At 46.8% G+C, this 56,951-nt stretch overlaps 5 protein-coding genes across 11 annotated transcripts in view; 4 read left to right on the top strand and 1 right to left on the bottom strand.

Annotated features, from left to right (window-relative positions):
* Nucleotides 1–495: 495 nt before the first annotated feature.
* On the top strand, nt 496–7,836 carry LOC101072684 (leucine-rich repeat neuronal protein 1). Of its 3 annotated transcripts, XM_029834316.1 has the most exons (14): nt 496–700; nt 2,288–2,450; nt 2,559–2,698; nt 3,154–3,255; nt 3,338–3,522; nt 4,044–4,286; nt 4,361–4,483; nt 4,805–4,927; nt 5,032–5,461; nt 5,726–5,855; nt 5,937–6,118; nt 6,228–6,386; nt 6,687–7,157; nt 7,353–7,835. In XM_029834316.1, exons 2-14 carry the CDS (start codon nt 2,372–2,374, stop codon nt 7,380–7,382), a joined length of 2,397 nt encoding a protein of 798 aa, XP_029690176.1. In that variant the 5' UTR covers nt 496–700; nt 2,288–2,371; the 3' UTR covers nt 7,383–7,835. The 3 variants fall into 3 exon arrangements, with proteins under 3 accessions (XP_029690176.1, XP_029690175.1, XP_029690177.1); XM_029834315.1 differs by having other exon boundaries at nt 6,687–7,836; XM_029834317.1 differs by lacking the exons at nt 496–700; nt 2,559–2,698 and having other exon boundaries at nt 2,317–2,450; nt 6,687–7,836.
* Nucleotides 7,837–11,623: 3,787 nt separating this feature from the next.
* On the top strand, nt 11,624–20,301 carry otud5a (OTU deubiquitinase 5a). Of its 2 annotated transcripts, none has more exons than XM_029834245.1 (9): nt 11,624–12,488; nt 13,355–13,445; nt 17,272–17,336; nt 17,419–17,575; nt 17,661–17,809; nt 17,973–18,158; nt 18,265–18,469; nt 18,641–18,712; nt 18,941–20,301. In XM_029834245.1, the coding sequence occupies exons 1-9, from the start codon at nt 11,904–11,906 to the stop codon at nt 19,072–19,074; spliced, it is 1,644 nt and encodes a 547-aa protein (XP_029690105.1). In that variant the 5' UTR covers nt 11,624–11,903; the 3' UTR covers nt 19,075–20,301. The 2 variants fall into 2 exon arrangements, with proteins under 2 accessions (XP_029690105.1, XP_003963065.1); XM_003963016.3 differs by having other exon boundaries at nt 11,625–12,488; nt 13,352–13,445.
* A 4,063-nt stretch (nt 20,302–24,364) lies between these two features.
* slc35a2 (solute carrier family 35 member 2) lies at nt 24,365–31,824 on the top strand. Of its 3 annotated transcripts, none has more exons than XM_029834246.1 (6): nt 24,365–24,574; nt 25,687–25,869; nt 26,219–26,370; nt 27,114–27,236; nt 27,310–27,890; nt 30,923–31,824. In XM_029834246.1, exons 1-6 carry the CDS (start codon nt 24,511–24,513, stop codon nt 30,948–30,950), a joined length of 1,131 nt encoding a protein of 376 aa, XP_029690106.1. In that variant the 5' UTR covers nt 24,365–24,510; the 3' UTR covers nt 30,951–31,824. The 3 variants fall into 3 exon arrangements, with proteins under 3 accessions (XP_029690106.1, XP_029690108.1, XP_029690109.1); XM_029834248.1 differs by having other exon boundaries at nt 27,310–27,900; XM_029834249.1 differs by lacking the exon at nt 30,923–31,824 and adding an exon at nt 28,287–30,411 and having other exon boundaries at nt 27,310–27,900.
* Nucleotides 31,825–34,938: 3,114 nt separating this feature from the next.
* Nucleotides 34,939–55,341, top strand: slc6a8 (solute carrier family 6 member 8). The gene is made up of 13 exons (XM_029834244.1): nt 34,939–36,161; nt 42,776–42,907; nt 44,484–44,748; nt 45,039–45,171; nt 46,653–46,787; nt 46,897–47,000; nt 47,139–47,263; nt 47,409–47,521; nt 47,995–48,132; nt 48,211–48,313; nt 48,625–48,725; nt 49,868–50,038; nt 50,160–55,341. Exons 1-13 carry the CDS (start codon nt 35,825–35,827, stop codon nt 50,292–50,294), a joined length of 1,992 nt encoding a protein of 663 aa, XP_029690104.1. The 5' UTR covers nt 34,939–35,824; the 3' UTR covers nt 50,295–55,341.
* Nucleotides 55,342–56,735: 1,394 nt separating this feature from the next.
* The window catches only part of bcap31 (B cell receptor associated protein 31), a 9,539-nt gene continuing 9,323 nt past the window's right edge, over nt 56,736–56,951 (bottom strand). For both annotated transcript variants that reach the window (XR_003887909.1, XM_029834062.1), the window contains one exon: nt 56,736–56,951. This exon is cut by the window's right edge. The gene's annotated coding sequence lies outside the window, so the exon portion shown is untranslated.

Below are 56,951 nucleotides of genomic sequence, written 5' to 3'. Positions count from 1 at the left end.
TCAGCCCTAAAACCACGTCTTAACTCTCAGACATCCCTTTGAAGGAAGGACAGGCTAAAATGTCTTCATTTCTCAAAAATGTCCTCGCTTTCCTGCTATAGAATGACTTCATTAGTTCTTAGTATGTAGCAAATCCAAACACATGCACATACATACATACATACATACATACATACATACATACATACATACATACATACATACATACATACAGCTTCATAGGAATTATTTACATTTTAATCGTTGTCTTAGTTGCATTATTTAAGTTGATAACTGCTGAGGAAGCTGGTGCTGGAGATGAAGAGATGCGTGAAGCTCATGACAGCGTGGAGAGGATGGATGGAGAGGGAAGTACAAAGAGAGGCCGAGTCATTCGGGAAATCTGGAGCATTACGTCATGTTAGCGCCCCCCCACGCGCCCCCGCCCCATCGCCTCTGCGCAGCATCCGGGCTGCGATCGCGCCGTCGTCCGCCCTCAAATCCTATTGGCTGCGCCGGAGTCAGCTGCTGGGAACCGGGCAGGGGAGAGAGAGAGATGCTGTTAAACAAAAGCTGCTGCAGGATTCATTTTTATCACAATTCGCTTCAACAACACCCGGAAAAGGCCGACATTCCGTCAGACAGTCGGTGTCTCGCGCCTGTTGTCCTGCTGCGGCGCGAGACGCATCCGCCGCGCGGGAGGAGCCGGAGCCGGAACAAGGTGAGGCGGCCGTCCTCTAACCTGCCCGCACGCGCGCTCCATCGGGACGCCTGGCAGCACCGCTCGGTGCCGAAGGCGCGGATGTCCGCAAATAAACCTGAAACCATCCAGACAGTTTCTAGACTAAAGTTATTATGTAAGCTCAGCTCAGGCTGTGTTACAGACCGCAACAAACTTGTTCTGTAGCATTATTACTCTTAAATTATTTAATGTGCATATGAAAATGCAGCATAATTCATCACACCATTCAGAATGTGGAGTTAAAAATGAGCTAGCATAGCAAATGGGCTATTTTTGGAACATTTTCATTTCTCTTTTCTTTCCTTCCCACATTAAAAAATGGGCATTTAAAAAAGTCTTTGGATCTTCGAGTTGGACTGGTTTTAATAATGGCTACATTTATTCTTAGTCTTTACTATTTTGACAAACTTTGCTTTGTTTTAGTCTTTTGAACTTTTACAAGCCAACCTTTACTCATAATTATGGAATTATGTACAAGGTTGGCAATGTTTTGACTGTAAGACACATTCAACTTTACCGGTAGTTTTCCCGGGTCTGTAAAGCCTCTCAGTTGTGTAATGTCTCTCGCGGCTGTATTTAGACCATACTTCTCACGGCCTCTGTTCTCCGCTCTTCACTCTTGGTTTTGTTGTTGAGTTTTCACTTTAGTTTTGTTTTCTTGTGTTTCCTCCCTTGTTTGCTCCCTTTCACTAAAATCCACAGCTGACTCCTTTGTTCCTTTCTGCTCCTTCTTTGTTCCCCCTTTGTTTCGCCTCATCTCTCTTCTTCTGGTGTTTCACCTGGTCTCTCTTTCCCCACCTATCCCTACCTTGCCTGTCTTCTCTCTTGCCCGTCTTCCTTCTCATCTATTGATTTACCGTCTCTCATCTCTCCCCCTTCCTTTTCTCACCCCGGCTCTCTCCTCCATTCTCTTTCTATCTCACCTCCATGCCTCTTCTCTTTATCTCACTCCGCTCTGCAATCATCTCCCCTCCAGCAGTTGTCTCCTCCACTGTTCTTTCCTCCTATCTCCTTCTCTCGTCCCCTCCTCGTCTCGCCCGCTGGAAGACTGACACTTTTGTTGTGAAACTGTGTGTGAAGATGAGATAAAGTAGGTCAGACAGTGTCTTCGCTTTAGTTATTCCTCACAGTGGAGGATTCCACAGTAACAACCAGTTGTGTTATAACAACCGCGTTGCTAAACCTTCAGATAGGTTGTGCCACTGCTTGAGATGATTGTTCAGATTATTTTGCTGTTCCATCTACAAACTGACTTCATCAGATGATGTCTTGACACATGAAGCATCATCTGGTTGTGATGAGGTCACAGGTGGACATTACCTCATCCAACTACTTGATTACACATTAGTCTACAATAACTAGTGTAAGTGGTAGAATAAATAATAAAGTAAAACTTTGAATTTCCCATCATGTTACCACAAACAGGACATTAATGACTTGTAACCAGAATATAACCAGCTTGACATGGCTTTCACATGATCGGTTTAATCGGTTGGAATTTTGCGAAGTGAGATTTGAACCCAGTCAGAGTCAGTTCTGATCACTTCCTGTGTTTCTGTCCGACAGGTCGTCGGTGCTGTCGGACCTTGTGGCAGAAGATTCCGCTGCAGTTAAACCATCATCGCATTTCTACCTCGCTCCCAGAGCATCATGCACTTCGTAGTCCTTTTTTTCCTCCTCGCCCTGGTGACCTTGTTAGTGCACGCCAGAGTGGGCGGGGCCAGCGAAGGTATAGCAAACCCACGTGGAGATGTCATATTAATATATCATGAAGATAAATTTAACCCAGATTTAAAAGGGAAGTGTGGCTGAGCGCAGTGTGTGTTCCGTGCTGCAGGTAGCACGTGTCCTCTGCAGTGTGTGTGTGAGACGAGGCCCTGGTACACACCTCAGTCTGTGTATCATCAAGCAAAGACAGTCGACTGTAATGAGCTCCGTCTTCAGAGAGTACCAACCAATATTTCATCTGACACGCAGGTACCACCTGTAATAATAACGTTGCACCATTTTGGCTCATTTAGCTTAAGACACAAGCATCACTGATGTTGAATTAAGAAAGATAAATTGAAACCTGGCAAGAGAAGCACAACCTTAGCAATAAGTGGTTGCATTTGCTGCACAATAGTTGCCTTCATTGCGACCACTGAACTGAATGAAGGAGGTTACAGATTATAGACGCACACGCTCACAATTTACAACACACAAATGCCTTTTAAAGATGTACCACACACACTGAGATGAAGTATCATCCTGAGACAGGCAGGATGCTGCTATATGTGCACGATTTACATTAAACTGGAACTGGAACTTATGGCATGCTGAAGAGGGTGCTCAGACTCAAACCATCGGTCTTGATGACCTGTACTGGAAAGTGATCGGTTGCGCTGCACTGTATCATGTAATCAGATTATGAGTATGAAAATGTGTTTCAGCTGCTGCTGCTGCAGCGCAACAACATCTCCTCCATCACCACTGAGCTACAGAGCCTCAGTAACCTGACAGAGTTGGACCTCTCGCAGAATCACTTCACACAGGTACACAGGTGACACCAGGGCCCGGGTAACCAACAAATGTGGGACTCCATGATGGGAAAGGGCTCTTCCTCTCTCTGCTCAGGTACGCTCGATGGGTTTGTCTTCTCTGAGCCAGCTGGTGACTCTCTACCTGGAGGAGAACCACATGGAGGAGTTGGATGACTTTGGTTTGATGAACCTGACCTGTTTGGAAGAGCTCTACATCAATCACAACAGAATCTCTTCCATTGGCCCCAAGGCCTTTGCTGGGCTGTCCAACCTGCTACGGTAACTCTGGAGTGTTTTTGACTTTAACGGCGAGCTTACACGGGTTTCCTGCTTCCCAATTGTGTTTGTGATGACGGGAAAGTTGTTACGGCAGGAAAACCGAGTCGACTGGAAGACTTGGTCCAAACTTATGAGCAACAATAAACTTTATTTCATGTTCATTTTTATTTCTTAGATGCCATTTCAAGTCTAGAATGAAAAATTTGAATAATTTTGGCTTTGTTTGTTAATTAGCGATGAAGCCCCCTCACCTGTCAGAGTTCTCTACATTAATGTTGCTGATTGACTAAATGAGAGTTGGGGACCAACAAAAAGGCAAATAACTTCCAACAGTTGCCCAACGTTGACAGTTGTGTTGAGGCTTTCATACACAGATGAAGAATTTATACAAAAAGATGTTTTCTTTAATGTACAAATAATTAAAGGATGAGCTTTAATCTCCTCTGCTGTACGGCCACGTCTATAATTGTCTCCTACACCTTTTCGACAGTGTTTCCGTATTTCTCTCCTTCGTTCTGTAGATTGCATCTCAACTCTAACAGACTAGTAGCCATTAACAGTCAGTGGTTTGAGTCTCTGCCATCTCTGGAGATCCTGATGATTGGGGAGAACCCCATCCTGGGACTGGAGGATAAGAACTTCCTACCTCTTTCTCGGCTCCATAGCCTTGTACTGGCTGGAATGGGACTGAACTCTGTCCCTTCTGCTGTCTTCCACGGCCTCGACTACCTGGAGAGTTTGTCCTTCTACGACAACCGACTCAGGTGTGTCTCTCTTCTGTCTGTTGGTAGACTTACACGTTTAACCTTCCCTCACTGGACGATATTTTTACCGACAGGTCTGTTCCTCGGGATGCCCTGAGTGCCCTTCCCAATCTAAAGTTTCTGGATCTAAACCGGAACCCAATCAGCCGGATCCAGCACGGAGATTTTCAAAACTTTCAGCATCTAGAGGAGCTCAGGTAAACTCAGGAAGTCTAAAGTCTAAATTTGGACTATTGAAGTTTGATGCTGACCAGAGAGGCCCATCCATCTGGATGGAGGTCACATACAAATACAGCAGGTGCTGCACAGTCCACCAGCATAACTGCTCAGGAGCCACATCATCCTGTGTTTGACAGAATCACCGGGAACACGAAAACCAGGAAGAAAAGGACAAAAGTTAAATTCAGGCTTAAGTTGTTGCTCAAAGGGGCAGTCAAAACAACACATGTCCAGATTTTTGCACACAAGGTTCTGGTAGATGAAGTAATTGTGCTGATTCTGCTGTTTTCTGTCTTCAGTCTCAACAATATGGAAGAGCTTCTGATAGTGGAGAGGTTCGCCTTCCAGAATCTTCCCGATATGGTCAAACTAGAGCTCAACAGCAACCCACAACTGTCCTACATCCACCCACAGGCCTTCAGGTGTCTGACTTTCTGTCTGTTTAACATCAATTAAAGAATTCTGTATTGTTCTTGAACAGATTAAAAACATTTCTTTTCCTCTCGTCTCTCTACCTCCCCCTCAGATACCTGCCATCCCTACGGACTCTCTTCCTCCACAACAACCAACTCAGCTTCCTCTCTGGAGCGATCTTCTCCTCCCTCCCCTCCCTGGAGGAGGTGTCTTTGCACTCGAACCCTCTGCGATGTGATTGCTGCTCCTCCTGGGGACCCCACCTTGGCAACCAGTCAGATTTAAAGATCCTGGAGTCCACCACCACCCTCTGTTCCTCTCCCCATCAACTGGTGGGTCGAGAGCTGCGGGAGGTGGTGGCAGCTCGATGGGGGGACACCACTGGTGGCGATAGTGGAACAAACAGCTGTCTCCCTCAAATCTCTCCTTATTCCTTCCCACCTGCCATTAACGTCAGTGCCGGGCAGCCAATTACACTGGAGTGCTGGGCAGACGCTGACCCTGCCCCCCAGTTCTACTGGGTAACACCTACTGGAGACAAGGTGAGCTGTTGCGATTGCTTGAAGAGGCCTCCCACCGTGGAGGGTTGGATCAGTGACTGAGTGGAGACCGAATCGTGGAGCGCAGCTCATAATCCCATTCACTCTTCGCGCATTTAAGGCACATTTTGGCTCAATATTTGTATCATGGAAGGAAGCAGAGATCCATTGGCTTTCATTCTATCTGATTTCAGTATTACCACACTAAGCCTTTAAAAATTGGTTGCGTGATTTATTTTCTTTCCTGGTTTCCTCTGGTCTATACAGGTGAGTTCAGAGGCAATGGCTGCACCGGACTCATCAAAGGAGGGACACGAGCCGAACAGCCGAAAGAGGAAGCATCATATCTCTGAGTCTGGCGTGTTGGTGATTGAACATGCGGAGCCTTCAGATGCAGGTTGAATTTGTTGTCAGCCTTCTAACGGCTCTCTGCGTCTGAACTGATCTAGAGTTGATCCTTACCGGCCCTGTCTTTCAGGCATATATACCTGTGTAGCGTGGAACAGGGAGGGGGCCGACACAAGGAGCCTCTCCATGTTTGTGGACTCAGTTGGTGGCCAGGCGGGTGATTTAGGCTGGTGGGACGGAGCGCCAAGCAGGGAGCAAAACTGGCCAGGGAACTTATCTGATTCGGCGTCCTCGCTGGTGGTTGTGGCGAAGGTGCAAGCTTTAACCCTCTTCTTGTTCCCTTTTAATGCCTGGAGCTGTTTTTCTTTATGATGTATCTGAATCACTCTTTAACACCGAATAAACCTGAATTAAACTTCAGATGGTGGATGACCAGTCGGTGGTGTTGGAGTGGAAGTTGTTTCCCAACCGGGAAACCTCGTCGTCGGTGGAGGCCCAGCAGACATCTCAGCTGTATCTGCCCCAGTGGATCAGCGCCACCGTGCACATCAACAATCCTCAGATAAGCTACACCACCAAGGTGATTATAGTAGTGCATGTTGGTGTCATATTTGGCATTTTAGGTAAACGCTAAATACAGGAGAGAACCTAAACTCCCTCGTGTTGATCAAGTGGAGGCCCAGTTCATGGTCCTGCTAGGCCAAAAAGAGAGAGGCCACTCTTTTTAAGTGTTACCAGTTTAGCCAGAGAAGTTGAGTGTGTAAAAGACGGGTAACAGGTGACCTTTACCAGCTTAGACCCCACCTCTGCAAGGGGGGAAATGGTGTAATAGCTTCACCCTCCCATCTCTCTCTCTCCCTTGTCTTCCCACCTTTCTCAGGTTCCAGTGGATGTCCAGGAGTATAATTTGACTCACCTACTTCCTGCCACAGAGTACCGTGTCTGCCTCACCATTTCATCGTCTCCCCCTGTAGCAACCACCACCTGGTTGTCTCCTAGCCCCTCCCCCAGCCCCAACACCTCACCCTCCTTTTCCTCTCCTCTCCACATCTCCTGTGTGAACATCACCACCAAGGAGGCCGATTTCTCTGTGGAAATGGCGGCATCACGCCGAAGTAGCATTGCAGTCGCGGCTGTTATGGGCTCCATGTTCGCTCTGTCCATCATGGCACTGCTAGTGGTCTACATAAGCCGCCGTGCGCAGCAGCACAAGTCCTGCGGACACTCGCTGAAAAAGTACATCCAGCATGCCACATCCATCCCTCTGAATGAGCTGTACCCACCACTCATCACACTCTGGGAAAACGAGACCGAGAAAGACAAAGACGACAAAGAAGATGAAGAAAGAGAGGTGAGAGAAAAGGAAGAAAAGGCAGGGGGCAGTCAGATCAACACCAACAAAACGTACATGTGGTAACTGAGAGGCAGCGGGGAGGAGGGAGGGTTAGAATCAATGGAGCACATGAGGAGGGGACAAGGGCGGAGAGGAGAACCTGGATGGGTGAAGGTTTACCAGCTAATACAAAGAATATTTGATTTCCTGCAGACGCTGTCCAACAGGACGATGAGTAATTAAAATCATCACTGTAGCTGCATCCAGAGACGGGGAGGTGAACTCCATCACAGGCCCAAGGCCCCCCCCCCGCTGTTTGTTCCTTCAGTTCACCAACCAACAGACTCTCTCCTCCTCTTCCAAAGCATGTGTCAGACGTCCTCTAATGCCACCCTCACAGGAACAAGCAGTCCAAGGCAAACACTTGTGAATGTACACACCTGTAGCACGGTTCAACATTTAACACAACACCAGCACTGAACTTTTCTGAAAACAACACCACTGTACAAAGCTGTACTCACCACGCACTGCTCTGCTCACCTTCAATACCCTCACTCACTGCGTAGCATATACACGTAAACATAGTAAACAAAGAGACACATGAAAGTTCCATTTCACTTTCACTTGTTATATGGCACTATTTTTATATTATTAGATTGTGTATGTGTGTTCATATATATATATATATATATATATATATATATATATATATATATATACACACGTATGTGTGTGTGTGTATGTGTATATATATATAAATGCACATGGTGTGGAGAAAGAGAGAAATGAAACAAAGATATTATATTTGTCTATTTTCTTTGAACAAGTTCTTTTCTCATTACAGTTAATGGCATGTTTAGATTTTACTCGTACTCTGCTGGCTCATCAGCGACTTATATGTCATCAAAGTTTAAATTAGCGTTTACGTGTACATAAGATATCATTTGGGATTCACAAGCAGAAGGAGGCTGGGAATGTACTTCAGTCACCAAAAACGTTCTTTTTAAAATATTTATTCTATCCTCGTGAAAAATGTTAAATTTGTAAACAATTTTACTGAATCAGCGAAATAATGAATCACGATTTATTCAGTTCATTGAGAATCAGCCTGAGTATCATTTTAGTTATTTGCTGGTTGCGATCAACATGCATTGAGTGGTTTTTGATATTATATTATAGAACTATTCCTACTTCTCCAGCAGCTCTTTATTCAGCCCTCGTATGTCTAACTGGAATTTTCAGGTCAATTTTGCTCAAAAAAGGTGTCTTTTCGGGTGAATCTTTTACACTGTTGAACTTTCACCTAATGGCACACTGGCAACACAGCCTGGATGCATCCCGGTGGCGTCTGAGTCACTCTTGTACATACACAGGTGATCCACACATGCATCCTGCTGCGGAAGGACTTTGCCAGCACTCAGCACAGTGCAGGACATGCTGAACATGATTCTCTTTATTTATTTATTTATTTATTTATTTAGTGCACTGTTTGGAGGCTTGCCCACACATTTATTGTAAAATGTTTTTGTAAATTTTTATATATATATAAAATAATAAAATATATCTGTACCACAACCTGGCTGCAGTCAGAAAGAAACCAAATATCATTCTTATTTCACCCAAGATTGAAGAAAACTTAAAGTGCAGATGGAGAAAAATAACATTGTTTATTTGATTATTATTTTTATCATCATTAATAATGATGATTAGCATACTAATAATGGTATAAATTACAACAACAATAATAAATTAGATTCATATAGTGTGTTTCAAGATACCTGGGGATTTTTTACAAAAGCAAAAAAGACAAAGACAGAACAACAGACAGGACCAACTACAGCGGTGAGCTAACTGAGTAGGTGAACGTGGTAACTTTGGGACTAAAACCAGGGAAAACAGACAGGTTTTGAGGGCAGATTTGAATCCAGGGGATGGGGCAGGATGTATCTGTTAAAGGAAGAACCTCCAGAGGGTGGGGACAGCTACACTGAAGGCCGCGTCCACAAAATGCATCCGCTGGTATACTGGGTGGAGAGCAGACCCACAATGGAGGCTGGAGGCTTCAGGATGGAGTGTGTTGGTGGAGGAGGCTCTTATAGGAGAGACTGAATCTCACGGGGAGCCAGAGAAGGTGGATGAGAGTGGGGTGATGTGCTGAGAACCCTAAGATCTGGACAGACTTCAGTACGTCCACCCCGAGCAGGACGCTATTGCCGGAGTCCTGATGGATGCTGACGAAGGCAAGGATGAGGCAAATTTGGTGGCGGATTTGCTCTGTGACTGGGATGGCAGGGTGGAGTCCAGGATGATGCCCAGGTTGCAGAACTCAGCAGATGGGGAGAAGGAGCAGCCATCGACCTGAAGGAGGAGAGCCCCAAACTTCCTTGAGCAGCACCGCAGGTTCCACAAGCATGAGCTCTGTTTTGGGAAGCGAATGTTGCAATGCTAAGACAGAGCGGAGTATCATCAGCACAGTTGTGGTAATTGAGTTCATGATGCCCAATGATCTGACCCAGGTGGAGTGTGCTGATGGTGAAGAGGATGTGCCCAAGGACAGAACCTTGAGGCCCACCTTGGCGGACAGGGGCAGGGGGGGGGGGGGGGGGGGGGGGGGGGGGGGAACTGGAGCCAAATATGGTGACAAACTGTCCTGTTGGCAAGATGTGACTGACACCAGGTGAGGCCATGGTAGTTGGAAGGTGGTTGAGGAGGCTGGAAAGAGGTGTTAGAAGCTGCTGAGAGGTCCAGGAGAATGATTAAGCTGGTGTGGCCAGAGTCAGCAGCCAGGAGGCCCTATTCCAGAAGCTACAGGGGCAGAAAATGCCTAACAGCTTGTCTGGGCCAGGTTTATGGCTCAGAAATGTATCATTTCCCTCCATCAACCTGGACCTTGCGGAAATAAACACTTAAACGGTCCCGTGTGGGCTGGAAAGACAACGAATACCCATCAGGAGGAATCAAACTGGGGTGCTGATCACTCAGAGCTGTTCCAGGTTGCCAGACGCCTCCAACAAGTCCTCATCAGTCCTTTTAATACCAATTTGGTGGAAGACCTACTGGCTTTACAGAGCATGACTCCTAGTTTACACTGGTGTGGTGTGAAGATGCTGGCATGACAGTCAGTAGATCTAATAAGGCCAAGGGTGGATCTCCTGCTCCTTTTCAGAGAAGACTTGTTCCCTCCAGTGGGGAAGGATCTGGTGATCTTCACAGGATTGATGTGGCAAAGTCATCTGAGCTAGAGGGCAAAGGTCTCGGTCTGACCCCCGACCCTCACCTGTGGTTAACAGATGATATTCCATTGATATTACAAGCTGTATGTTCAATATCCAACATACTGCCTGACGTTTTAGGACGATCCACTTGAATCATTAACATCTGGTTCCTGCAGAGCTGGTCTGTTAACTGATCTGCAGCCCAGATGTTTCCTTATTGAAAATGTACTTTATGAAAATGGGTAATAATGGAAGCTCTGAATGGTAGCTCTTTTTGGAACTGCTGATCAGACTGAGGACGCCTGACCGACACAAAGAAGATCAACTCACAGGAAGGAGCAACAAAGAAACCTGCCGATCACAAAATAAGAGCCAAAGAATGATTAGAATCACTAAAACTAACAGAAGAAAGGACTGTAGATCTTAAAGTCTGTTGTGTCTCCCACATGCAGAGCTGGAAGCTGCGGCTTTGCTGCCGAACTCTTTCTGGTAGAGATGCACCACAGCGCCATCTAGTGTCTCATCTATATTAAATTCCACGTGTAATCAAATGGGCCACTGGTCACTATCGATTAATGATTTTTGAGATATTAAAATGGAATCATTTACCACATTGGCTATATATATTGACTGATGATGTCCTGGGATTTAAGGTTACTTTGTTGATTAATGTTATGGTAATTAAACAGTGCAACGTTGATGATGAAATGTACTTCTGTGGTTAGGGACGCAATTTCAGACTGTAAAATAGGATTCGTAAATCTCTCTGCATGCGTGCGCGCGCGCAAGCATTGATGGTTTAATCGAGACGAATCAAAAATTAATAGGACAGTATTTAATGTTCTTATCAGCTGAGCCATGCAGGCCATGTGACACCGTCTCTGTGTTAGCACAATAACAAATCAATACAATTATCAGCGGATTGTAATGAAATTTTCAGGAAATGCCGATCAAGGGAGAACAAGATGATTGAATTTGTGGCGACGTTCCCGATTCCGGAGGGATCTTTGAACACTGACCTTTCAGATAAAAGCTCGGGTGCTTTGACCATAAAGCATCCAAACGCGTTATGTAACCTTGAAAATTACTGAAATGTGATGAAATGACTCTCCTGGCGGAGCTCTGTGCTCCCCCCCCCCCTACTTACATTACATCAAATAAAATCGGCCGTATTTCGTGCACGTATCCGCGTACATAGTATGTTCACACGTATTTGAATTGTGCGAGCAGACACACACTTAAAAAAGAGCTGCCGCCGCAATCCGGAAGTGACGTCAGCGGGCCCGTCGTCAGATTGTGGATTGTGTTGATGTTTTGTGGAGTGGACGGCCGAAGAAGAAATACTCGCTTTTGTTTTCCTTTACCGGGCCACCGGCGAAGCCCAGAAATTGCGTCTGACGTCGATTTCGCCCTTTTAAAAGCCTCATATTGGTGATAAGAAGGAAACGTCCGGATTGGAGGGTTACAGACCGAAGCATTTGATCGAGAAAGGGAGTAATCGTCACCCGCTGACCCCCCCTCCCTGCTTCCCTTCCACATTGACACCACCATGACGATTCTCCCGAAGAAGAAACCCAGCTCCGGGGTAGGTGTTTCGGACCACGCCGATGACAGCGATCGCAGGAGCGGCTCCGACCCGCACCAACATCCACACACGCACGCAGGTCGGACTGGATCCAGACCCAGGGCTTCACCGCCACCCTGGTCCTATCAACCCAATGCAGCCTCCGCGAGGGAGGACCGCCGGAACATCGAGGCGAGCTCACGGCCGCAGCAGGCCTCCTCTCCGCCCGTCGGCTCTGTTTCACCGGTGGGGCCGGGCGACGGTAGGGACAGCAGCGGCGGGATGGTGGCGGGGACTCGCGGCGACCTCGTCGTGTCGGCCGGCGTTGTCGGCTGTGGAGGAATCGGGAGCTGCTGTTCTGGGCCCGGGCTGAGCAAGAGGCGCCGACAGGCAGGCACTTGCTCCGGTGCTGTGGTGGCGGCTCTGGCCGGGGGAGGTCAGCCCGGAGTGACAGGACCTGGAGGAATGGGGTCCACCCAGGACACAGAGGAAGGAGCCGGAAACAACAGCGAGGACGAGTATGAGAACGCTGCAAGATTACAAACCGTGGACCCGGCTACAATGGAGCAGGTAGAATGCAAATGCTAGCTAGGATAAGCGTTGCTAATGCTACTGCTACGGTACCGGCAAGATAAACGTAAACACTGTTCGGTCCAAACACACCCCTAAGGATTTTTAATAGATAAAAAAATGCCTCAAAATAATCTTAGTTATCGTTTCCGGATGCACCAAAAATACTAATGATCGTTTCTTTGGGCATTTTCAGTCGAAACACGTTGCGTTTCTTCTCAACAGACAGTTATTGAAGCACTCTAACATGCTAATTATCATTATTACAGAGTGTTTGTTAAGCTAATGTGATTACTTTTCGCTCTTAGTGTTTAACAAGGACATTGACGGCTGAAGTATAAACAGTATAGAATATTTCGATGCATCGTGAAAATGGCAAGAACTTAAATTTAATGGGTTCGAGTATTTGATGGAGTGAGAAAATGTAACCGGGCAATTGTTGCTAGCCTGTCACGTATTTTTAGCCTTGTCTTCACATAAAATGCATCTTTTCCTTATCAGCCCCAGCAGTGACAGGAGTTGTAGTAATATTACTATTACCATATCTCAGTTAATCACCAGAAACAAACAAAACGAAATGTTTCACACTCATCATAATAGATAAAGAGCACCACATATGGAAAAAATATTATATGAAAAAATGTATCTACTTATGTCTTCTTGTGTTTTTGGATATTTAGCTGTTTTTCACGTTGCATTATTTCCCCTGTGTGTTTGCAACAGAGCTGACTCTGCTGGCTTCTTTTGATGATTAATTATCTTTGAATATGCTGAGTGTTGCTGTTTTTAACAGATCAAGTGCAAACGTAGAAGTAGAACGCAACCGTGCGCCTCCTTACGACTCTGTACATCCTTGTCTTTAGCAGGAACACTGGTTTGAAAAAGCGCTGTGCGAAAAGAAAGGGTTTGTCATCAAGAAGATGAAGGAGGATGGGGCGTGTTTGTTCAGAGCAGTGGGTGAGTTACACACACACACAGATTTTTGACTCGAGAATGGAGAAGTATTTATTTGGAAGTGAAGCTGGAGTTTAAAAACGGCTCCAAACAAGATGAAGTAAACACATTCAAGTTCTTGTTGCTAGCATGAAAATAAGGCCTTATCTCTACCCACATCGACCCCTCGTCCATGTATTTAAGCAAGGACGGACGCACACAAACAAAGAATCAAAAGCGATTCTGTCTGAAAAGCCGCGCGGACGCGAAGGTTCCCCTCTCTTAACGTGAGCTCCTGAGATTTGAGGTTCTGCCAGTCGCTCGGCCTGGTGGGCGGCACTGATAGTTGTGCTGATTGCTTTCATGGCTGCATCACTGCTCCTTGTCCCTCTCTGATGGCTGCAAGGGTCGGATATCAAGGGCCAGAGCGAGGTTACGTGCTTCAGGCGCCACCTTTGGGTCTCATCTGCAGTGGGCAGAGAAAGAGAGCACAAAACTGATGCGCCCTCCTCTCCGTGTCTGCTTCCTCCCACTAACGTTGCAACGACGAGCACATAATGATTTGATATTTGCTTTCAGGGAGGCTTCTTGTTGTCTCAGCGCTCTGGTCCCATTACATTCGGCTTGTCTAAACACATGTGTTGCTCGTTCCAAGGTGGCAACCACTCAACGCTCGTCGCTCGTGACCACTCGTCAATGGGTCCTTTTCACTTCTGGTTCAAAACCATGTGGTTTTTCCATCTGCTGGGGTCCGTTTACACAATGACAACGCTTCTATTGGAGCTGATTGTTCCGAGAAACTCTTGTGACGGCCCATAATAATCTTCCAAGCTGCGTTTTCAGTGCATGTGACACGGCGGTAATGTTAGTAATCTGTATATGATGTGCATTTTAGATTGCTTTGTAGAAGGGCTGCTTTAGCCATCTTTGAATATTAAATTACCGTAATTTCCAGAATATAGTGCGCACCTGATTAAAAACTGCATAATCTAATTTTAGAAAGAAAATCAATTTTGTACTTATACAAGCCGCACTGGATTTTAAGCCGCAGGTATCCCACGTAGTAATATGAAAAATTAGATCGAAAACATTCAGTACCGGTAGATATTTTTATTACAGTAAGAGATGAGTGACAGACAGGTAAGAAACAACAGCCACTCTTTTCACTTGTATGTTTATACAGAGACCTTAAATCCAATTTTCATCACGTCAGGATTTTTTAACTTTTCTTTTAATTTAATCCGCTTAGCAACATAAATATATTGTACAGGTAAATGCTTTTTTTTCTAACGGTGTCTGTAATGCAGCTACCGTGAAATATACGTTTGTATCAGCTACACACAAATTGCATTATTTATGCTTTTTTTACTCAAACAATGAACAATCTAAAACCTCCCGATGGCCCACCTCTAAATTCTTCTATTTTCATCACAGTGGCGATTGCTTTTGCCTTCAGTCTGATTTGTACAGCGGAAACACCGCGGCCGCCTGCTCTCTGTGTGTTCACCCAGTCTCCCAGAACGTTTTCAAGCTCGGGCCACCTGCGATGTTCACGTCTAAAAGCTTTTGTCGTCTTTTTGCTTTGGATCAGTTCTTCATGTTGGCGTCTCCACTTTCTCGCCATTGATTACCGTAATGCCAAGATTACGCGCGAGTGATCGCTTTTAACTTAAAAGTCGCATCATATGCTTTTCTTCTAGTATTTTCCACGCTGATGAGGGTTAGTAAAAATGACTGATTCACAATAGTTGTGATAGTGCGCCACAATAAAAAACATAAATAAGCCGCACCGTAGAATAAGCCGCAGTGTTTAAAGTGTAGGAAAAAAGTAGCGGCTTATAGTCCGGAAATTACGGTAGTTTAATGGGTGGCACATTCTCAGGAGGAGGATGTGGTTTGGGGCGCGTGTTTGTCACCTTCTTGTAAAAATAATTGGCAATTTTGCTGGAACGGGACTAGTAAGCAGCTCAAACGTCCTGTAACCATCACGATGTGAATGTTGGTCTGTAGCTTAGAGTGAGTGTTGCACAGGAAAGAGACAGACGGAGGGTCCAAATGGGACCGGTTGTTAATGGACAGGAACGCTCCAACGTCATCCCGTCCATGGCTCTGTCTCTTTTAACATGCGTCCACCAGTTAGTGGACAACAGCCGGGCGGCTTGTTTGACTACCCGCCAGTGTGTCCACAGAGCTGTGCAGAAGGTCCTACTAATAAATCTAATAAAGTCTGCGGTTCAAGCAAGAATTCCGGAGCAGCGGTCTGCAGCACGGACCCAACGCGAGCCCTTTCACTGAATACACGTGTCTGCATGACGTTCTGTTCGGTTGGATTCAGTTTGATTCCAACTGGACCTTGAATAAATAAACAGAGCGTGACGCTTCATGTTATTGTTTCTCAGAGACGGAACGTTGGTCTCTGAATTGGCTTAAACCGGGCCTTCCTTTCTTCTTCTGGAGCCATATTTTACCTGAGAGCTCCATCCCATTCCCTGTAATACACCTGCTGAACTGGAACGCTGCGGGAAAAGCTGCTGATTAGTTTTCCCACGTTTGGTGCAAGATTTTCAGGTTTTTATCTCTTTTGTGAACCTTGTAACAAGTGCTTGATCCAGCAGTGTGGAAAGGTGGGTGCTGGGTGGACATGGACCCAGTCTCCATGGGCGACCCTCTGGAGTTGTTGCAGGAGGTCTCCTCTTGTTTCAGCCAGTATAAAGCTGGGCGCTGACGTCTCGTGGTCGCCCTTAAACACACCTCTCCAGAAATACGGTCGTGTGTCACGTTGAAGCTGCCCACATGATCCTTGAATAGCTCACAGTGTGTTTCCTCTTACGCATTCTTCATTTCCTTCTGCTCTGTGGACCACTCGGCTTCCAAATAAGAACTTTAGCGTGATTAAACATTAAACATACTGCTGGACAGCCACAAAAATCTTCATAGTTTATTGGTCAACCAGGTAGAAATGTGTGAACTCCATAAAGTTCTCCTCTTCCTGACTTTGATTCAGTGTTTACAGAGTGATCTTGTGTCGTGACCACTTGGCATGGAATGTGTATGGTTAGCAGCTCTGTTACCACAACCACATGCTTATTTACCTCCCTTTAGCTTCAACCTCTCAGCTTTGTTTTCTGCCACTAGCTGAGGTTAGCTACACAGTCGGTTAAATCAAAGAAGACATATTGTGGAAAACAAACCCTTTTCTGGGTGTAATAGGTGTTGCTTACTTTTGTGCTTGGTGTCACGTAGTTGACGTGAGCTCTATTTCGGCTGCTAGCTTATTGCTTTGGGGCGTTCCTGAGGGCGCCGCGTCATTCTTAATGTCCAGAATGGTTCCTCAACCTGTTAAATTGTTTATTACCCAAGAAACGTTAACACAGTGGTGCAGTTTAGCCAGAACCAGCAGTTTTTAGTTTGAAGGCACTGAAATGACACTGAGGACTTTAGTGACATCATCGCGAGAGCACAAGATGAGGAACGTGACCTGTGCACGCCTGTGCATGAGCACGCACAAGCATTAAAGCCCTCCGTGTTCGAAACCTTTAATTCATGAAGAGAAGAAGAAACAATTTCTGTGGCTTGTTGATTAAACGCCGAGATTTAAAAGTGGACGAGTTGTGGTGCAGATTACTGCAACGGTGGAGAATGAGGGGATCAAAGCAGCATTCGCACAAGAATAATTCACACTAAATAACCTATTTTTGTGCGTTTAACGCAGCAAATCCAATTCTCTGTTTTGGGTTTAGCGTTTGCACGGGCAGATCAGAGGTTTGAAGCCACGTCCAGTTTGCTACCATAGCAACGGAATGAGAGGAAACGATGGTTTGAATTTCTTCCCTGCCTGTGTGTGTTTCAGCGGATCAGGTGTACGGAGACCAGGACATGCACGAGGTGGTCAGGAAGCACTGTATGGACTACCTGGTGAGCCACCCCGCTGCTTCAGACGTCCCCCTGCCCACCTTCTGGGCCCAAAACAGCTCAGAATGCCGCTCTTGTCTTGCAGATGAAGAATGCTGATTACTTCTCCAACTATGTGACAGAGGACTTCACCACATACATCAACAGGAAAAGGAAAAACAATTGCCATGGCAACCACATTGAGATGCAGGCCATGGCTGAAATGTACAACAGACCGGTGGAGGTGTACCAGTACGGCACAGGTGAGCCTTTTTGTCGGACTTCGGGGGGGGGAACCTGTCCCCGGCCTCACCTGTCTGACCTGGCTTCCGTCTCTTCCCGCCGCAGAGCCAATAAACACCTTTCACGGTATCCACCAAAACAACGACGAACCCATCCGAGTCAGCTACCACCGCAACATCCACTACAACTCTGTAGTCAACCCAAACAAGGCCACCATTGGTGTTGGCCTGGGACTCCCTGCCTTCAAACCCGGGGTACATTCACAGAAAACATCCCAATAAGAGTTAGAAGCAAATGTAGCTTTTGGTTGTTCTGCCAGGAATCTGCTGAGTTTCGTCCTTCATTTAGAGAATAGATATTGGGGGTGCTTGCGAGCGGCTTGCCCAGCCGTGTTGAAGTGTAACGCGTGTCCTTCAGTACGCAGACCAGACGCTGATGAAATCGGCCATCAAGACGTCGGAGGAGTCGTGGATCGAACAGCAGATGCTGGAGGACAAGAAGAGGGCGACAGACTGGGAGGCCACGAATGAGGCCATCGAGGAGCAGGTGGCCCGGGAATCATACCTCCAGTGGTTACAGGACCAGGAAAAACAGGCCAGACAGGTGGGAGGACGTCCCACGTTTACTGTCCTGCACACACACACACACACACACACACACACACACAGCACAGTCCAGGCTAACCAATGATAACCGTCTTCCCTTACAGCCCCGGAAGGCCAGCGCCACCTGTAGCTCGGCAACAGCAGCTGCCTCCAGCGGTCTTGAGGACTGGAGCGCTCGGTCGCCACGACAACGAGACTCCGACCCCTCCCACTCCGACCTGTCAAATACTCCATCTAGCAACAACAAGCCACCGTCCCCGGCCGGAGCTGCTCTCATACTGAGCAAACCCCCCTCCCCCTGTGCACCAGGTACCACACACACACACACACACCGTCACCGTCTCCAACTCCCTCCCTCTGAAGAGGATCGTCCTTATTCACCTTGTCATGAGGAAATCTCTCAGTCGTATTATGGCTCAGCAGCAGCGTATTGACAGGGTTCTGATTAGTGGCATCTCTGATGAATCTGTGTGTTTGTAGGTCCCAGCAATCAGAGTCGTCATCATCTGGAGTACAGAGCCATCATGCAGGAGATGTCTCCTACAGCATTTGGTGAGTCTACCTGCGTCGGCCCACAGATAAAACAGCTGTAAACGCCGTCGTCCTTATGGAAGGCATGACTTCTGATGGTGTAAGCGGGACCAGCCTGAAGCTAACGTTGAGGATTTGAGGGTTTCTTAATAATCTGGCCCTCTTCCTCCCTCTGAAGCCGGACGGCACATCTGACCTGGCATATGGGGGCTATCCTGTCAGACCGTGACGGCCGTGTGTGTGTTGCAGGGCTGACGGACTGGGAGGACGATGAGATTCTGGCGTCGGTGCTGGCCGTGTCCCAGCAGGAGTACCTGGACAGCATGAAACACCAGAGCAGCTCAATGCACCGGGAGAGGGAGACGTCCCCCGACAGCAGCTGATGGCTGTCTCCCACCCAAAACACTGACCTTTGATCTCACCTCCTGGCTCTCCGCCGTTCAGCCCCCGCCCCCCCCCCCCCATCCCGCCTCAGACTGCGCACAGAGATCGAGCAGGGAAAAATCAAACTTCAAATTGTACACTTGATATTATTTTTTATCCAGGTGTTTCAACTAATGAATTCTCCGTTATACCGCCCCCCCTTCCTGCTTAGCTGTCCCCTCCTGCCATCTGCGTCCACCCAGTCGGGATCCAGCTTCATTCCCTTCATTTCCTGGTTTCCACCCAGGAGGATCTGACTGGACGCTGACGGGACATCAAGCGTAATTGTTTTTTGGGGGGGGGGGGTTTCCCGTCCTGCCATTGAGAAAACACTTCAGCAGCTCCAGTAAACCAATGAGACTGATGGTTTGTGTTTCCTGAGCTGTTTGAGCTCTGGGCTTCGGGACAGAACGCAGACCCGAACAGTTGGCAGGATCCTTCCCACCGGGGGCCGCACAATAGAAATGTCCACGTCGCCGCGCCAGCGCGGCGCCTGCCCGTGCGAAGCCTGAAGCTGTTCCACTGCATGGTACCTAAACTATTTACTTTGGCTCTTCTTTTAGTAAACAACGCTTGCTTTCTTGTTTTTTTTTCCTTCCTTGCAACAGTTGAACCGACGAGTGTGCAAAAAATCCGCGACGATCCAACGCATAGAACCAAACCGTCGCCCCGACGACGGGGTTTTCTGATGGTTGTCGTCAGAAAATGCTTTGTGTTTGGGCAAATGACTAAAAGGAGAGCCTGGAAATCAGGAAGCTGACCCGTGTATATTGCATTATTATTACAAACTGTAGCTGCAGTTACATATTTAATATGTATGGTATGTATATCAGGCAACAATGGTAACTGGTTGTTGTGGTAAACAGGGAACTAATCTGGGGAAAGATCTGACCTACACATTCTCACAGGGCCTGTGTTTGTTGACATGTTTACAACAGAGTCACGTACAGAAGAGCTTCATTTAATCCAGATTACCTGAATTCCCAGGTACCACTGGTCCAGCAGGACGAGTGTTCCTAACGGTATCCCGCGTCCTCAGTTCACTGTCAAAACGATTGTGGTTCCAGATTAATCGCATTACAGTTTTTGTCATTTGTTCCTCTGGGAAGTCTCCTCTGAGCTCCCGCCACCAGTTCTTTTGTACAAAGATTGCTGAAAATTAAAAATTCTTGCAGTTTTCGTTTTATTCAGGCTGTTACCACAAGTCTTAATCTGTTTATAACCGCATCTTTCTGACTGTTATTTCTTTTGTCGAGGGTTACTTGAGTTCCATTTCATTCGCACCCGCCATGTCACAGTAAAACCGGTCTGAAGTGGAGCTGAAAGCAGCAGCAGCAGCATTCAGAGGGACTAACGACACTTGCTGCTCCTGGCTGCAGCTTTCAGCTCTTGTGTTTTGAGTTGCTAGTCTTCACAGTCCAGGAACGGGTCTTTTCGCCATAGTCCACATCCTGCCTCTCCGTTCCTGTAAAGTTACCGTAGAAGACAAATAATAATAATAATCTCGATAAACCTGGCTCTGACGTCATGCCCAGCTGTTAACAACAGCTGTTAGACCCTTATTTATATCGCTGGCGTCCCAACTCGTCCCACACTCTTTATTTCTATATATCTATATGGATATATACTGTATGTATGCAAGCTAAAGACGTCTGCTTTAGGCTCATGTCCCCTCGCGGTTTTCCATCTTCCTCTCCCTGGAAGTCATTTTATTTGCTTGTGAGTAGAAGCAGACCAAAAGCAAGCGCTCGTCCTCATCTTCACCTCCATCGTCATGGTCACCCCGTCCGCCAGACTAGCTGCATGTTGACAATATCATAATAGAGGAAAAGCAACAGAAATAATAAAAAAAATTAATAAGTCAGACTTATTCTGTTTATGATTGATAATTGTTATTAATATAAGTTTGTTATATTTCTTTTTTGAGGTGAAACTAAATGAGTTTCTTTGAATAAAAATGAAAATGTTTTTGAAACGATGGCTGGGGCAGCGACACACGTTTATGTTGGCAACTCGATGGAACGGCGACGTTAATATTCTGTAACCTGTTGAAAAGAGGCTCATCGGTGAGAATGTGACCAAAGGCAAGGCGATCGGATCGGATCGGATCGGATCCTGTCTGGATTCACAACTCGGTCTGTTCATGCTAAATGATGCACGTTGGCCTTCTGATAATAGGTGGAGCCTGGATTTATGACAGAAGCATGTGGGCTGACTTTCATAGTCACACAAGTGATTAAATAAAAATGAAATGCTAAAATCAGACCAACATTAAGAGTAAATAAACAGTTGCTGACAACTCCTGATGATGATGAAGATAATAGCACTACAGCCCCACCTCCGGTTTCATTGTTCTGCTGCACCATGATGGGTTTCAGGCCCCCTGAGACCTCCAGATGATGACAGTTGTCCCCAGTATGATTTTGTCTGCACTGCTGACATCTTCTCCACAGGTTCTACAGATCTGCACCAACATCATGCAGAACAATGAGACCATGTCCATAAACTAGTCAATGCTCAAAGATGTCCACCTCCCCCCCCCCACACACACATTCCAGGACCCTTCTGCTAATGCAAAGGGCCCTGGAATGGGGTGTGACGCCTCTGTATACTCTGTGACACAACTGCCACAATCCACAAATACCACGTATGGACATTGGAAGGGTACTGGGACTGGTCCAGGCTGGTGGACCCACTGTCTCTGATGGATGAGCTGGTCTTCTCAGGATTCCTCTCTGCTCTGGAGGGCAGCAAGTTAATTAGAGTTGAAAGTCTGCACTTGTAGCACCACTGACTCTAAATAATGCCCTCTGAGGGTTTTGCCTCCATACAATTTTTCAGGCAGGTGTTTTGGTTTTTTATAGTCACTTTTACACCGTGGGTCTAACAGTCTGCTGCTGAAGGAGCTGCTGAAGGCCCCCACAGTCTCGTGTCTCAACATTTGTTTGTTATGTGATAATTATGGAGTAACAAGAGCCTTTGCTTCTACAGGTTTGGGGTTATTATCTTGAGAAAACGTGATTTTCTCATGCACGCACACCCGACAGGGTATGGAACCTGTGTTGTTTATCATCCTGGAAGTAGTGCACCAGTTGTTATCAGGAAGTGTTTAAAAGGCAGTGTTCCCATATTTGCATGAGTGTAGACAGATATTTGATATTTGAACGAATCCTGATTTATAGTTTTCAGAAATATAATAAAACAGTGGTGAAATTTCCCAGAAGTGGCCGACAGAAATCCCCCAAAACACTGCTGACCAAAACCACAACTACTCATCTCACATTATCCAAAACACACCCTAATGATCTAACATGTCTGGGAATTCTCGGAATGGGAGTCAAAAGTGAATCAGTCATGGAGGCTGTAGTGTGATGTCTGGGGCTGCTAACCTGCCGTTATGGATGGAATCATGAATCCTGCTGTCAGCCGGAATATTCTGAAATGCTTTTGTTGCACCAAAAGCAGAGCTGGAGCTGTGAATGACCTTTGCTGGTCCCTCACACGGGTCGGCAGTTGGCGACAAACAGGTTGAGCCAACGGGAAGGAGGCAGATGGCGGCCGAGGACCGAAGTGGAGCAGGGAAGCCAGAACACACTGACGTTGTGAGAAGGCTCAGAGAATCTGCCTCTCTGTGGGGGTGACGACTGGGTGGACAAAGCAGCCACGGGCAGAGCAGAATCAGGGAAAGGTCAAAGGTCAGGCAGATGTCTCAGAATACACTTGTCCCGCCGACCGTCTGAGTGACTGTGCTCTTCAAAGCGATACTTTCTCCAGGATCGGCGCCTTCTTTCTCACATCTCAACCTACAACCAAACAACTGTTTTTATGTTTGCTACAATTCACCTAAAACTGGGCCCATTTGGCTGCCTGGGTCCTGAAGGAGAAACTTTACAGGTATGATCCGGGGTGCAGAAATCCAGTCCTTGAGGACTCTGGTCCAACTGGGATTTCTGTTCTACCAGGCTCTTACCTGAGACCCCACTGTTTTGGACAAAGATTTATTCCTGTCTGGTAGGACTGAAAACCGGCTGGACTATTGCCCCTAAGGACTGGATTTGTGCAGCTGTGATTATATTAGTAATAATTTACAGGTTAATAACCATTTACTCTGAACACTTAGACAGCTTCTTTGCCCTTTCTCCAAGCATGTTTTATGTTTGTTTCCACAATAGTAGTGATGACTCCAAATCTTGAATATTTAGAGATTAGGTAGGTCATGTAGTAGCTCAGTATAATTCAAATTACAGTCTAACTTTTAATATGATCATATTCATCATTACATCTGTATCTTATCTGTTAAGAATTTTTATTTATTAGCAAGTGAAGAGTCTAGACACTGGCCTATAAAATATAAAGCCAAATTACGAAATCATTAAGACATATTAACTGCTAAAATAATCTTTTTAGCTACTGATTTTTCACAAACTGTGTTGCCATCCACCTGCATTTAGATTATTTCGTCATAATCTATAATTGAAAATTAAATAGAAGTAATGCACATTAATACACTGGTGCCGCGTCCATAAAGAAAAGGGCTGATTTAACCTGCAAATAGTCATGTATGCGCGTTCAATTGTGACGGTTGACGTCACGTGATCTGGGGTAGCCAATCATATTCCACTGCGTCATTAGCCAGCGCGTCCTGTGACAGCCAATAGGATCCCTTAATGTTGATTCTGACCGAGAACAAAGAAGTCATTGTTGCGAGGAGAAGTAACAGGATCTCTCACTCTGATTATTTTTAGGGCGTTTTATCGCAAACGTCTAGTAAATATGTGCTCCACAGAAATGCCATTCCGTGTTTTTATATTCCTCTTAATATTTAATAATGTTTTTTTCAATAATGTTAGTATCGTTTAGGTCTATCGTGTTCTTCTAAATCAAGTTTTGTATACTTTGAATGCTACTCCTGTATTTATTTTAAAAGAAGTTGCCACGTCTACAAAGGAAATTGGATTTATAATGTTAAAAATCACCACTATCTCAACCTTAGAGCAGGCTTAGCCAAAGTAATTTTAAAAATTACTTCACATAGATTAAACTACGTAATTTCGTTCCGCGAATCGTGATCAGCGTGATACATCTTAAAACTCGGATGTTATCTGTGCAGCAGTAGTTCCTGTAGTTCTGGAACATTTACATCCTGGTCTAGCAGTTTTTATCGATCCCCGCAGGTTTTGCTCGTCTCCATTGAACCCGTTGCTGCCCATTTTCTGTCCGATAAAAAGAAAAAAAAAAAGACTGGCTCCTGTGTTTTGACACGGAGAGGAAACCGGAAGTCGTTTCCGGTTGGAAATAATTTGGAGCCGAGGCTAGCTGAGTGGCTAGCGTGGTCTAATCACGGAAGTACCAGGGAAAAGGCTCAGCAGTGCGGCCACTGGCACCAGGTGAGCAGCATGGGCGCAGGGACCCACAACCAAGCTTCAGGGGAAAACACAGCGAGCCGGGGTCAAAGTGAAGGTAAGCGTATTCGGAGGATTGCAAACCAAGAACCCTGAAATCCATCAACGTCGGCGCTCGTGTCATTTACCTCCGGACAGTGGCTTCTTGTTTGAGTCACGACATTATTTATTAAAGTTAAGAATTTCTAATTGTCTCTCTGTGCCCAGCAGACCGAGCTTCGTGACCTGCTGGGTAGTGAAGGCTAGAGCAGTAGCACATGAAGCAAACCCAGCTAGAAACTGCTCACAAGCCTGCTGAGCTTGGTTAATTTTTTTTCATATTTACTAAGTAAATCAAATACTCAACTCGTATGGTCTCGCAGTGGAGCAGGAACAAGGCCAGGCTAATCGACCCCCGAACACTTGCTTGGGACTAGTTTTCGGACTCTTGGAGCCGCCGAAGCGTTTTCCGTCGGTTTTGTTCTTGTTTTCGCTTAATTCACTAGTGAACAAAGCTACTTGGTTAATGTTAAACCATCAACAACTGTGCTGATTACTTGCTGCCAGTTGGTGACGTGGAGAATTTGTTTGCAGGTGTGCCCCCCCCCCCCTCCGCCGTTTCACCGCACACACACACACACACACACACACACACACACACACACACACCGTTGAGAATCCTGCTTGTTTAATCCGCACATCCTCCTCCCAATCCGTCCATTGCTGTTATTAACATGAGCAAGGACAACACATATAGTAACGGTAGCGATGATAAAACAATATTGAAGAGTTGATTTCTTTGTGTGGGAGATTTCTTTTAACTTTTAGTGTTTTGTGATTTAGGACTTGTAGACTGTTGCTCAGGTGAGCAACAGTGGCACATTAATATGGGGGTGGTTGTTTGAGCTTGGGCCCCTGCGTTAAAGGGTCTTTTCCCCATTTATGTGTCCACTCTGCATTTTTTGTTAATAGCCTTTGCAATGGTGGTTTTTAAATTCTGTAATTGTGGGCCTTAAAAAGAATAAAAGTAAAGTTTGAGCACAGTTGAAACTTTCTAATGAAGCACAGCGGTAGAATCCACTTGTACTCGCAATAGGTGGATGGTTGGATCACGTATGTGTCAAAATGAACCGATTTAGGCTTAATGTCCACATGAATGCACGTCGCCCTAATTATTGCTCATTATTACAGTGAACAAGAAGTTGAAGTACATCAGCCTGGCAGTGCTGGTGGTCCAGAATGCATCGCTCATCCTCAGCATCAGATATGTGCGCACGTTGCCTGGGGAACATTTCTTTGCAACGTCTGCTGTCGTCATGGCTGAAATCCTGAAGGTCTCCACCTGTCTGGTGCTCATCCTGATACAGAAGAGATGTAAGAAAACTCTTGTTAATATCGTTGATGTTATAAAGCAAGAATGCAGTTAAGGCCGTTCATTAAACACATCTTTGATTGAACGACTGTTTCTTTTATTTAAAAACCCCACATGGACATTGAACACAAACTTGTTGTGGAAGTGGTTGAAGTTGCTTAATTTCACCCAGTTCTAAGAAACCATGACTGATCTGTTGTGCTCATTAATTTAAGTTTGTGGATGCAGCCTTTCATTGATAAACGTGGTGACGGAGAGCGTTCACCGGGTCAAATATACCACTTTGTTTACAAAATGAAGTTGGCCGACAGTCGCCTCCTCTTTCCTTTCCCTCTCTTTCTCGCCCCACAGTCAGCGTGAAGGACACGGCTCTTCTTCTGCTGGATGCCATTGTGTTTCAGTACAAAGACACGCTGAAGCTCGCCATCCCCTCACTCATCTACACGCTGCAGAACAACCTGCAGTACATCGCTATATCCAACCTGCCAGCAGCCACGTTCCAGGTCAGGTGGAGGCTAAAGCGTCCATACGGGAGCATGTAGCAGTAACGTGATCCTTTAGGCTGATGTCAGGCTCATCCTGACGTATGAATGAATGGAACCTTGATGTATATTTGAGTGCAACGGTGCCTGCCGTACTCCAAGTGGATATATGTTTGATATCTATGTAAAGGTTTTTATTTTTTAGTTCCGGGTAGAACAACTTTATTCTCTATATCCTTTTTTTTATCACCTGGATTTTTCGCAGTAAAATTTGGTGACGCAGCTAAAATCCCGGTTCCAAGGTAAAAACCAAAGTAATTAGCTTCGTTGAGCCCTTTGAGTTTGTCTTCTTTTCGGCGTTATGCTTTGCCAGCGGATCCTCTGCAGACTATGATCCCATGGCTCCGTTTACTAATTGTGTTCCCTTTAGTCTTGACTTTACCCCTGAATGCAGCTTATCTGCGTCATAAGAATGTCATCAGCTACACATCACAACCAGTCTCACCCGAGTCTTTGCTCAAGGGCTGGGGCAGATCCACTGCCCCAGATCGTCGCTACTCTGGATGCTGTTCTCACTGTCAATTTACATCCACCAGGTGGCGCAAATCTTCCTGAAAATCCTTTTTTTTCCCCCCTGTTGAAACATTTCAATTGTGTTCTCCTAAATCGGTAGAGTCACAGAGGGGCCTCCTGGACCTTCTGGGGGTCTGGTGGGTGACAGCAGATAGCTGATGGGGTGTTTGTGTGTGTCCCCACGCTCTCAGGTGACGTACCAGCTCAAAATCCTCACCACGGCTCTGTTCAGCGTGTTGATGCTGAGGAAATCTCTGTCCAGAATTCAGTGGATTTCTCTGCTGCTGCTCTTCACCGGGGTCGGCATCGTCCAGGTACCGTCTCCGCCATCCATACCAATCGCTCCTCGCATTTTCACTGCTGTGATTCGTGTTGGTTCTTTCGCAGGTGCAGCAGGACCAGAAGAAGGAAGCGTCCGTGTTGGACGGCTCCGACCAGAATTACGTAGCTGGTTTGATCGCTGTGGTGATCAGCTGTCTGTCCTCGGGGTTTGCCGGCGTCTACTTTGAGAAGATCCTGAAGGGGAGCTCTGCCTCCGTGTGGGTGAGGAACGTGCAGCTGGGGATCTTTGGCACCCTGCTGGGCCTGCTGGGCCTGTGGTGGAACGACGGCGCCGCCGTCGCCGAGCGCGGTTTTCTGTTCGGCTACACCGACCTGGTGTGGTGCGTCATCTTCAACCAGGCCTTCGGTGGGCTGTTGGTGGCCGTGGTGGTGAAGTACGCCGACAACATCTTGAAGGGCTTCGCCACCTCCTTCTCCATCATCATCTCAACGGTACTGTCCATCTACCTGTTTGGCTTCCACGTGGACCTGGTCTTTACGGTGGGGGCGGGGCTCGTCATCGGCGCCGTCTATATGTACAGCCTCCCGAAAACAGCCAGCGGCCCCCTGTCCTCGCCGTCCTCGCTGGCGTCCCTGGCGTCACCCCGGACAAATAGAGACCCAGCTATGGAGGCCTTTCTGGAAAAGTCAGTGCTGGTGAAGTGACTCTTTTCTCTTCTCTTTCTTGGTGCTCGCTCGCTCGCTCGCTCGCTCGCTTCCTTCCTTGCTGCTGCCGGCAGCTCCAAATCCGTTAACGCTCTGGGGGTTTACGTCTTAACCACCTTTGAATTGTTTTCTGAAGCTTTCGCTCAGCCTCCAACCGATGACCTTCTCCCCTCCCCCGGGAGAAAGGGGAGATGTTTCATTTGCTTCCTGCTGTCCTTCTAACTGTCTCTGCTCCTCTTGATGGACATCAGTCGGTGCCCTCAGAGCGCCGAACTGGCCTGTTTCTGCTGCTCTGTGTTTCCTCAAGGAGAAGGAGGGAGATGATAACTTCATCCTGTGTTTTCTGTTAAAGACTAACCCGTTCTCCTCTGTCTCAGAGTTCCTGAAGGCTGCGTACCTTCTCCCCCTGCCTCCTACACAGACTTACTGCTCAAAGCACAAAAGGAGGAGGAGGAGCAGGAGGAGGAGGATAAAGATAAAGGAGCTTGGCTATCTCAGAGACCCTGACTGCCACACATCCTTTCCTGTCTGCCTTAAATCTGTTGACTCTACTAACTCGGTGAATCGGCGCGCCGCTTTACGCCGCGTGGACGCCTGGTTTGGATCGTCGATGCTTCAGGAGCAGAATCTGGTTCGATTGATTTCACTGTGCAGCCTCTGATACAGCTCAAACATGTTCAAAAACAACAGCACAGTTTTCCTTGTTCGCTATAACTGGGACGTCTCTTTTCTCGGAAGACACTGCGTTAACATTACATTTGGTTGGTTGGTTGGTTTGGTTGTCCTCTAACAGGCGCCCTGCAGCATACCACAGACCCCCCAACACAGGAGGGTCTTTTTGTTGTCGAAAGGGGTCGACTGTTCGGTGCCTTCTCGTGTGCACAGAAGCCATACAGCCGTGGTGGTGGTGGTGATTCGTGTGGGTAGTTCAATGAAGGATCGTCTGACAGTGAAGCCTTTCCAAGGCTCCGCTCAGATGGTTGGTGTAAACGTGATCGGGGAAGCTGTCGGGTGGGAAGTCTCGCTTGGTGGGACGAGGTCCGTCGAGGGATCCTGAATGTGTCTCTAATTCGATGCGATGCCCGGTGACCTACGGGCGACACTTGCGGCGCGAGCGCGGTGAGCCGGTTCGGCGTTTGTCCTGCTGTCCTCTGGACGGTGATGTTGTCTGAAGGTAACTACAGCAGAGTCTGCTAAAGATTAGCATCCCAGATTAGCCAAGAAGGCTCCGCTTCAGCAGTTCATGTTACAAATGTTTAATGAACACATTCTCAAGTCTGCTGAAGGGGGAAACTTTGGCAAAAACCTGACGGTATGAGAAAGTCATGTGACCTCCACGTCGATCAGCCATCCACCATAAAGCCAGAATGAATAATTATTACACATCAACTAACTAGGAGAGAGAAACAGCTATTTTATTACTGAGGACTGTCTTTTATTTCATGAGAATCAAAAATGTGAAAGAACAAGGGTCTCAGCATGATGCAGTGTGTTGTTGCTGCAGCTTCACTATGTCGCTACCATAAATGTCCTCAGAGAGGAGCACCAGAACCAACCCAGACCCATCACAGATGGCAGAAGCAAAGGTCGGTGTAGGTGTTACGCCTGCAGGCCTTTCAAACGTTCAGTCACCAGGATAGAGGCTGTATCTCACAGCTGAGCGGCACTGAACAAGGACAAACATTGTTACACTACTGTCCCCCTTTGGCAAAATTCAACAAACACTTTTTTACATCATCAAATTCTCCTTCAACTGCACTCAGATACTCCTGATGATGATATTGTTTATTAGTAATCCGTGTAGTTGTGGGGAACAAATGCATGCATATTATGTCAAGCTGTAAAATGTCTGGGCATTCAGAGAAAACATATTTTTAAACAGGTTTAATATAATAAATTCTTTTGCACTCAAAAAGTTGGCTGTCTTTCATACTCGTGTTCCTGTTACTGAGAAACCGTGAGCGACAGCAGGTCTAATGATTTTAAATATTAATGTTCCATGATGATGTAAACCAAAAATATCGAAGTGTTTGAGTTTATTCTTTCAATTGCTGAATTTTGAAGACTCTGAGATAAGCGAATGTAGGCGGTGGCACATTTCAGTCTTCAGAACTGAGCAGACGGGTGTTTGTGGAAGGACTCGGCCATCGGCTGCCTCCTCTCTGATGTTTGAGGAGGATTTCTCGGTTTTATGGGAGAATCAACTGTTTCAACTGTTTGTTCGTACCTGATTCCTGTATCAATCCCTCTGTACAGATTTATTTCTGGAAAGATTTATATAAAGTATCATATGGATTCAAAACCACTGACGTTTGTCTTGTCAATAAATGATGAACATCCAGGTTATTATATCTAAATTATGTTCAAAAGTCTCTGCTGTGGTGGTTTTTGATTGTAGCCGGTGTGTGACTTCAGTTTCATAACATTGTCAAGTCTTTTGGTCCTGAAAGACAAATTATCTTTTCAAAAAATCCAGTTTTATCCGGAGGTCAGCAGTTATTACTGGTGCTTGTGGTGTCGGGGTTATAACGGGTTATAACAACAGTGGCAGCTCATCTTCTGCTGGCAGTGTTGTTGTTAAAGATCAAATGAAGTTTACCCCATCTGAACTAGCTGCTTTTTCTAGGCCAATAACAAACTGGATTGACTAAATAGCCCCTATTCCCAACTATTAACCAAAACTCACACTGGAGCTCTCCTGAGAGGTTCTAGCAAATCTGAAAATCAAACCAAAGAATTTTTCGATTTTTTGGATGACAGCAATGACCAAAACAGACCACTAGATGGTGCCATATAAACTTGTTATATGTACATATGGAAAGACATATTTATCCATATGTATATGCACACGCAAGTTATATATGCAAATGTATTCAGTCTGTCTGTATATTCATATGCACGTACATCGTATATGCACGTATGTTTGCATGCATGCATGCCTGCCATCGGCAATAAAGTGTCCATATGATGTCAGTGTCCCTCGGGTGAGCTAAGCTCTTCTTCTCTTCCTCAGGTATGGAGATAAAGAAAAGGGATCCTAAGTGGTGAACTGGTGAAGCACCTGCTGCCTCCTTGTGTACATCTGAGGTGAAAAGCAGCAGAAATGCTGCTACAGCCCCCTTATGTAGTGCTACTGTGTTCTTATCATATGTGAAGTGCTGTAAGGATTGTATAGGAACTACACAGTCGACATCTGCACAGTATTATATAGTTTCACATTTCTGAATGCCAGTTTTGAATGAGGAAACAACATTTTGGGGTGTTTCTTTTTCATTTATAACGGCTGACGGGTGATGTTATACTCAGTGTTGGGGGTTAAATAAGAGTTTAACAATAATGCACACGAATTTGGAATATAGAACTAGTATATATATATATATTATAGAGCTATTTCTGCAGCCTTTATATAGATTAGTATTCTGTGTTTTAATATATAGGCCTTGTGGGGTGTTATAATATAAGTATTAACAGAAATTCTCATATAAATGAACTTAAAAAGGGAAATAAATATTCCAACATGTAGGTTGTTTGGTACAAAACCATCTCAGTGGTGCTATATTTTTGCTTTTATTTAATTCATTGGCCCTTTTATACCTTTCTATCCCACATGGTTAACTTATTAAGTTTTTTTTACAAGCTCCTTTGTTTTAAAGTTGTTTTTAAGGTCTGTTACAAAGTTGTAAAACATTCATTAAACACAGAGTTGGTTTAAAAAAGAACACTTTGAAATAAGGACTTCAGTCAGACGTCTGCTGCTGTTTGTCAATTGTTTCCGTTAACTGAATAATTCAGAGACATTTTGATGTAAAAATGTGTTTTTTTAAAGCTTTTCAAAACTGTTTAACCATTTTTTTTAAACAATGTGAACGTATTGTTTTTATTTATACTTCAATAAAACACTAAATGTTTGTTAAATGCACTCTGTCCTGACGTGTGAACCCCTTCTGCTTTCAATTAATGTGACACATCAGAGAAGTGGAGAGACAGACAGGCGGGCAGACAGACAGACAGACAGACAGGCGGGTCTGGACCGCAGGGGAAGCGCTCGTCCAGCGTTCCGGGGGTCAAAGAGAGCTCAAACACGGGAGTCAGGTCCTGCGCGTTCTCAGGGCGGCGTGGAGGCCTCGAACAGACAGGGAGTCAGGTCTAGCATGGAAAAGCGATACCGGTAACTCTCTGACGCTGGCAGACAGGCGCTCCATCCTTAAACAGGGCGATTACCGGCTCCTCGACGCCCCCTGCAGGAAGAAACAAGCAGCACACGACCCAGAACCCTGGACCCCAACAGGGATGCCCTTATATCCTACCCATCCTGCCCCGGAACCTTTGGCCTGGCCACACGCGTCCTGGTGAAGACAACCTCTGATGCAGTGCAGGGTCTCTAGAAGCACAATTCTAGAGAGACCACCACTCTGCTGCCTCTGCCCATGGAGATAGAAGAAGTTAATCACTTTCTCTTTGTATGTCCTTTAGGGGTCTTCCTCCACCTCTTCTACACCTCCACCGTCATGGCAGATCCTGGTAATCTGGGCAGATTGTGGTAGTCCTGGCAGATCCTGGTAGTCCGGGCAGATCCTGGTTCTTCTCATAATCCTTGGAGACCCTGGTAGACCTGTTAGACCCTGGTAGTCCTTTTAGATCCTGGTTGATCCTGCCTGCATGTCTCTTTGACTGCTGTGGTAATTTAGGAGCTGATAGCTGTGAAGAAGCACTGACCTCTGGGCAGTTAGCAGACTAGGAGCCACGTAGGGCTGACCCCTCTCCTGTGGGTGGGTTCTAGGTTCGGAGGCTCCAGGTATCAGCCTGGACTGCAGCTGGTCTGGAGGAGAGCAGTAGCTCACACCAGACATGGCGTCAGCGCCGGTCAGTCTGGTTCTCTGGACTTCCTGAAGCACCGGACCCATGTTAGCGTGATCCATAAGCATGTACATGGCTGCAGACAAGAGCTGCAGATCCCTGGAGATCTGAGGGATGGAGGGAGGCTGCCAGGATGCCCTGATCAACTCAAATAATACCACGGAAAAGCATTGTTTTAGTCACAGTGAAAGAACTTTTCACAAGCTTTCACACACTTTTCAAATAAACAGTGTAAATGTAATGGTGTTGCTGCTGTTATTAGTAATAGTAATATTGATATTAAACTACTGACGCGGCCCGATGCTGAAAAGTTAGTCCATGCATTTGTTTCTTCCAGGCTGGACTATTGTAATTCTTTATTATCAGGGTGTCCAAGCAACTCTTTAAGAAGCCACCAGTTGATCCAAAATGCTGCAGCTAGAGTTCTGACAGGTATTGACACAGGAGATCACATAACTCCTGTAATGGCGTCGCTTCATTGGCTGCCCATTAAATTTAGAATAATTTTTAAAACCCTTCTTTTGACCTACAAGGTCTTCAGAGGCCTAGCTCCATCCTACCTGGAGGGGCTAGTGACACCTTATCAGCCCAATAGACTGCTCCGCCCTCAGAATGCTGGTCTACTTGTGGTCCCCAGAGTCTCTAGGGGTAGAATGGGGGGCCAAGCATTTAGCTACCAGGCCTCCCTGCTATGGAACCAGTTCCCTGTCCAGGTACGGGAGGCTGACTCCATCGCTACTTTTAATATTAGACTTAAAACCTACCTCTTTGAAAAAGCTTATTGTTACTAATTCTGTAGTTCCAGTTACTATTATAGACAGACAGATTATCACACTTAGGGGGTCGTCTTATCATTAGGTCACATCTTAGTTATGCTGCTATAGGCCGAGGCTGCCGGAGTCCAGAAACATGATCACCTGACAGGCCTCTGTCACCCCACTGGGTCATGGTTTCCTCTCCTCTCCTCTCCTCTCCTCTCCTCTCCTCTCCTCTCCTCTCCTCTCCTCTCCTCTCCTCTCCTCTCCTCTCTGGACTGGGCTGGGCTGGGCTGGACTGGACTGGACTGGACTGGACTGGGCTGGGCTGGACTGGACTGGACTGGACTGGACTGGGCTGGGCTGGGCTGGACTCTTACTCACCCAGGAGTTGAGAGGTCTGCCTCCCTCTCACAGGTGAGGCTAGAAGAGGTCAGTCATTATTCACATTGTTAAACATCTATAACACTCCTCACCCGGCTGTTTTTCATTCTCAACCTGAAGCTTCTCTTTCACTTTCCATCAAATTTATCCCACAAATCTGTTTAACGTGTGGACTACGAGGATTTCTATCTACATTTGATGTGGATGTGGAAAAGATGAGACATTCCTGCCTCCACCGGTCCAGGCTGGACTTCCCTGTCACTGCAGCAGGGGGCGACACTGGTTCTCAGGCGGCAGCATAACGGCCCCCTGTTCACTGTCCCAATTCACTCCAGTTACCACTAGATCGGAATCCTGGAGGGAAGAACATTAGCGAGGAGCATCTATGTGTGAAGCAGTTTTAATTGGCAAATGGAAGGAGCGTGCACCACCAGAGCGTGCACCTGTATATCTGTTTTACTGATATTAAAATCCACCCCTGAACCACATTCCCGCTGCTCTTAGCCGGGATTTCTCGGCACCATCGACTGGTGGTGCAGCCGCGAACTTCAGCTTTAAGCCGCACGTGGGCCCAGGTCCACCAGAGAGCGGGCAGCTCCGATGGTTCCGGGACTGATACGCTTGTAGAACCCTCACCTGTGTGTCTGTCTTAATTCTCCCGGGTCACGTCCCGCACGTCTCTCTGTTCTCACTTCTCCCCTCAGATCATTAGGAAACTGCAGCAGCAGAATTAATTTAATATATTGATCCCTCTGCTCGGGGAATTGCGCAACCGAATGCAACGGACCTATGCGTCTGACTCGTTACCTATCCGCGTGAGGTACCGCGTGCGTGATGGATCACGTCGGGGGGAGTGTCACGAGCGGCGATGCGAAGCCCCTGATCGATCTTTAGAAGGATGATCAGGCGGCATGTGGGGCCCCACAGACCCGCGGAGCCCCCCCCCGCAGAGAGGAGCGCAGGGGCACTAACAGACGTGAGGGGGGAGGAGGAGGAGGGGTGGTGATGACGTAGGAGAGAGAGGGAGAGAGAGAGAGAGGCTGGGGGGGCGTGTGTAACGTCACCGGCAGCAGCCGCTTCTCCTTTTAAAGCCGCAGAGGAGCCCGACAGCCGCACGGCCGTAAATACACCAGAGAGTCCTGCAGAGGCTATTTGACAGACGAGTAGTCGCCGGCTCCTCTCCCGATGGAGCTGCTCCTCCGCCCGCTGCGCCACCCGCCCGCCGCCCGCCGCCGCCGCTGAAGCCGCCCGCCGCCCGTGTGACCGCGTCGTCCTCTCCGCCCTCTCCGTCTTCCATCGGGCCAACGTCTCCTCGGTGAACCTCTGTTCTCATGCGATTCTTCAGACTCACATTCAAGTGTTTCGTGGATTGTTTTTGAAGGTCGCTGTCCAACTGTCGGCGTCGTGTCCCTTTTGGTTTTTTTTAAATTAATTAATTTTATTTTATTTTTTTTTTAAAAATCTTTTTTTTTAGTTTCACAATTTGAAATATTTTCCAGTTTGGTTTTCAGGTCGGCGGTGAAAATGTCTGCCTGCTGTGAATTAGTGAAAGATTTAAATTAATAGCTGAGCGACTGAGTTTTGCCTGGTTGGATCAGAGAGGTCAGATTGTCTCTGGTGCTGCTGAGGGTGACGGGCCTGTGATCCACCGAGGAGGAGGAGGAGGAGGAGGAGGAGGAGGACAGGAGCAGCAGGGACCCGAGAGCCAACTCAACGGAACGGGTCTGCACCTGCTCCTGTCTAACTGACTGACTCTTTTTTTTTTCTTAACGGGAGGCTGGTGGTTGGGGTTTGAAGTGGCAAAAGATTCTCAAAAGCTGCCAAATTTGAACTGTGGTAAAGAAGCTTCCCAGAAGACGCCTCCGGCCGTGTCGGCGCGCGCCGACGGGTTCGACTGTCGAGAGAAGCGGACTCAAAGAATGATGGAGAAGCAGGTGCTGCCATCCTCCTGCTCTCTGGTTCACCTGGAGGAGACCAAAAAGGCCTCCGGCCACGAGTCCAACGGCGGCGGCACTTACCTGTCAGCCTCCCTCAACGGCAGCCTGATCCTGCTGCCTCAGGCGGGGGCCGCCAGCAACGCGGCGTCCGGGGTCTGTGCCGGACAGGACAAGAAGGCGGCCATGGAAGCTGGACAGGGCTACCAGGAGCGCGAGACCTGGACCCGGCAGATGGATTTCATCATGTCCTGCGTGGGCTTTGCCGTGGGACTCGGGAACGTGTGGAGGTTCCCGTACCTGTGCTACAAGAACGGCGGAGGTGAGGCGCACGCACACCTCAGCAACATGCAGATGAATTAGGACGCACGCGTCCACTCCTGTGTCCCCATACATCTGGGTGGGGGAAGCTCGTCCAGCTGTGTACATGCGGTGGCGCAGGGGTCGTGACCTTACGCGCATGTGCCACCGAAGCCTGAGCAGAATCATTGGCCCCCTGATGACGTAACTGATCCGTCCCGTCCCCTCTGCGCGGTGGTGGCAGGACGACAGGTTATTTAAACCCTCCACCACTGCAGGGCACTGTTGCCACCAGAGGGAGGAGAACATCTGCATGAGAATAAAGAAATATAGATATAGACACGGGCGTTACATCTGTTTTACCAGGTCAGCTTTGGTCAGGCTTTATCTGAACGCAGGAATGTAAAACTGAATTATTAGTGGTTGGGAAAGCGTCCGTTGTTGCGTAATTGAGGAGATGCCTCAGTTTTCACTGATGCTGGATAATTCTCCCCTGAGGATTCCGAGAGCTGAAGCCGCCTGTTTATAAGGTGATTTTAGATGCGGCCGTTTGCTTCTGTCGCTTCGGTTTCCTCCTTAAAGTGCCACAAAGAATCAGGACGGGTTTGTTTTTCAATGTCACCGAGACACAGTAGAGCTGCGCCTGCTCCGCGCGCCGCTCATGGGCCACCGGCTCTGAGACAGCATCTCGTGGAATGAGCCATGTGACTCAGTTTAATGATTCACATAAATAAAAAGGCTAAACACGTCCCAGCGTCCCCCGCCTTGCCTTAGTTGCACCTTGTTTCTTCTTCTTTGGTTTCCCTCTTCTTCTTGTTCCCGGAATAGCTCCTTTTGGCGTCCCGGACTGCAGGAGTGAGGGCATCACCGAGAGGGGCAGAAATTTATCCCCCACCTGAAAAGGTCACATTCCGTGTGGGTAAAGCTCAGCCGGACAACAGGCTGGTGACAGAGGGCTGTAGGTTCACACAGAGGGAGGGGGGAGAAGATGGGACCTGCTGTAAATCACAGGGAAAAGGTCCCATTCCCACATTGCACAGCCAGTTTGAGTTTCCAGTAACTCCAGCTGTCAGCGCTGGTGACAGGAGGGGCTCAGATTTATCAGACCAGCACCAGGGTCCAAAGCCAGTCTCTAAAGGGCAGTCCTGTTCCCTGGCACGGGCAGCGCTGCGCTCATGAATCCCAGCGCTTTTAATCAGCACACCTTCCCGGGAGATGATCTTTTCGGGCTGCGTAAACACATCAGGTCATGATCTGGGAGGCAGCTTTTCACACAGCTAGCGGCACCAATCAGGTCGGGATGAGCTCAGCTGGCCTTTTCATGCTAACCTGGCGCAAGAGTAACGCACAGCTACAGACAGCACATGAAGGACTCAGTGTAGCGGAGGGCATCTTTCATAGACGGTCATTCGACGTCCAACACCCAGACAACCGGATGAATGGACGAAGCTTCGGTTAGCTTTGATGGTTTTCTGTTAGCAGGTCGATAAATGAGGTTGACCCATGAAACGCTGACATTTGGTGCCATTCTCACATGGAATTTAGTCCTTTTCAGGACAGGACAAAATGGTTTGGTCCACTTCAGTCACTTTTCCCCCTCATTTCAATATTTGAGTCAGAGTTCCTCTAATCCGGTCTGTCTGTTGCTATGACGACGAGGAGACAAACCGGTGCAACAATGAAACACCCCCCAGAGCTGCTCCACCAACCAGAGAGCAGAGCCCCTGGAAAATCAGAGCGAAGCACACCAGGCGTTTTATTATTTAAATAGTAACTACCGTTACACACCAAACAGTTACTGATATTTAGGGATGTGCAACTGAACGCCGTCACCGTCCATTCAGTCAGCTCCCCAGCATCACCATCATTGAAGATAAGGAGAACAGACTTGGTTCCACTCTGGGCTGATCCAGATCTTTGTCGGAATGAGCGACAAACATCAGCTGAAAGGTGCAAGAACAGCTTTTTGAGCGGAGTGTTGGAGTTTTTGGGTTCACGTCGACCCGCATGGACAAGGTTCCTCCAAAGGCTCCTGTCAGTTTTATTGTTATTATCTTTTAGGCTGACCAGGACCAATTCCGGGACCCAGTCCAGGGTCCAGGCTAGGGTCCAGTCCAGAGTCCAGGCCAGGGTCCAGCCAAGGGGCCAGTCCAGGGTCCAGGCAAGGGTCCAGTCCTGTGAGGGTTTTGCAGTTCCCAGCACAGCTACGTGTGAATTAAGATAAAGAGGCTAGCAGAAGAAATAATAAGAATAAAACTGAGCTGTACAGGAACCTTTGGAGGAACCTTCTCACAGGGAGAACTGTGGTGTAACTTTAGTTCAAGCGTCGGGTGTGATCCTCTAGAAAAGTCCATGCTTGCAGGTATTAAGTTCTAAAGCTTCAAGAAGCTTGTTGAATGAGCCGCGGTGTTAATCGTTTTGATTGGCCGATCATGTTTGGCCTCCTCCTCACCTGCACCGTCATAGGGCTTTAATTTGAGAAGTGAGACCAGGTCTCTTAACCACAGATACAGATTACATCCAACCACAGCTACTGAAAACTCTTCCTGACAATAAGTGCATGAGGAATAGTGAGTGCAAGAGTTCCAAAACTACAGCTGCTTTGGTTCAGAGGGAGGTCTCAGTCGTCGGGTTGCTCCGATTCGCTCATTTGACATTTGGCTGTGGTGAAAATGCAGTAAAGGCGACCCTGAACCCAGCACCCATCTTCTGAGGAGACACCTCTGTTTCCTCTTCTAAATAAAGGTTGGTATCATCAAAGCTGAGGACACCTTCTTCTTCTACTTATCTCCTTGAAGTCATTCTTCATTCCCCACACATCCTTCTCATTTGGTCCTTGTTTCCTTACTCCCAACTGCCAGCGTCTATCACCAAACGCAGAAGGAAGTCGTGTGTGTGTGTGTGTGTGTGTGTGTGCGTGTGTGCGTGTGTGTGTGTTTGAACATCTGCGTTTGGTGATAGCTGCTGTGGTTTCATGCCTGGGAATCTCGCAGCAACATTATCCTCAACATTACCTGTCTGTGAGTAGGTTTCTATCCTATTCTCTCCTCTACCTGTCCTCCCCCTTCTCCTCTCTCTCTACCCAGTCCCCCATCAGCAGGAGGGTCTCCCTACATGAGCCTGGTTCTGCTCAAGGTTTCTTCCTGTTAAAGGGGAGTTCTTCCTTGCCACTGTTGCTTGTCTGCTGTTAGGCGCTGGGATTCTGGAAAGCGCCTTGAAACAATTTTGATTGTAAAAGACGCTATATAAATAGCACCTCAGCTCTGAAGGGCTTGAGAAATCTACCTGTGGGATCAGGTCGTCCCCTGATTGGGACTCCTCAATCACCTGTGTACGACCTCCTAAAATACACGGATCTACTGTAACGTGATCCGAGGGGTAAAGTCCGCGCAACGATTAAAGGAGCGGAAAAACGCCTTGGGCGGTTTGAAGTCATGGAAGATTACAAAGGGCAGAAATCAGGCGATCGATCTGGGCTTGTTGGGATGTTTGGTCGATGGTGTTGATTGATCAGGTGTTTCACAGCTGCCGCTCTCTTTGGTCCGTTCCCGCTCCTGCGGTCGCCGCAGTTAGAATCGTTGTATATGTTCACAAGCCCCTCATACAGCCGGGGTTAAAGGTGACAGGTGTCATGTACAGATACAGTGATACAGTGTCATGGCTCCGCCCACCTGTGTGTGGCCGCGTGTGTGTTAAATGGCAGACGAGTGTGACATCATCATCCGCCTGACCACGTGGATGAGAGATTACCAGGAGTGGCCTGTAATCTTTTAATCCTGTTGACGGCCTCGGCGTTCCTCTTCTTTTCCTCCTCTCTATGCCCACGTGTGGTCAGATGGATGCGGTTCTGCTACCTGTGGGGTATCAGTGGGACCGGGTCCCCCCCCCCAGTGGGGTAGCCAGGTTGTCCAACAGCGGTCAAAGAAAGAGAAATATAACTAAACCCCCACATTTTACATAATCCTTTATGTAGATGATGTAGTACTTTTTGTTGAAGAGACTTAGCTTATCTTAGATCTAGCTTAAAGTCCAAACTGCCCCAGACTTGGAGCGGTGCTCTGTTTGCCCTTGGCCGAACAGAGCTCTCAGAGATGCAGAACCAGCGGAGCCAGACTGGAACACCTAACCTCAGCAGACCTGAGCCCAGCTCTGCATCCTGTTTCACAGCCCCATCTTTGGTGGTACCGTTCAGAAAGGTTCTTTTCTGATTCTATTCTGGAGCCAGATGCTCAAACATCCCCACCAGACAGGATCCCATGTGTTGGTCTGCTCTGTTTGTTGACCATCAACACAAGGAGACGATGGTTGTTTATATTTAGGACCAAATTAATATGTCTCTAAACTCCAAACAGTATCATTTATAGGATCCATAAAACACCAGTAAAGTGTCCTTTAGGTTGGTTCTAAAACGGCAGCGTGTACGTGATTTTTACGGTTGTGCAATAACCGACCTGTACCGTCAGCAGCCTTTACGCCGACTTTGAGCTCAATAAAAAGCTCCAGCTGATGAACTTCAGCCTAGTGAGCAGAAGGTACAAATGTGAAGGGAGAAGCTAAACGCTGGCTCAGCTGCTAATATTGGATTGGATGATACAAGACTCTTTGATGTTATTCTAAAAGGCAAAATGTTTTTCGGTGTGAGCAAGTTTGTTCTGTGGGTTAGCTTTGTGATCCGGTGGTTTACTAGCTATCAGCTTCCATTAAGATGCTAGCTCCATTAGCTTTCTAAATTATGCATTATGATTAAGAAAAACTCAAACATGTGATGTGCTCATCAGCCAAATGTGAGAGTTTTGGGGAGCGGTGGAGGTGCGTCCCCTGGTGGAGGTGGTGATACCGGTGGTGATACTGGTGGTGATGGTGCTGATGCTTGTGCTCTGTCATTAGCCTTATCGCTGTTTAGCCCAGTGACTTACCTGGGATTAACCAGCTTACCCAACTTACCGTGTTGTTGCAGCTTAACAGGCTAACTGCAGAAATGTCAGCTGTGGTGCTATTTGTGACTTACTTTCATCTGCGAACATTTCACATGTGGGAAATGTTACGTAAGGAGAATGCAATGTCATCCCCACCTCACCTGCTCAGAGCTTCACCTGTGCGGCTCCTCTGGCCCTCTCAGCACTGTTGGTAAAGGTCCATGCGCATTTCCACGGAAGAGCGAGGGATGGTGAGGGGGAGCAGGAACACTCGGGTCCAGTTACGGGTCTAATTTTAGCCTGCTGCTACGGGAGCATAGCGGTGCTTCTCCCGATAAATCAGCCGTTGACTTAATTCCAGTTTATTTTGTGATTTAATTTTCGTATGTGTATAATTACGCACAGGTCACACGTGGAGTAAAACTGTTTTATGTTCTATTTCTAAGGGTGGTAAATGATACATAATATCTGATGTTTTACTACAAACAGAATTACACAAGTTGATGGTGAAGACTCTCCCTCCCTCCCTCTCTCCCTCCCTCCCTCTATCCCTTCCTCTACCCCTTCCTCTACCCCCACTCTCTCTCCCCCCTCTCTCTCTATCCCTCTCTCTATCCCTCTCTCTATCCCTCTCTCCCTTCCTCTCTCCCTCCCTCTCTCTATCTCTCTCTAATTGCTGGTGCTATTATAAAACTCCTGGTTCATGAATCTCCCAGTTTGGTCCATTCATACCAGTTTCTCATGCTGACACTCTGACCCAGTTACTCTGGGCCTTGTGTGTGTGTGTGTGTGTGTGTGTGTGTGTGTGTGTGTGTGGGGTGGTATTTGTTACATACAATTAACAACATTCTACTAGCAAAGCGAGGACATTTTGGTTGGTCCTCCCAAATCCAAAGGACTGTTTCAGGGTAAAGAGGTGGTTTTAAGGGTGAGGTTTAGGTCAGGCTTAGGTGGTTAATGGAGCTGGTTAGGGTTGGAGGGTTAAAGTTGGGGAACACATTGGCTGTAAAAGTCCTCACACAGATAGAACTACAAGTATGTGTGTGTGTGTGTGTGTGTGTGTGTGTGTGTGTGTGTGTGAGAGAGAGAGAGAGCAGTAAAGAAAAAGCATTACTAATTGTCCGTTCATTGAGCAATGACGGATGAATGAAGTATTTATCCACTCATTCATGTATCAGAGAGGTCACAGAAAGAAGCAAAGGCTCCTTAAACACATTAACATAATTTATCATGACAAAGACGCGATTTCTCCACCAGTGTTTTATTATTTCTTCATTATATTTCTGCTGTGGTCTTTCTGGGTGATGTTGAAATTAGAGTTTAAACAGCCGTTGATCCCTTTGTTGTTGATTCTCACTCCCCGAGTGAAAGAGGAGCGAAGGAAGGATGAGGGGAGATGATGATTGAAAGCTTCCCTCCCATTCACATAGAAATGTGATGACACTGAAAAATGTGTCATCGAGATCCAAAACTGCACCAGATTTATTCAGGGCTCCGGCTCATGAGCGGGACGGTTTATGTCCGTCGCCACAGTTTTAAGAGGAGAAAACACAGAAAAAAGGCAGAAAACACTCATCTTCATCATTCCCACGGTTTTCCTGTTGCTTGAAACTGCTGTTTATTTTCCCACGTAAAGGTTTTTTTGGGCTGGAACCAGCAGCATCATCCTGCTCTGAGCCCTGGAGCCTCTAACCCGTCTTTAACCTGTCTTTCCCCGCAGGTGTCTTCCTCATCCCGTACCTGCTCATCGTATTCGTGGGAGGGATCCCCATCTTCTTCCTGGAGATCGCTCTTGGCCAGTTCATGAAGGCCGGCAGCATCAATGTCTGGAACATTGCGCCGCTCTTCAAAGGTACTTGACCTTTACTCGTGCCCCTCTGAGGCTGGACGAGGGCCGTTTTTCAAGGTTTCCTCCAGCCGTTGGCGTCTGGCAGGATTATTACCCTCAGTGAGGAAACTACAGGCATTCATATCATATTTACCGTTGAACAAGCAGCAGAAATATGGAAATGAAACAAAAGACACACGCACGCACGTGTACGGTGTTTTTCCAGTTGATCGGGTTCATGTTTTATTAGTTGTGAGTGCATTGTTGTGAGCGTCTCCAACCTTTAGACTTCAGACTTTAAGGCAGAATTCTGTGGTAAAAGTCAAGTGAAAGAGTGGATTCTTCGAGGTTTTGAAGATCTCCCACCGCTCCTGCAGCCGCCTCCAGCCCGAAACTTCTGTTTTGACTGCTCTGACCTGAATAACTGAGGATCTGGAGCTATCAAAAGACACACTCAAAACCCAACTCTGGGTGTGTGACACTGGCAGAGCTCACCATCTCCAGGGTATGACGGCCCGTTCATGTGTTTTGTTTTGTTAACCCAGAGACTGGGTGAGACTGGGTGAGACTGGTTTCACCTGCGAGCTGGGAGGAGCCAGAGTTTGGTTTGGGTTTCTCAATAAAATATTTAGATGATTTGATCTTTCTGTGTGCTGATTCCCTCTATTTGTTACAACTTTGAGCCAAGTCGTAACAAGGGCTTCGCCAGATCCCCACATCGATGGGCTCATTCTAATTTAGGGAATCACACTTGAGGGTCCAGAACCTCAAGGATCCACAACAACAACATGCTCCTATTTTAGGACGTGTGCTCCTGATAAAACCACATCACCTTCATGAAAACTGGAGCAGTTGCTTGTTATTTCCTCCGCCAGTCAAGTCATCTCTGGTACCACCGACTATACCAAAGGTGACGCTCGGTGTTGTTCAGAAGCGGAAAGGCCAAAGTCAGAAGCTCATAAAATCATAAATGTAGATTGACTGTTATCTCTCCCAGTTTAGCATCAAACCAGCTCCTGTTTGTGGCCTGCTTGAGTTTGTGCTCCGATTAAATAATAATAATGACACTAACGGGGTCTCGTGTGATTATTGGTAGTTTAAGGACAGACTCCAGCGTCCTGTCAGGAGCTGCATCTTTACCTGCGGCCTGTGGCACCATATTGAGTTAATAACTGTAATGGTAACTCTCTTCTACCTCCAGGAGGGTCCCCCCATATGAGCCTGGTCCTGCTCAAGGTTTCTTCCTGTTAAAAGGGAGTTTTTCTTTGCCACTCTTGCTCTTTGTTGGTCAGGACCAAATACCTTACTTCTATTATGGAAGTTGTATTTAAAAACAAATAAAGCAATAAAATTAAGGGTTTTTTCTTTTAATTTTACAATCATCGTCCCAGTTATGACAGTACAAATTTCGCTGGCCTTCAGTAAGCAGCTGTTTAGGTTTGAGTCGCCATGACTACAAGCTCCTCCCTGCTCAAGTGAACGCTGTCGCGCCAAGGTTCACCACCACTGTGCACCAGGCCGATGGTTTGAGTTGCCCACATGATGCTGGAGACCTGGAGCTGCTCCTGACTGGCTGCTGTGTTGTGCGTCTTCCCCTCAGGTCTGGGCTACGCCTCCATGGTGATTGTCTTCTTCTGTAACACCTACTACATCATGGTTCTGGCCTGGGGCTTCTACTATCTGATCAAATCCTTCAGCGCCACCCTGCCCTGGTCCAGCTGTGACAACATCTGGAACACGCCCATGTGCATCGAGACCTACCATCAGGACTGCAAGAACGCCAGCCTGGCCAACGTCACCATCAGTGGGAACATGACCTGTGCCGAGCTGGCCGACGCCCGCTCCCCCATCATCGAGTTCTGGGAGTGAGTCCCACTTAGCTAACGTAACCACGGAGACGTAACCAGAGTCACCTGCCCAGGTCCCAAATAGTGCAGCATTTACAGGCCTCACCTGAAATAACATCACCGGGACATTGGGTTGGGTCCATATGTATTTCAGGATGCTGATGTTGCTAATCACAAGAGCTTCTGTAGGTGGCCTGAATCAACTCTCTGACTGTTATTATGTCCGTCTAGTTTGTTCTGCTGTGCTGTTTCCATGAAACCCACCAGCACACCGACCCACGTGGCTCACAGGTCTCCTCCCTCTGCAGGAACAAGGTGCTGAACATCTCCTCTGGGCTCAACGAACCCGGCCAGTTCAACTGGGAGGTCACGCTGTGTCTGATGGCCGTCTGGGTTATGGTGTATTTCTGTGTGTGGAAGGGAGTCAAATCAACTGGGAAGGTAACCCTCTACCTGTCTGTCTGTCTGTCTGTCTGTCTTTCTGTCTGTCTGTCTTTCTGTCTGTCTGTCTGCCTGCCTGCCTGTCTGTCTGCCTGTCTGCCTGTCTGTCTGTCTGTCTCTTAATTCATAACTCAATACCGGTAGTAAAAAAGTGACAGAAGTAAATGCGTCAGATTAATGATTTCATGTGATATTAATTACTTGTTTGTATTAATTATTATTTTCTGTCTTTATCGTTATCTCTGCATCCGTCTGATATAAGAATTATAAAACAAATTTTCAATTTTTCCCCTCTTCAAAACACAACCAAAAGCGTAAAAAACGCGTCCCACAGCTCGACTTTTTCTGTAACATAATGGATAATATATCCCCACACAAATGCTTTATAAAATATCGTTTTATATGTTTTAATCAATCAATCAATCTTTGTTTATATAGCGTCTGTTACAATCAAAATTGTTTCTAGGCACTTTCCAGAATCCCAGGGCCTGACCCCCAACAAGCAACAGTGGCAAGGAAAAACTCCCCTTTAACAGGAAGAAACCTTGAGCAGATTTCATGTACAATTTATATTTTAATCCCATTATTGCTCAGAAGCTTTGGTGAATTCCAGGCTGCTGAAGTTCAGCTGCTGTCCAAGAGCAACAAGAAACTAGAGAACCATGAAGAAATACCTGTTCTTTCCAGATGATTCACAGAAGGTCATCGGTCAGGAGATTAATTCTTGGGCAAACTTGACTCCAATCCTAAAAATACCAAATTGATGAGCAAGTGTCCAGAATGTCTTGCCAGAACCCCAAGACCTGATGGGAAATAACACGTTGCCAGCATTTATTCTGTCCTCTGTTCTAATCTGTATTTATTTAAAAAGAAGATGTCCTGAAACGTAACTGTGGTCCTGGTGAGTGTGTGTGTGTGTGTGTGTGTGTGTGTGTGTGTGTGTGTGTGTGTGTGTGTGTGTGTATGTTTTACTGCCCTCAGCATGAGTCCGCTGGATTCACACAACTCTCAGTACCAACACACACACGTTTACTGTTGATCTTCAGCAGGAGGCTGGACATGTCAAAAGAGTTCAAGGAACCGTTTCTATGGAAGGAAACTCATGCTGATGCACACTGTGTGTGTGTATGTGTGTGTGTGTGTTGGTGCTCACTCAACTTTGTTTTTACTTTAATGACACTTTGCGCTCTTCACTACCCCCTATCGACCAAAAACGGTCACTGCATCTTCAAAATACGGTACAAACATACCGGTACACTCTGTCCAAAATGTTTTTAAAATTGAGGTCAAGGCGAAAATAGATTATTAATCATAATAATATATTGCCAGCAGTAGGAGCATCTGTTCCATTCACTGTTCCAATCAAACGGAACATTAAACCTAAGATGTCACATGATGGCATCTTAGGTTTAGGGGTGTGTGTGTGTGTGAGATGTCCTCCAGCCCTCACCATGGTTCCCTTCCTGACGTGTTTGTTACAGATCGTGTACTTCACGGCCACCTTCCCCTACGTGGTCCTCATTATCCTGCTGGTGCGAGGTGTCACGCTGCCTGGGGCCTACGACGGCATTATGTACTACATCAAACCGGACTGGTCCAAACTGGAGGAGGCACAGGTACAATGACACCGGCTGCCCGCTGTTGATGTTAAAAGCCCATCCTGACGCCCACAAAGGGCCGCTCTGTGAAGGATTACTCTTAAACTGGGTGATGTCGTATCTTTAGGTGTGGATTGATGCCGGAACGCAGATCTTTTTCTCCTATGCTATCGGGCTGGGGGCACTAACTGCCCTGGGCAGCTACAACCGTTTCAACAACGACTGCTACAAGTACGACTCTCACACACAAACATATTTACACACACAGACATTAACATACCTCCTCTTCTATCCTTGGTTTTTATTTATGTGTGTGCTGGTGTGTGTGTGTGTGTCTTCTGCTGGTGTGTGTGTGTGTGTCTTCTGCAGAGATGCCTTCATTCTGGCTCTCATCAACAGTGGAACTAGCTTCTTTGCTGGTTTTGTTGTCTTCTCTATTCTGGGCTTCATGGCTGCTGAGCAGGGGGTGGACATCTCACAGGTGGCTGAATCAGGTATCAGCACAGACACGTGACACACTGTCTGTCTGTCTGTCTGTCTGTCTGTCTGTCTGTCTGTCTGTCTGTCTGTCTGTCTGTCTGTCTGTCTGTCTGTCTGTCTGTCTGTCCGTCCAAAGAACTAAAGCTGCTGCTTTGCCAGGTCCTGGTCTCGCCTTCATCGCATATCCGAAGGCGGTCACTCTGATGCCGGTGGCTCCTCTCTGGGCGGCGCTCTTCTTCTTCATGCTGCTGCTGCTGGGGCTGGACAGTCAGGTGAGCAGCCTTGTCAGCGGACAAGCTCAAATGTCATTTATTATAAACATTTATTATAATAGACGATGTTCTCCGGATTGAAACTGGTTTTCATTTGGGAATGAATGGAAATCCTTCAGTAGCTGCAGCAATTAACGTAGCTTAAACAATGTAGCGTTGACCTTGTTAAAGGCACGGTTCCAGCACAGTCTAGCAGCCCTGCAGAGGACACACCAGTGGCAGTCTTACTGGTCAGAAAGCGGCCCTCTACATTAGACCCCTAAAGACCTTCTCCCTGTGATGATCTGCTCTGATGAGCACCATAAAGGGAAAACCAGATCTGGAGGATCTGCAGCTGCCGGCGGATGCTGCCACTCCAAACCATTCCTCCCTTTCACTCAGGAATAAGAGGAAAACTGCTTTCCCTTATTTTATGGTTACCAGGTGAATGGTTGGAAAGTTGCCCGGGTCCTAATGACCTGCCATTTTTGTAGTTTGTTGGTGTTGAGGGCTTCGTGACTGGAATCCTGGATCTGTTTCCTGGAAGGCACTACCACCGCTACAAACGAGAGATTGCCGTGGCAATATGCTGCCTACTGTGCTTCATCATCGACCTGTCCATGGTGACGCAGGTCAGTTACACACGATTGTTGGGACCAGTGGGGACCGGGAACGAGTGGGACTGGTTTTAAACGGAACTGTCTCTGCAGGGAGGAATGTACGTCTTCCAGCTGTTTGACTACTACTCAGCCAGCGGGATGACTCTGTTGTGGCAGGCATTCTGGGAATGTATAGTAGTTGCATGGGTTTACGGTAGGCACACACACACACACACACACACACACACACACACTAGGGTTACATGACTGCATGTACATGCTGTGCCAGAGTGACACATGTGAGCTGAAAATAGGTCCTGTTAATGGTTCCATTACAGGATGTTACAGTAAAGGTCACAGTTGAGTGAAGTTCATCAGTCAATCATAGTAAAAAAAAGCTCTCTGAGACTTTAAGAAAGGTGCGTCTCCACTGACGAAAGGCAGCACGTGATACTGATTTATTTGAAATAACACATTTTTCTGTAAGGACGGCGGTATTTTGAAATTGACCTGCGTCTCCTGTAGGTGCCGACCGCTTCATGGACGACATCGCTCGAATGATTGGCTACCGGCCTTTTCCTTGGATGAAGTGGTGCTGGTCCTTCATAACGCCCTGTGTCTGCATGGTGAGGCTGAAGCAAGGTCTTCCTGTAGTGATGGGTGGATGGATGGATGGATGGATGGATGGATGGATGGATGGATGGATGGATGGATGGATGGATGGATGGATGGATGGGTGAATGGATGAATGAATGAATGGATGGATGGATCGGTGGGTGGATGGATGGATGGATACATGAGCCCTACATGAGCCTGGTCCTGCTCAAGGTTTCTTCCTGTTAAAGGGGAGTTTTTCCTTGCCACTGTTGCTTGTCTGGGGTCAGGCCCTGGGATTCTGGAAAGCACCTTGAAACAATTTTGATTGTAAAAGACGCTATATAAATAAAGATTGATTTGATTTGATTTGATGGCTCAGTGGGTGGATGGATGGATGGATGGATGGATGGATGGATGGATGGATGGATGGAGGGGTGGACGAATGGAGGGGTGGATGGATGGATGGAGGGGTGGATGGATGGATGGATGGATGGAGGGGTGGATGGATGAATGGAGGGGTGGATGGATGGATGGAGGGGTGGACGAATGGAGGGGTGGATGGATGGATGGAGGGGTGGATGGATGGATGGATGGATGGAGGGGTGGATGGATGAATGGAGGGGTGGATGGATGGATGGGTTGATGGATGGATGGATGGATAAATGGATGAACGAATGGATGGATGGATGGATCGGTGGGTGGATGGATGGATGGGTGAATGGATGAATGAATAAATGATTGGATGGATGGATGGATGGATGGGTTGATGGTTGGTTGGATGGATGGATGGATGGATGGATGGATGGATGGATGGGTGGATAGATGGATGGATGAATGAATGGATGGTTGGATGGATGGATGGATCGGTGGGTAAATGGATGAATGAATGGTTGGATGGAGGGGTGGATGGAGGGGTGGATGAATGGATGGATGGATGGATGGATGGATCGGTGGGTGGATGAATGGATGGGTGGACGGTTGGTTGGATGGATGGATGGATGGATGGATCGGTGGGTAAATGGATGAATGAATGGTTGGATGGATGGATGGATGGATGGATGGATGAATGGACGGATGGATGGATGGATGGATGGATGATGGATGGAGAGACAGGTGGATGAAGGAGGGACATGCGTCACCCACTAAAGGCTCTGTTGCTCATCTGCTGCAGGGGATTTTCCTCTTCCACTTGGTCAACTACAAACCTCTGACCTACAACAACGTGTACGTGTACCCCTGGTGGGGGGAGGTCATCGGCTGGTGTCTGGCTCTGTCCTCGATGCTCTGCATCCCTGTCAGCGTGCTCTACAAACTGGTCAGGGCCAAGGGGACCATCAGAGAGGTAAAGCTCCCCCAGCCAGGAATGACCTGAGAATTAAACACAACTCACCAAAACGAGTGGAGTTATGGTGCTTTGGGGGAATTGTGTGATCATTTCAATGTTTCTCTTCTGTTTGCAACAGCGCTGGGCTCACCTGACCACTCCTGTTTGGGGGCCCCATCACCTAGAGTACATGGCCCCTGACATGAAGTCGCTGACTTCACTGTCCCCTGGCTCTGATGACAACAAGGTCATCATCTTTGAGAGTGTGATGTAAGCAGTTCTCCATCCACACCCAGCCCACCTACAACAGCACGGCTGGAAGCCCCCGTCACACACAGCACTCTCAAACGATTCATCCGCTCTCTCGGATCCACTCCAGCGGTTGGTGTAAAGATAACAATTCATCAAATTGAGGAACAACCAAAAGATCTTTTGTGTTTTTCCATTTGTGATTGAATGGAAACCAGCAGCTCTCCAGGTTGATTCAGCTGTTTGTGGACATCATGGCAGCGAAAGCCGGAGAGGGTTTTTTTTCTATCGGTGTCCCGTCCAGGTTCCTCCAGCGTGGTCTTGTTTCTGAGGCTTCAGCTGCAGGATACAACTGCTAAATCATTATTCTCCAATCTGAACTTGTAATACTTGTGTACTGGATGTTTAATAAGACAGAGTTATAGAAGGAGCCAAATGTGCAAGTCATCGTCTCCCAAGTCAGCAGTGAGACTGATGTTTCAAAGAAACGCCGTTCACGTAGCAGCCAGCCATCCATAAAAGCACCATGTGCCAAAAAGCCAGACTGAACTCGGCCAGAGCGAAATCACCGAGCTGTCCTCGTTCCCCCGGGCTTTTGCCCTGAGTTGGACCTGCCCAGCCATACTCGTTAGAAATGGTTGGGCTGAAGCGATCTGATCTAGAGCCAGCATCATGTCCTCAACCCACCAGCTCTGACCTTCTTAGTTCATGATCAGAGGTGGAGAATTCTGATTGGCTTGATCAACACCATCAGTCCACAGAAACCAACTCCATGCAAGGATTAAGTAGCTCTGAAAGGTCCTCAGCGAAGCATCTTCAGGTGCACCAAGGGGAAAAAAACACAAGCCAAGAAATGTCGAGATGGTCCCGGCTTTGAAGCGCTTCTCAACCTCGAGCTCCAGGAACGATCAGGTTAACGGAACAAAGAGATTCCAGGCTGGAGCGCCAACTCTTGACCAGGTGGAATATTTACTCGTTACTTAAAACACCTCAGATAAATGAAAGTATTCCGTCTGATACCCGATAGTGATTCCTTTGTGACCGCTTGGCGAGGAACCTCAGTTCTGTGCAAGGTTGGGCTCTGATTCATGCTCCCCAGGACGGCTGAAGTGCCAAAGACAGTACCCAACCTCCCACCCCCCCCACAGGGCTGATCTCAGACCAGGGCTCCAAGATGCCAAGATAAACCCATTTCTTCATCTTTTCTCTGCCTCCTCTGCTACCCTACTCCCAACAGGCTCCTCTCTTGAACCGCTGATGGTTTTCATCCGTATGAGTCAAAAATGGATAAAAATAGAACAAAAATGAAAGACACCCGTTAACAAATGAGGAACACGAATATGTTGCGTATACAGAGGCTTGACCTGAAACTACAGCCGCCAACATTCGGGGCTCTCAGGTTAGGGGGTAGTATGGACGTTTGTGGCCAAAGCTGGTACTTAAGCCCCAATCAAAGGTATCGCTCCGCCTCTACCCAGAGTACGGGTTGCCAGTTAGGGTGCCAGATCCTGCAAGAATTTGTCTGCACCATATTGCCACAATGGCCTAATGTTGGAACTTTTTTCCAGCAACATACCAGAACAACGAGCTCTGATAATGCATTGCTAAAGCTAACAATGATGAGCCACCGTTTTTATTTCTTAAACAAATTATTATCAAGTCAATTCGATGCCAAATTTAATTCTTTGAAGGAGAAAATCAGCAACTTCAGCATCAGTCTTCATATTTCCGTATTCATATTTCCGTATTCATATTTCTGTAATCATATTTGCTTTCAGCCGAATCTGAAGGCATTTCCTTTACAGATCCTCCTTTTGACTCTGACTTTGTCACAACGATGTTGGGAATAATAACGAGACCTTTTTAGCTTTAGTAACAGCTCAAGCTGCAGCTCAGTGGCTCCTGGCATCCTGGATGCCCAAACCTTGACTTGGTGATTGGTAGCTTGGTTGAGGGCGGAGCTACAGACCAAAACAAAAAATTGCGTTATTTACGGGCTGACACTTTTCTTTTTGAAGTGAGAATAATCTAGCTGTGTTTGAAATGAACACGATTCCTTGGCTTCTGTTGAGCCATCAGGGCCATTTTACAGTTACTTTACATACATTTCTCACATACTGCTCATTTAACTCAACACCGTTGTAACGTAAAGTGTAAAAGAGTTCAGGCGACAGGACCCGAATCAGTGTAGTGGACAATGAGGCGGCCTTACATGTAGCCAGACTGTTGGGTTGAGCGGAGCCAGAAGATCCAGTTCCTGGAACGGACCCTAGATTGGTCTGGAATCTGATATTGATCTGTTGACTCCCAATAAACTGGTTCTCGCTTTGTGTGTGAGAAATGAGTTTGTTTTAGAGAAGAAGCCCAACTGTTTGCCGAACACGAGCTGGAACACTCAGCTTGGTGCCCACGATTGCCTTACATGATTGTTGTCTTAAGTCCGGAGCCCGCAAGGTTAACCAGCCAAACCCAGATTCTTTTACAGGACAGCCCAAGTCCAGCTCTGCTGGGGGGTGGGGGGGGGACATGTCTACAACTCTGTCTCCTTGAAACTATCTAACATCCACCGTGCATAACACTGTTGTAAATAAAAGGAATTACATACTCTTCTAAAATAATATTTTTAAAGTAAGTAGAGATTAGAAACCATTTTTTGTTTAACATTGTAAAATGAAGCTAAGAGGTTTATTTTGGTGACAAATACAGTATATTGAATGAATGTTGAATCTATATTTGATGCAGTAAATGTAAATGCGATGATGATTTCTGGCTGTCGGTTCCCGTTGAGCTGAGAAACACGAGCACTGCGCCATAATGACGGCTACCTCACTTCCTGTTCAGACTTCCAAATCCAACATCTTTCAGCTTTTATGCAAATTACAGCACCATCAATGGCCTGCGAGGAGGGAATTGTGGGAAATATTTCCAAAGATGTTTCCGTCCCTGTTAGTTTGGCAGCGTCTCTACTTTAGCAGAGGGACAAAGGTGGGAAGTGGACATCCGACGGCCAGCAACAGATCATTTTAGAGAGAAACCTTGTTGAGGACTGGCTGGATTCTTTATGTGATGCTGCTATATATTCAAAACTGTTGAGCTGAGGTGAACCTGTAGCAACCAGATTATTTTGGTAGAGTTCCTGTGAAGCGGTGACGTTGAGGCTGGAGAGGCTTTCTGATGCTTTGAACAAAAGGGTGTTTTATTTGGTTGACTTTAGTTCTAAACAGAGCGAAACATTCTGTTTGGAGTGAATTGGCTGATCCGAGCAGATGCTTCGCCAAATTGCAGCACACAGTCAAAGTTTCCAGATGAGAATCACATCATGAAACAGCCGCTGGCTTTATGGGGCAAAATTATTAATTAATTAATTAATTAAGTATAACTAAGCTCCAGGTTTGTTGCTTCAGGCCCATCAGAACAATTCAGACGTGTTCAAGGACTCATTTTCGTAATAAAATGCCAAATTGCTTTTCAACCAGTTGTTCAAATAGCTCATTCTAGTGTAATGCTGAATTCTTATGACTAAAATTACTGAGAGCTTTTAGAATTAATGCTGATTCCTGTTTGTCCCATCTGTAAATGGCTGCCACAGGGGGTCGAGGATAAAGAAAAGGAACTTGAAAAGCGTACATTACCAAATCGTTTTCCAGGCCAAACCAGCAGCCAGTTGTTCAGGTGTTGGGAGCTCAGCTGGAGAGCTGTTTGTCTGTTTGTCATTTGTGGTTTTCCTGTCCATCACAAGAGCAGCCCCCCGCACCCCCAAAATCTGCACTTTTCACACCGCCATTGTTTACGGACCCTTACTGTTTCACTTAATTTTTTAAAAATACAACTTACAGTAAACGGTTTTATATTGAAAATAAAAGGACATTAAAAGGAAAGAATGAAAAATCTTTTTTCTCTTTGATGAATAGAACATTAATGATAATAGTAGTAATAACAATAACAATAATAACAATAACAGTAATAATAATTACAACAATAACAATAATAATAATACAACAAACTGAATCTTTTACAGTGACACTAGAACTTTCTTACTCGAGTTGTTTTTTTAGCTGTTGTGTTGTGCTGAGACCGATAGGGGGTGCTCTTGTGAGGAAACGCTGTCTGAAACACCGGCACAGGTTTAACGTCCTAAAGTTCACCCTTGTTGTACCTCTATTCACCTTGTTTTGTTTTTTGTTTGTTTGTTTGTTTGTTTTAAAATGAGCTCTTCATAACGGGAAATGGACCAGTTTTGGCTGCTTTACTAAGACCCACTATGAAACATGACAGCCTCAAACTTTGACTTTTGTTGGCGTTTTCATTCGAAATAATTCTACAGTAAGATTTGAACATGCTGGTCTAATTCTAAAATGACTTTATGTGGTGTTTATTCACTATTGCTTAAATTGGAGATGGACACAAATTAGGCAGGAAAACAGAAATTTATTTTGAGTCAATCCAGATGTACGGCTAAAACGACGCCATTAACGTCTTCTAACGAATTTGTGGGGTCCTTCTGTTGGGATGCCCATCTGACCTAAAGGGTGAAGGTCACCTTGACGGCCTGCTGCTGCCTGTGCATACGTTGAATGTATTGGCTGCGGTATGTTAAGCTCCTGGCTGCGTGTCTGCCGTCTTAGCAGCCCACAGTGGATACACAGGCCAGGTCAGGGGTTACCATGGGAACCCGACTGGACAGCCGGATGGCTTTATTATATTTTAGGTTCTCGACGAGGTTCCGTCACTCTGTCCTTCCAGCGCTTTACTGTCCCCCCTCCTCTCGTCCTCCTGTTGAAATGATCTTTCGGTGTTTAAAGTGTAAAGTTTGCGGCTCAGACTTTCTGATGGCGTCTTTGCATCTGTGTCTTTGCAACCAGTTTCCAGTCATAGTTGTTGATTAGTCAGCCGTTGATCTACCATGTATCTTGATAACAAGTGTGTTTGTCAGTAACGTAACAACATCTGTGTTTGACTGTAACCCTGTGACCTTGACCAAGGTCATCATACTGTAAGCTATTGTGATCATTGTGCTCGCCCACTACATGAAATAAACCAATGGCAATAAAACTAACATGATAACCCCACAAGCTGTTTCCATGGCTACATTCTTCCGATGCACGTGGTCAAACTGTTGGAATATCTTTACGTCCTTCTTTACACACAGACGAGGCGCGTACATGTTAATGTTTTTCCATGAAATTTACAAATGTGGAATCAGACTTGTGTCCCCATGACTGAGTTTAAGAAACACCAGCACCAAAGAACATTAATATTTTTGGCAAAACCACCTTCGACAGTTCTGATTTGTTAACATCAAAGACTTTGCACAGGGTAAATTCCCTATATTACCACCCCCCCTTCCACAGAAGTACATTTAAAGGAGCTTCAAATAAACGTCACCCAAGCACGTCGTTCCAATGTAAAGCCAGAGCCGCGTTGAAAGTGAGATCAGCACACATGTGAACGACCACAGACGGACTACAGAATTAGCGGAGCTTTAAAAAAGTTCCTGGCCTGAGACCTTATCCTGTCAGCAGTTCTGGACACCAGCCACTTGGCTATGAAAGTTGATCTGTTAAGACAGCGATGCGGCTCAAACCGGTTTGTGGTGTCTAAAAGTTTAGTCCAACAGCTGCCTTATTAGAGACGGGGACCCTATGTTTAGACAGCGGATTGAGCGTATCTTATCCTTTATAGATGTAACAGGCTTATAGCATATTATACAAAGACTGTTACAAGTCCGAGGAAAACTGGGCCTTTATGATGCAAGTTTAGCCCCGAATATGGCAAATCGTTCCTCGATATTCTGCCATTATTTAGCTGAGCGTAATTATGAGAAAATAAAAGACTTGATATCATTCTGGACATTCTGAAAGATATTGTGAAATTACACCTTTTGGGTGAAGCTAAACTACTGATGTGAATCTTCAGGTCATCACGACCACTTTAAACTTTAATAATTCAGAGGATTCGCGTGCGGCTCGGAACATCTAAACCAGGGGTGCGGAGGCCCCGGAGGGCCGTAATCCAGCCGGGGTTTGTGGCCTGTCAGGTGGACAACCCTGTCCCCCCCGGAGGATACGAATTACGGTCCTCCAGGACCTCTGCTCTAAACCAAAACCACATTTGCTTCCACAGGTGAAGCAACCGTAAAGACCACCGGTGTGCTCGTTTGCCCCCTTCAGGCCCTTTAAAAGTCCACATCATGGGGACAGAGACACACCCACGAAGACAGATGCGCATCAGCAATGACTAATCGTGCACATTCATTCAATGAAGGCGAAGCTTCGGGGGCTATTTTAGGCTTCGATCGAACCGATGACCTTCAGCTGCCCCAGCAGCTCACAGGAAGCACTTTTGAAATGGAGAACCGTGAGTAACCACAGACACAGTTTGGGTGAGTCAAGGTTCTTTGAGGGTTTGACCATTTTCTGAGAAACGTTGACAGAAAAATTGCAACAAAGTTCAAATGAAGTCGGAATCAAGAAGAAAACAAGGCTTTATTTTCCGACCAGCCAGACTTTTAATGCTTTATACACTTAGGACCAACAGAAAGAAGATCTTAGTGGGAGGCTGTGAAAGTTGCTGTGTCCCAGCAGCTTCTCCCAGTGATGAGAGAAGCTGCCCGAAATTCCACAAGGTTCAATGTGTGAATTGTTTTTAATGTATGAGGGCGGAGCCAAAGAACACCGACATG

This window comes from Takifugu rubripes, chromosome 3 (assembly GCF_901000725.2).
Source record: "Takifugu rubripes chromosome 3, fTakRub1.2, whole genome shotgun sequence".
Classification (NCBI taxonomy): Eukaryota; Metazoa; Chordata; class Actinopteri; order Tetraodontiformes; family Tetraodontidae; genus Takifugu; species Takifugu rubripes.
The sequence above is the reverse complement of the archived record's forward strand: the minus strand, read 5'-3'. Positions and strand labels throughout refer to the sequence as shown.

Excerpts from the sequence above, each read along its gene's own strand:
- slc35a2 (XM_029834246.1), top strand. The coding sequence starts at position 24,511 with ATGGGCGCAGGGACCCACAACCAAGCTTCAGGGGAAAACACAGCGAGC. Across the intron at positions 24,575-25,686 it reads GAGCCGGGGTCAAAGTGAAG|TGAACAAGAAGTTGAAGTAC; the intron begins GTAAGCGTATTC and ends TCATTATTACAG. Across the intron at positions 26,371-27,113 it reads TGCCAGCAGCCACGTTCCAG|GTGACGTACCAGCTCAAAAT; the intron begins GTCAGGTGGAGG and ends CCACGCTCTCAG.
- slc6a8 (XM_029834244.1), top strand. The coding sequence starts at position 35,825 with ATGATGGAGAAGCAGGTGCTGCCATCCTCCTGCTCTCTGGTTCACCTG. Across the intron at positions 46,788-46,896 it reads CCAAACTGGAGGAGGCACAG|GTGTGGATTGATGCCGGAAC; the intron begins GTACAATGACAC and ends TCGTATCTTTAG. Across the intron at positions 47,001-47,138 it reads TTCAACAACGACTGCTACAA|AGATGCCTTCATTCTGGCTC; the intron begins GTACGACTCTCA and ends TGTCTTCTGCAG.
- otud5a (XM_003963016.3), top strand. The coding sequence starts at position 11,904 with ATGACGATTCTCCCGAAGAAGAAACCCAGCTCCGGGGTAGGTGTTTCG. Across the intron at positions 12,489-13,351 it reads ACCCGGCTACAATGGAGCAG|CAGGAACACTGGTTTGAAAA; the intron begins GTAGAATGCAAA and ends CCTTGTCTTTAG. Across the intron at positions 18,713-18,940 it reads GATGTCTCCTACAGCATTTG|GGCTGACGGACTGGGAGGAC; the intron begins GTGAGTCTACCT and ends TGTGTGTTGCAG.
- LOC101072684 (XM_029834315.1), top strand. The coding sequence starts at position 2,372 with ATGCACTTCGTAGTCCTTTTTTTCCTCCTCGCCCTGGTGACCTTGTTA. Across the intron at positions 2,699-3,153 it reads ATATTTCATCTGACACGCAG|CTGCTGCTGCTGCAGCGCAA; the intron begins GTACCACCTGTA and ends AATGTGTTTCAG. Across the intron at positions 4,287-4,360 it reads TTCTACGACAACCGACTCAG|GTCTGTTCCTCGGGATGCCC; the intron begins GTGTGTCTCTCT and ends TTTTACCGACAG.